Source organism: Paramormyrops kingsleyae, chromosome 1 (assembly GCF_048594095.1).
Source record: "Paramormyrops kingsleyae isolate MSU_618 chromosome 1, PKINGS_0.4, whole genome shotgun sequence".
NCBI classification, from domain to species: Eukaryota; Metazoa; Chordata; class Actinopteri; order Osteoglossiformes; family Mormyridae; genus Paramormyrops; species Paramormyrops kingsleyae.
Window position 1 is genome coordinate 46,820,295 of NC_132797.1, and position 71,307 is coordinate 46,891,601.

The window sequence follows — 71,307 nt, forward strand, 5'->3', positions numbered from 1 at the left end:
GAGGTGTAATACCAAGTCTTGTTGCTGTGGCATTAACACTGGCCAAGTGGCAAAACTTTGATTGAAATGCATTGAAGTCAATGGGAGAGAACGAGGGATGAAAGACGAGTGCGGGTCAAGATGGTGGACTTGGGGCGTTGGGTGATGAGGCCTAAGGGTGAATATGAAGTCTTGTTGCAGTGGTATGAACGCTGGACGAATGGGAAAACTTTGACTAAAATGCATTGAAGTCAATGGGAGGGAACGAGGGATGAAAGACGAGTGCGGGTCAAGATGGTGGTGTTGCGGTGTTGGGTGATGAGGCCTGAGGTTGAATACCTAGTCTTGTTGCAGTGGTATGAACGCTGGCCGAATAGGAAAACTTTGACTGAAATGCATTGAAGTCAATGGGAGAGAACGAGGGATGAAAGACGAGTGCGGGTCAAGATGGTGGACTTGGGGCGTTGGGTGATGAGGCCTAAGGGTGAATATGAAGTCTTGTTGCAGTGGTATGAACGCTGGACGAATGGGAAAACTTTGACTGAAATGCATTGAAGTCAATGGGAGGGAACGAGGGATGAAAGACGAGTGCGGGTCAAGATGTTGGACTTGCGGTGTTGGTTGATGAGGCCTAAGGTTGAATACCGAGTCTTGTTGCTCTGGTATGAACGCTGGCCGAGTGGGACAACTTTGACTGAAATGCATTGAAGTCAATGGGCCATTCACTCCCATGAAAAAAGATGCGCCTTACTACTATTCACATGGCTAATGCTAGGTAAAAGTTAGCATTCAGTGCATTCCTATGGGATTTTAAGTGTGTTTTAACGTGAATAACGTCGCCATGGTAACATATTCTGCGCAGAAAAGTAATAGCACACCTCACACCATGAAGGACTCACTTTTGATATATAGATTGCCTGGCTGCACGCTACGGTACGACCCGCATTAATTGCCGAAAATCACGGAAGAATAATAATAATAATAAACTAGAAACGAAAATTCCTGAAGAAATTTTGAGATGGGCCTATTCCGCTGACCTTGGAAGAGCTGGTGCTTTTACTTATTGATTTAATTATTTAGTCTTGTTGCTGTGGCAGTAGTATTGGCCAAATAATGAAACTTTGACAGAAATGCATTGAAGTCAATGTGAGAGAACGAGGGATGAAGGACGAGTGCGGGTCAGGATGGGGGTCTTAAGGTGTTGGGTGATGGTGCCTGAGGTTTAATACCGAGTCTTATTGTTGTGGCATAAACCCTGGCCGAGTAGGAAAACTTTGACTAAAATCTATTGAAGTCAATGGGAGAGAACGAGGGATGAAAGACGAGTGCGGGTCAAGATGGTGGACTTGGGGCGTTGGGTGATGAGGCCTGAGGTTGAATACCGAGTCTTGTTGCTGTAGTATGTACGCTGGCCCAGTGGGAAAACTTTGACTGAAATGCATTGAAGTCAATGGGAGAGAACGAGGGATGAAAGACGAGTGCGGGTCAAGATGTTGGACTTGGGGTGTTGGGTGATGAGGCCTAAGGTTGAATACCAAGTCTTGTTGCTCTGGTATGAACGCTGGCCGAGTGGGACAACTTTGACTGAAATGCATTGAAGCCAATGGGCCATTCACTCCCATGAAAAAAGATGCGCCTTACTACTATTCACATGGCTAATGCTAGGTAAAAGTTAGCATTTAATGCATTCCTATGGGATTTTAAGTGTGTTTGAACGTGAATAACGTCGCCATGGTAACATATTCTGCGCAGAAAAGTAATAGCACACCTCACACAACCAAGGACTCACTTTTGATATATAGATTGCCTGGCTGCATGCTACGGTACGACCCGCATTAATTGCCGAAAATCACGGAAGAATAATAATAAATAATAATAATAACTAGAAACGAAAATTCCTGAAGAAATTTTGAGATGGGCCTATTCCGCTGACCGTGGCAGAGCCTGTGCTACTAATAAAATGGGTGGTCTGTGTACTGCTAGGTGATTGCTAAGATTTGCAAGTTAGTTGCTACGGTGCTGCTAGGTGGTTACCGAAGTGCCGCTAGGCATTGCTAACTGGTTGCAATGTTGTTATTAGGCATTGCAAGGGTGTTGGTAGCTGGTTGCTAGGTGCTGCAAGTGGGTTGCTATGATGTCAGAAGGCGTTGCTATGGTCTCAGTAGCTGGTTGCTAGGCATAGCTAGATGGTTGCTATGGTGTTGCTATGCAATTATAGGTGGTTGCTAAGGTGTTGCATGGTGGTTGCTAGGTGCTGCAAGGTGTTTGCAATGGCATCAGAAGGCCTTGCTATGGTCTCAGCAGCTGGTTGCTAGGCATAGCTAGATGGTTGCTATGGTGTTGCTATGCAATTATAGGTGGTTGCTAAGGTGTGGCTAGGTGGTTGCTAGGTGCTGCAAGTGGGTTGCTATGATGTCAGATGGCGTTGCTATGGTCTCAGTTGCTGGTTGCTAGGCATAGCTAGATGGTTGCTATGGTGTTGCTATGCAATTATAGGTGGTTGCTAAGGTGTTGCTAGGTGGTTGCTAGGTGCTGCAAGGTGGTTGCTATGATTTCAGAAGGCGTTGCTAAGGTCTCAGTAGCTGGTTGCTAGGCATAGCTAGATGGTTGCTATGGTGTTGCTATGCAATTCTAGGTGGTTGCTAAGGTGTTGCTAGGTGGTTGCTAGGTGCTGCAAATGGGTTGCTATGATGTCAGAAGTCGTTGCTATGGTCTCAGTAGCTGGTTGCTAGGCATAGCTAGATGGTTGCTATGGTGTTGCTATGCAATTCTAGGTGGTTGCTAAGGTGTTGCTAGGTGGTTGCTATGTTGTCAGAAGGTGTTGCTATGGGCTCAGTAGCTGGTTGCTAGGCATAGCTAGATGGTTGCTAAGGTGTTGCTATGAAATTGTAGGTAGTTGCTAAGGTGTTGCTAGGTGGTTGCTAGGTGCTGCAAGTGGGTTGCTATGATGTCAGATGGCGTTGCTATGGTCTCAGTAGCTGGTTGCTAGGTGGTTGCTAGGCATAGCTAGGTGGTTGCTATGGTGTTGCTATGCAATTCTAGGTGGTTGCTAAGGTGTTGCTAGGTGGTTGCTATGTTGTCAGAAGGTGTTGCTATGGGCTCAGTAGCTGGTTGCTAGGCATAGCTAGATGGTTGCTAAGGTGTTGCTATGAAATTGTAGGTAGTTGCTAAGGTGTTGCTAGGTGGTTGCTAGGTGCTGCAAGTGGGTTGCTATGATGTCAGATGGCGTTGCTATGGTCTCAGTAGCTGGTTGCTAGGTGGTTGCTAGGCATAGCTAGGTGGTTGCTATGGTGTTGCTATGCAATTGTAGGTGGTTGCTATGGTGTTGCTAGGTGGTTGCTAGGTGCTGCAAGGTGGTTGCTAGGTTGTGCGATGGTGTTCCTATGGTGTCAGTAGCTGGTAGCTAGGCATTGCTATGTGGTTGCTATGCAGTTGCTATGTAATTATAGGTGGTTGCTATGGTGTTGCTAGGCATCGCTAGGTGGTTGCTACGGTGCTGGTAGGCGTTTGGTGATGAGGCCTAAGGTTTAATATTAAGTGTTGATGATGTGGCATGAACAGTGGCTGAATAGCACAAGTTTGACTGAAATGCATTGAAGTCAATGGGAGAGAACGAGGGATGAAAGACGAGTGCGGGTCAAGATGTTGGACTTGGGGTGTGGGGTGATGAGGCCTAAGGTTAAATACCGAGTCTTGTTGCCGTGGTATGAACGCTGGCCCAGTGGGAAAACTTTGACTGAAATGCATTGAAGTCAATGGGAGAGAACGAGGGATGAAAGACGAGTGCGGGGCAAGATGTTGGACTTGGGATGTTGGGTGATGAGGCCTGAAGTTGAATACCGAGTGTTATTGCTGTGGTATGAACGCTGGCCGAGGAGGAAAACTTTGACAGAAATGCATTGAAGTCAATAGGAGAGAACGAGGGATGAAAGACGAGTGCGGGGCAAGATGTTGGACTTGGGGTGTTGGGTGATGAGGCCTAAGGTTGAATACCGAGTCTTGTTGCTGTGGAATGAATACTGGCCGAGTGGGAAAACATTGACTGAAATGCATTGAAGTCAATGGGAGAGAACGAGGGATGAAAGACGAGTGCGGGTCAAGATGTTGGACTTGGGGTGTTGGGTGATGAGGCCTAAGGTTGAATACCGAGTCTTGTTGCTGTGGTATGAACGCTGGCCGAGTGGGACAACTTTGACTGAAATGCATTGAAGTCAATGGGCCATTCACTGCCATGAAATAAGACGATCCTTACTACTATTCACATGGTTAGTTAGGTATAGGCTAATGCTAGGTAAAAGTTAGCATTCAATGCATTCCTATGGGATTTTTAGTGTGTTTTAACATGAATAACGTCACCATGGTAACATATTCTGCGCAGAAAAGTAATAGCACACCTCACACCATGAAGGACTCACTTTTGATATATAGATTACCTGGCTGCATGCTACGGTACGACCCGCATTAATTGCCGAAAATCACGGAAGAATAATAATAATAAAGTTTTTTTTTCGTGTTTGAGAGGCGATTGCACGCAATCCGTAAGGAGTACAGAGACAAAAGATATGTCAATCCGTCCAGCTAAGCAGGCCCTACGATTTGGCACCAAAGTGAGCTCCGTGCCTTTCACGGGCTCAGCGCAAGTTGGCAAAATGTAGTTTACTAGGTGAAGAGTAATATGGGCCTTTCATTACATGAATAGGCCCATAATAATAATAACTAGAAACGAAAATTCCTGAAGAAATTTTGAGATGGGCCTATTCCGCTGGCTGTGGAAGAGCCTGTGCTACTAATAAAGTGGCTGGTCTGTGCACTGCTAGGTGACTGCTATGATGTTGCTAGTTCGGTGCTATGGTGCTTCTAGGCGGTTGCTGAAGTGCCGCTAGGCATTGCTAGGTGGTTGCAATGTTGTTATTAGGCATTGCAACGTTGTTGGTAGCTGGTTGCTAGGCATAGCTAAATGGTTGCTATGGTGTTGCATGGTGGTTGCTAGGTGCTGCAATGTGTTTGCTATGGCATCAGGAGGTCTTGCTATGGTCTCAGTAGCTGGTAGCTAGGCATAGCTAAATGGTTGCTATGGTGTTGCTATGCATTTTTTGGTGGTTGCTATGGTGTTGCTAGGTGGTTGCTAGGTGCTGCAAGGTGGTTGCTATGGTGTCAGAAGGCATTGCTATGGTCTCAGTAGCTGGTTGATAGGCATAGCTAAATTGTTGATATGTTGTTGCTATGCAATTCTAGGTGGTTGCTAAGGTGTTGCTAGGTGGTTGCTAGGTGCTGCAAGTGTGTTGCTATGATGTCAGAAGGCGTTGCTATGGTCTCAGTAGCTGGTTTCTAGGCATAGCTAGATGGTTGCTATGGTGTTGCTATGCAATTATAGGTGGTTGCTAAGGTGTTGCTAGGTGGTTGCTAGGTGCTGCAAGCTGGTTGCTATGATGTCAGAAGACGTTGCTAAGGTCTCAGTAGCTGGTTGCTAGGCATAGCTAGATGGTTGCTATGGTGTTGCTATGCAATTCTAGGTGGTTGCTAAGGTGTTGCTAGGTGGTTGCTACGTTGTCAGAAGGCGTTGCTATGGTCACAGTAGCTGGTTGCTAGGCATAGCTAGATGGTTGCTATGGTGTTGCTATGGAATTCTAGGTGGTTGCTAAGGTGTTGCTAGGTGGTTGCTAGGTGCTGCAAATGGGTTGCTATGATGTCAGAAGGCGTTGCTATGGTCTCAGTAGCTGGTTGCTAGGCATAGCTAGATGGTTGCTATGGTGTTGCTATGCAATTGTAGGTGGTTGCTAAGGTGTTGCTAGGTGGTTGCTATGTTGTCAGAAGGTGTTGCTATGGGCTCAGTAGCTGGTTGCTAGGCATAGCTAGATGGTTGCTAAGGTGTTGCTATGAAATTGTAGGTAGTTGCTAAGGTGTTGCTAGGTGGTTGCTAGGCAGTTGCTATGTGTTTGGTGATGAGGCCTGAGGTTTAATACCAAGTCTTGTTGCTGTGGCATTAACACTGGCCAAGTGGCAAAACTTTGATTGAAATGCATTGAAGTCAATGGGAGAGAACGAGGGATGAAAGACGAGTGCGGGTCAAGATGGTGGACTTGTGGTGTTGAGTGATGAGGCCTACGGTATAATACCGAGTCTTGTTGCTGTGGTATGAACACTGGCCCAGTGGGAAAACTTTGACTGAAATGCATTGAAGTCAATGTGAGAGAACGAGGGATGAAAGACGAGTGCGGGTCAGGATGGTGGTCTTAAGGTGTTGTGTGATGATGCCTGTGGTTGAATACCTAGTCTTATTGCTGTGGTATGAACGCTGGACGAGTGGGACAACTTTGACTGAAATGTATTGAAGTCAATGGGAGAGAACGAGGGATGAAAGACGAGTGCAGGTCAAGATGTTGGACTTGCGGTGTTGAGTGATGAGGCCTAAGGTTGAATACCGAGTCTTGTTGCTGTGGCATGAACGCTGGCGCAGTGGGAAAACTTTGACTGAAATGCATTGAAGTCAATGGGAGAGAACGAGGGATGAAAGACGAGTGCGGGTCAAGATGTTGGACTTGGGGTGTTGGGTGATGAGGCCTAAGGTTGAATACCGAGTCCTGTTGCTGTGGTATGAACACTGGCGGAGTGGGACAACTTTGACTGAAATGCATTGAAGTCAATGGGAGAGAACGAGGGATGAAAGACGAGTGCGGGTCAAGATGTTGGACTTGGGGTGTTGGGTGATGAGGCCTAAGGTTGAATACCAAGTCTTGTTGCTCTGGTATGAACGCTGGCCGAGTGGGACAACTTTGACTGAAATGCATTGAAGTCAATGGGCCATTCACTCCCATTAAAAAAGATGCGCCTTACTACTATTCACATGGCTAATGCTAGGTAAAAGTTAGCATTCAATGCATTCCTATGGGATTTTAAGTGTGTTTTAACGTGAATAACGTCGCCATGGTAACATATTCTGCGCAGAAAAGTAATAGCACACCTCACACTATGAAGGACTCACTTTTGACATATAGCTTGCCTGGCTGCACGCTACGGTACGACCCGCATTAATTGCCGAAAATCACGGAAGAATAATAAATAATAATAATAAATAATAAAGTTTTTTTTCGACTTTGAGAGGCAATTGCACGCAATCCGTAAGCAGTACGGAGACAAACGATATGTCAATCCGTGCAGCTAAGTAAGCCCTACGATTTGGCACCAAAGTGAGCTCCGTGCCTTTCACGGTCTCAGTGCAAATTGGCAAAATGTAGTTTACTAGGTGAAGAGTAATATGGGCCTTTCATTACATGAATAGGCCCATAACTAGAAACGAAAATTCCTGAAGAAATTTTGAGATGGGCCTATTCTGCTGACCGAGGAAGAGCCTGTGCTACTAATAAAGTGGCTGGTCTGTGCTCTGCTAGGTGATTGCTATGATGTTGCTAGTTTGGTGCTATGGTGCTGCTAGGCGGTTGCTGTAGTGCCGCTAGGCATTGCTAGGTGGTTGCAATGTTGTTATTAGGCATTGCAATGGTGTTGGTAGCTGGTTGCTAGGCATTGCTACATGGTTGTTATGGTGTTGCATGGTGGTTGCTAGGTGCTGCAAGGTGTTTGCAATGGCATCAGAAGGCCTTGCTATGGTCTCAGCAGCTGGTTGCTAGGCATAGCTAAATGGTTGCTATGGTGTTGCTATGCATTTTTTGGTGGTTGCTATGGTGTTGCTAGGTGGTTACTAGCTGCTGAAAGGTGGTTGCTATGGCCTCAGAAGGTGTTGCTATAGTCTCAGTAGCTGGTTGCTAGGCATAGCTAAATGGTTGCTATGGTGTTGGTATGCATTTTTTGGTGGTTGCTAAGGTGTTGCTAGGTGGTTGCTAGGTGCTGCAAGTGGGTTGCAATGATGTCAGAAGGCGTTGCTATGGTCTCAGTAGCTGGTTGCTAGGCATAGCTAGATGGTTGCTATGGTGATGCTATGCAATTATAGGTGGTTGCTAAGGTGTTGCTAGGTGGTTGCTAGGTTCTGCAAGTGGGTTGCTATGATGTCAGATGGCGTTGCTATGGTCTCAGTAGCTGGTTGCTAGGCATAGCTAGATGGTTGCTATGGTGTTGCTATGCAATTCTAGGTGGTTGCTAAGGTGTTGCTAGGTGGTTGCTAGGTGCTGTAAGCTGGTTGCTATGATGTCAGAAGGCGTTGCTATGGTCTCAGTAGCTGGTTGCTAGGCATAGCTAGATGGTTGCTATGGTGTTGCTATGCAATTCTAGGTGGTTGCTAAGGTGTTGCTAGGTGGTTGCTAGGTGCTGCAAGTGGGTTGCAATGATGTCAGAAGGCGTTGCTAAGGTCTCAGTAGCTGGTTGCTAGGCATAGCTAGATGGTAGCTATGGTGTTGCTATGCAATTCTAGGTGGTTGCTAAGGTGTTGCTAGGTGGTTGCTAGGTGTTGCAAGTGGGTTGCTATGATGTCAGAAGGCGTTGCTAAGGTCTCAGTAGCTGGATGCTAGGCATAGCTAGATGGTTGCTATGGTGTTGCTATGCAATTCTAGGTGGTTGCTAAGGTGTTGCTAGGTGGTTGCTAGGTGCTGCAAGTGGGTTGCTATGATGTCAGAAGCCGTTGCTATGTTCTCAGTAGCTGGTTGCTAGGCATAGCTAGATGGTTGCTAAGGTGTTGCTATGAAATTGTAGGTAGTTGCTAAGGTGTTGCTAGGTGGTTGCTAGGCAGTTGCTATGTGTTTGGTGATGATGCCTGAGGTGTAATACCAAGTCTTGTTGCTGTGGCATTAACACTGGCCAAGTGGCAAAACTTTGATTGAAATGCATTGAAGTCAATGGGAGAGAACGAGGGATGAAAGACGAGTGCGGGTCAAGATGTTGAACTTGTGGTGTTGGATGATGAGGCCTAAGGTTTAATACCTAGTCTTGTTGCTGTGGCATAAACGTTGGCCCAGTGGGAAAACTTTGACTGAAATGCATTGAAGTCAATGGGAGAGAACGAGGGATGAAAGACGAGTGCGGGTCATGATGGTGGTCATGGGGTGTTGGGTGATGAGGCCAAAGGTTGAATATCGAGTCTTGTTGCTGTGGTATGAACGCTGGCCGAGTGGGAAAACTTTGACCAAAATGCATTGAAGTCAATGGGAGAGAACGAGGGATGAAAGACGAGTGCGGGTCAAGATTTTGGACTTGGGGTGTTGGGTGATGAGGCCTAAGGTTGAATACCAAGTCTTGTTGCTCTGGTATGAACGCTGGCCGAGTGGGACAACTTTGACTGAAATGCATTGAAGCCAATGGGCCATTCACTCCCATGAAAAAAGATGCGCCTTACTACTATTCACATGGTTATCAGGCTAATGCTAGGTAAAAGTTAGCATTCAATGCATTCCTATGGGATTTTAAGTGTGTTTGAACGTGAATAACGTCGCCATGGTAACATATTCTGCGCAGAAAAGTAATAGCACACCTCACACAACCAAGGACTCACTTTTGATATATAGATTGCCTGGCTGCACGCTACGGTACGACCCGCATTAATTGCCGAAAATCACGGAAGAATAATAAATAATAACTAGAAACGAAAATTCCTGAAGAAATTTTGAGATGGGCCTATTCCGCTGACCGTGGCAGAGCCTGTGCTACTAATAAAATGGGTGGTCTGTGTACTGCTAGGTGATTGCTAAGATTTGCAAGTTAGTTGCTACGGTGCTGCTAGGTGGTTACCGAAGTGCCGCTAGGCATTGCTAACTGGTTGCAATGTTGTTATTAGGCATTGCAAGGGTGTTGGTAGCTGGTTGCTAGGTGCTGCAAGTGGGTTGCTATGATGTCAGAAGGCGTTGCTATGGTCTCAGTAGCTGGTTGCTAGGCATAGCTAGATGGTTGCTATGGTGTTGCTATGCAATTATAGGTGGTTGCTAAGGTGTTGCATGGTGGTTGCTAGGTGCTGCAAGGTGTTTGCAATGGCATCAGAAGGCCTTGCTATGGTCTCAGCAGCTGGTTGCTAGGCATAGCTAGATGGTTGCTATGGTGTTGCTATGCAATTATAGGTGGTTGCTAAGGTGTGGCTAGGTGGTTGCTAGGTGCTGCAAGTGGGTTGCTATGATGTCAGATGGCGTTGCTATGGTCTCAGTTGCTGGTTGCTAGGCATAGCTAGATGGTTGCTATGGCGTTGCTATGCAATTCTAGGTGGTTGCTAAGGTGTTGCTAGGTGGTTGCTAGGTGCTGCAAGTGGGTTGCTATGATGTCAGAAGGCGTTGCTATGGTCTCAGTAGCTGGTTGCTAGGCATAGCTAGATGGTTGCTATGGTGTTGCTATGCAATTATAGGTGGTTGCTAAGGTGTTGCTAGGTGGTTGCTAGGTGCTGCAAGGTGGTTGCTATGATTTCAGAAGGCGTTGCTAAGGTCTCAGTAGCTGGTTGCTAGGCATAGCTAGATGGTTGCTATGGTGTTGCTATGCAATTCTAGGTGGTTGCTAAGGTGTTGCTAGGTGGTTGCTAGGTGCTGCAAATGGGTTGCTATGATGTCAGAAGTCGTTGCTATGGTCTCAGTAGCTGGTTGCTAGGCATAGCTAGATGGTTGCTATGGTGTTGCTATGCAATTCTAGGTGGTTGCTAAGGTGTTGCTAGGTGGTTGCTATGTTGTCAGAAGGTGTTGCTATGGGCTCAGTAGCTGGTTGCTAGGCATAGCTAGATGGTTGCTAAGGTGTTGCTATGAAATTGTAGGTAGTTGCTAAGGTGTTGCTAGGTGGTTGCTAGGTGCTGCAAGTGGGTTGCTATGATGTCAGATGGCGTTGCTATGGTCTCAGTAGCTGGTTGCTAGGTGGTTGCTAGGCATAGCTAGGTGGTTGCTATGGTGTTGCTATGCAATTCTAGGTGGTTGCTAAGGTGTTGCTAGGTGGTTGCTATGTTGTCAGAAGGTGTTGCTATGGGCTCAGTAGCTGGTTGCTAGGCATAGCTAGATGGTTGCTAAGGTGTTGCTATGAAATTGTAGGTAGTTGCTAAGGTGTTGCTAGGTGGTTGCTAGGTGCTGCAAGTGGGTTGCTATGATGTCAGATGGCGTTGCTATGGTCTCAGTAGCTGGTTGCTAGGTGGTTGCTAGGCATAGCTAGGTGGTTGCTATGGTGTTGCTATGCAATTGTAGGTGGTTGCTATGGTGTTGCTAGGTGGTTGCTAGGTGCTGCAAGGTGGTTGCTAGGTTGTGCGATGGCGTTCCTATGGTGTCAGTAGCTGGTAGCTAGGCATTGCTATGTGGTTGCTATGCAGTTGCTATGTAATTATAGGTGGTTGCTACGGTGTTGCTAGGCATCGCTAGGTGGTTGCTACGGTGCTGGTAGGCGTTTGGTGATGAGGCCTAAGGTTTAATATTAAGTGTTGATGATGTGGCATGAACAGTGGCTGAATAGCACAAGTTTGACTGAAATGCATTGAAGTCAATGGGAGAGAACGAGGGATGAAAGACGAGTGCGGGTCAAGATGTTGGACTTGGGGTGTGGGGTGATGAGGCCTAAGGTTAAATACCGAGTCTTGTTGCCGTGGTATGAACGCTGGCCCAGTGGGAAAACTTTGACTGAAATGCATTGAAGTCAATGGGAGAGAACGAGGGATGAAAGACGAGTGCGGGGCAAGATGTTGGACTTGGGATGTTGGGTGATGAGGCCTGAAGTTGAATACCGAGTGTTATTGCTGTGGTATGAACGCTGGCCGAGGAGGAAAACTTTGACAGAAATGCATTGAAGTCAATAGGAGAGAACGAGGGATGAAAGACGAGTGCGGGGCAAGATGTTGGACTTGGGGTGTTGGGTGATGAGGCCTAAGGTTGAATACCGAGTCTTGTTGCTGTGGAATGAATACTGGCCGAGTGGGAAAACATTGACTGAAATGCATTGAAGTCAATGGGAGAGAACGAGGGATGAAAGACGAGTGCGGGTCAAGATGTTGGACTTGGGGTGTTGGGTGATGAGGCCTAAGGTTGAATACCGAGTCTTGTTGCTGTGGTATGAACGCTGGCCGAGTGGGACAACTTTGACTGAAATGCATTGAAGTCAATGGGCGATTCACTGCCATGAAATAAGACGATCCTTACTACTATTCACATGGTTAGTTAGGTATAGGCTAATGCTAGGTAAAAGTTAGCATTCAATGCATTCCTATGGGATTTTTAGTGTGTTTTAACATGAATAACGTCACCATGGTAACATATTCTGCGCAGAAAAGTAATAGCACACCTCACACCATGAAGGACTCACTTTTGATATATAGATTACCTGGCTGCATGCTACGGTACGACCCGCATTAATTGCCGAAAATCACGGAAGAATAATAATAATAAAGTTTTTTTTTCGTGTTTGAGAGGCGATTGCACGCAATCCGTAAGGAGTACAGAGACAAAAGATATGTCAATCCGTCCAGCTAAGCAGGCCCTACGATTTGGCACCAAAGTGAGCTCCGTGCCTTTCACGGGCTCAGCGCAAGTTGGCAAAATGTAGTTTACTAGGTGAAGAGTAATATGGGCCTTTCATTACATGAATAGGCCCATAACTAGAAACGAAAATTCCTGAAGAAATTTTGAGATGGGCCTATTCTGCTGACCGAGGAAGAGCCTGTGCTACTAATAAAGTGGCTGGTCTGTGCACTGCTAGGTGATTGCTATGATGTTGCTAGTTTGGTGCTATGGTGCTGCCAGGCGGTTGCTGTAGTGCCGCTAGGCATTGCTAGGTGGTTGCAATGTTGTTATTAGGCATTGCAAGGGTGTTGGTAGCTGGTTGCTAGGCGTTGCTATATGGTTGCTATGGTGTTGCATGGTGGTTGCTAGGTGCTGCAAGGTGTTTGCAATGGCATCAGAAGGCCTTGCTATGGTCTCAGCAGCTGGTTGCTAGGCATAGCTAAATGGTTGGTATGGTGTTGCTATGCATTTTTTGGTGGTTGCTATGGTGTTGCTAGGTGGTTACTAGCTGCTGAAAGGTGGTTGCTATGGCCTCAGAAGGTGTTGCTAAGGTCTAAGTAGCTGGTTGCTAGGCATACCTAGATGGTTGCTATGGTGTTGCTATGGAATTATAGGTGGTTGCTAAGGTGTTGCTAGGTGGTTGCTATGTTGTCAGAAGGTGTTGCTATGGGCTCAGTAGCTGGTTGCCAGGCATAGCTAGATGGTTGCTATGGTGTTGCTATGGAATTATTGGTGGTTGCTAAGGTGTTGCTAGGTGGTTGCTAGGTGCTGCAAGTGGGTTGCTATGATGTCAGATGGAGTTGCTATGGTCTCAGTAGCTGGTTGCTAGGCATAGCTAGATGGTTGCTATGGTGTTGCTATGCAATTCTAGGTGGTTGCTAAGGTGTTGCTAGGTGGTTGCTAGGCAGTTGCTATGTGTTTGATGGTGAGGTCTGAGGTGTAATACCAAGTCTTGTTGCTGTGGCATTAACACTGGCCAAGTGGCAAAACTTTGATTGAAATACATTGAAGTCAATGGGAGAGAACGAGGGATGAAAGGCGAGTGCGGGTCAAGATGGTACACTTGGGGTGTTGGGTGATGAGGCCTAAGATTGAATACTGAGTCTTGTTGCTGTGGTATGAACGCTGGCCGAGTGGGACAACTTTGACTGAAATGCATTGAAGTCAATGGGAGAGAACGAGGGATGAAAGACGAGTGCGGGGCAAGATGTTGGACTTGGGGTGTTGGGTGATGAGGCCTAAGGTTGAATACCGAGTGTTGTTGCTGTGGTATGAACGCTGTCCGAGTGGGACAACTTAGACTGAAATGCATTGAAGTCAATGGGAGAGAACGAGGGATGAAAGACGAGTGCGGGTCAGGATGGTGGTCTTGGGTTGTTGGGTGATGAGGCCTAAGGTTTAATATCGAGTCTTGTTGCTGTGGTATGAACGCTGGCCGAGTAGGAAAACTTTGACTGAAATGCATTGAAGTCAATGGGAGAGAACGAGGGATGAAAAATGAGTGCGGGTCAAGATGTTGGACTTGGGGTGTTGGGTGATGAGGCCTAAGGTTGAATACCGAGTCTTGTTGCTGTGGTATGAACGCTGGCCGAGTGGGACAACTTTGACTGAAATGCATTGAAGTCAATGGGCCATTCACTGCCATGAAATAAGACGATCCTTACTACTATTGACATGGTTAGTTAGGTATAGGCTAATGCTAGGTAAAAGTTAGCATTCAATGCATTCCTATGGGATTTTTAGTGTGTTTTAACATGAATAACGTCACCATGGTAACATATTCTGCGCAGAAAAGTAATAGCACACCTCACACCATGAAGGACTCACTTTTGATATATAGATTACCTGGCTGCATGCTACGGTACGACCCGCATTAATTGCCGAAAATCACGGAAGAATAATAATAATAAAGTTTTTTTTTCGTGTTTGAGAGGCGATTGCACGCAATCCGTAAGGAGTACAGAGACAAAAGATATGTCAATCCGTCCAGCTAAGCAGGCCCTACGATTTGGCACCAAAATGAGCTCCGTGCCTTTCACGGGCTCAGCGCAAATTGGCAAAATGTAGTTTACTAGGTGAAGAACAATATGGGCCTTTCATTACATGAATAGGCCCATAATAATAATAAAGTTTTTTTTTCGACTTTGAGAGGGAATTGCACGCAATCCGTAAGAAGTATAGAGACAAACTATATGTCAATCCGTCCGGCCAGGCAAGCCCTACGATTTGGCACCAAAGTGAGCTCCGTGCCTTTCACGGGCTCAGCGCAAATTGGCAAAATGTAGTTTACTAGGAGAAGAACAATATGGGCCTTTCATTACATGAATAGGCCCATAACTAGAAACGAAAATTCCTGAAGAAATTTTGAGATGGGCCTATTCTGCTGACCGAGGAAGAGCCTGTGCTACTAATAAAGTGGCTGGTCTGTGCACTGCTAGGTGATTGCTAAGATTTGCAAGTTAGGTGGTACGGTGCAGGTAGGTGGTTAGTGAAGTGCCGCTAGGCATTGCTAGGTGGTTGCAATGTTGTTATTAGGCATTGCAAAGATGTTGGCAGCTGGATGCTAGGCGTTGCTACGTGGTTACTATGGTGTTGCATGGTGGTTGCTTGGTGCTGCAAGGTGGTTGCTATGGCATCAGAAGGCGTTGCTATGGTCTCAGTAGCTGGTTGCTAGGCATAGCTAGATGGTTGCTATGGTGTTGCTATGCAATTATCGGTGGTTGCTAAGGTGTTGCTATGGTGTCGGAAGGCGTTGCTATGGTCTCAGTAGCTGGTTGCTAGGTGGTTGCTAGGCATAAGTCGGTGGTTGCTATGGTGTTGCTATGCAATTTTAGGTGGTTGCTAAGGTGTTGCTAGGTGGTTGCTATGTTGTCGGAAGGCGTTACTATGGTCTCAGTAGCTGGTTGCTAGGTGGTTGCTAGGCATAGCTAGGTGGTTGCTATGGTGTTGCTATGCAATTTTCTGTGGTTGCTATGGTGTTGCTATGCAATTCTAGGTGGTTGCTAAGGTGTTGCTAGGTGGATGCTAGGTGCTGCAAGTGGGTTGCTATGATGTCAGAAGTCGTTGCTATGGTCTCAGTAGCTGGTTGCTAGGCATAGCTAGATGGTTGCTATGGTGTTGCTATGCAATTATAGGTGGTTGCTAAGGAGTTGCTAGGTGGTTGCTAGGTGCTGCAAGTGGGTTGCTATGATGTCAGAAGGCGTTGCTATGGTCTCAGTAGCTGGTTGCTAGGCATAGCTAGATGGTTGCTATGGTGTTGCTATGCAATTCTAGGTAGTTGCTAAGGTGTTGCTAGGTGGTTGCTAGGTGTTTGGTGATGAGGCCTGAGGTTGAATACCAAGTCTTGTTGCTGTGGTATGAACGCTGGCCGAGTGGGACAACTTTGACTGAAATGCATTGAAGTCAATGGGAGAGAACGAGGGATGAAAGACGAGTGCGGGTCAAGATGTTGGACTTGGGGTGTTGGGTGATGAGGCCTGAGGTTGAATACCGAGTCTTGTTGCTGTGGTATGAACGCTGGCCGAGTGGGACAACTTTGACTGAAATGCATTGAAGTCAATGGGAGAGAACGAGGGATGAAAGACGAGTGCGGGTCAAGATGTTGGACTTGGGGTGTTGGGTGATGAGGCCTGAGGTTGAAAACCGAGTCTTGTTGATGTGGTATGAACGCTGGCCGAGTGGGACAACTTTGACTGAAATGCATTGAAGTCAATGGGAGAGAACGAGGGATGAAAGACGAGTGCGGGTCAAGATGTTGGACTTGGGGTGTTGGGTGATGAGGCCTGAGGTTGAATACCGAGTGTTGTTGCTGTGGCATGAAAACTGGCCGAGTAGGAAATATTTGACTGAAATGCATTGAAATCAATGGGAGAGAACGAGGGATGAAAGACGAGTGCGGGTCAGGATGGTGGTCTTAAGGTGTTGGGTGATGATGCCTGTGGTTGAATACCGAGTCTTATTGCTGTGGTATGAACGCTGGCCGAGTGGGACAACTTTGACTGAAATGCATTGAAGTCAATGGGAGAGAACGAGGGATGAAAGACGAGTGCGGGTCAAGATGTTCGACTTGGGGTGTTGGGTGATGAGGCCTAAGGTTGAATATGAAGTCTTGTTGCAGTGGTATGAACGCTGGCCGAGTGGGACAACTTTGACTGAAATGCATTGAAGTCAATGGGAGAGAACGAGGGATGAAAGACGAGTGCGGGTCAAGATGTTGGACTTGGGGTGTTGGGTGATGAGGCCTAAGGTTGAATACCGAGCCTTGTTGCTGTGGTATGAACACTGGCGGAGTTGGGCAACTTTGAATGAAATGCATTGAAGTCAATGGGACAGAACGAGGGATGAAAGACGAGTGCGGGTCAAGATGTTGGACTTGGGGTGATGGGTGATGAGGCCTAAGGTTGAATACCGAGTCTTGTTGCTGTGGTATGAACGCTGGCCGAGTGGGACAACTTTGACTGAAATGCATTGAAGTCAATGGGAGAGAACGAGGGATGAAAGACGAGTGCGGGTCAAGATGGTGGACTTGGGGTGTTGAGTGATGAGGCCTGAGGTTGAATACCCAGTCTTATTGCTGTGGTATGAACACTGGCCGAGTGGGAAAACTTTGACTGAAATGCATTGAAGTCAATGGGAGAGAACGAGGGATGAAAGACGAGTGTGGGTGAAGATGGTGGTCTTAAGGTGTTTGGTGATGAGGCCTAAGGTTGAATTCCTAGTCTTGTTGCTGTGGTATGAACACTGGCCGAGTAGGAAAACTTTGACTAAAGTGTATTGAAGTCAATGGGAGAGAACGAGGGATGAAAGACGAGTGTGGGTCAAGATGGTGGACTTGGGGTGTTCGGTGATGAGGCCTAAGGTTGAATACCGAGTCTTGTTGCTGTGGTATGAACGCTGGCCCAGTGGGAAAACTTTGACTGAAATGCATTGAAGTCAATGGGAGAGAACGAAGGATGAAAGACGAGTGCGGGTCAAGATGTTGGACTTGGGGTGTTGGGTGATGAGGCCAAAGGTTGAATACCAAGTCTTGTTGCTCTGGTATGAACGCTGGCCGAGTGGGACAACTTTGACTGAAATGCATTGAAGCCAATGGGCCATTCACTCCCATTAAAAAAGATGCGCCTTACTACTATTCACATGGCTAATGCTAGGTAAAAGTTAGCATTCAATGCATTCCTATGGGATTTTAAGTGTGTTTTAACGTGAATAATGTCGCCATGGTAACATATTCTGCGCAGAAAAGTAATAGCACACCTCACACAACCAAGGACTCACTTTTGATATATAGATTGCCTGGCTGCACGCTACGGTACGACCCGCATTAATTGCCGAAAATCACGGAAGAATAATAAATAAATAATAATAATAAAGTTTTTTTTTCGACTTTGAGAGGCAATTGCACGCAATCCGTAAGCAGTACGGAGACAAACGATATGTTAATCCGTGCAGCTAAGTAAGCCCTACGATTTGGCACCAAAGTGAGCTCCGTGCCTTTCACGGGCTCAGCGCAAATTGGCAAAATGTAGTTTACTAGGTGAAGAACAATATGGGCCTTTCATTACATGAATAGGCCCATAACTAGGTGGTTGCTAGGTGCTGTAAGCTGGTTGCTATGATGTCAGAAGGCGTTGCTATGGTCTCAGTAGCTGGTTGCTAGGCATAGCTAGATGGTTGCTATGGTGTTGCTATGCAATTTTAGGTGGTTGCTAAGGTGTTGCTAGGTGGTTGCTAGGTGCTGGAAATGGGTTGCTATGATGTCAGAAGGCGTTGCTATGGTCTCAGTAGCTGGTTGCTAGGCATAGCTAGATGGTTGCTATGGTGTTGCTATGCAATTCTAGGTGGTTGCTATGTTGTCAGAAGGTGTTGCTATGGGCTCAGTAGCTGGTTGCTAGGCATAGCTAGATGGTTGCTAAGGTGTTGCTATGAAATTGTAGGTAGTTGCTAAGGTGTTGCTAGGTGGCTGCTAGGCAGTTGCTAGGTGTTTGGTGATGAGGCCTGAGGTTGAATACCAAGTCTTGTTGCTGTGGCATTAACACTGGCTAATTGGCAAAACTTTGATTGAAATGCATTGAAGTCAATGGGAGAGAACGAGGGATGACAGACGAGTGCGGGTCAAGATGTTGGACTTGGGGTGTTGGGTGATGAGGCCTAAGGTTGATTACCGAGTCTTGTTGCTGTGGCATGAACGCTGGCCCAGTGGGAAAACTTTGACTGAAATGCATTGAAGTCAATGGGAGAGAACGAGGGATGAAAGACGAGTGCGGGTGAAGATGGTGGTCTTAAGGTGTTGAGTGATGAGGCCTAAGGTCGAATACCAAGTCTTGTTGCTGTGGCATTAACACTGGCTAGTTGGCAAAACTTTGATTGAAATGCATTGAAGTCAATGTGAGAGAACGAGGGATGAAAGACGAGTGCGGGTCAAGATGGTGGACTTGGGGTGTTGGGTGATGAGGCCTAAGGTTGAATACCGAGTCCTGTTGCTGTGGTATGAACACTGGCGGAGTGGGACAACTTTGACTGAAATGCATTGAAGTCAATGGGAGAGAACGAGGGATGAAAGACGAGTGCGGGTCAAGATGGTGGACTTGGGGTGTTGGGTAATGAGGCCTAAGGTTGAATACCGAGTCTTGTTGCTGTGGTATGAACGCTGGTCGAGTGGGATCACTTTGACTGAAATGCATGGAAGTGAATGGGCCATTAACTCCCATGAAAAAAGATGCGCCTTACTACTATTCACATGGTTAGTCAGGCTAATGCTAGGTAAAAGTTAGCATTCAATGCATTCCTATGGGATTTTAAGTGTGTTTTAACGTGAATAACGTCGCCATGGTAACATATTCTGCGCAGAAAAGTAATAGCACACCTCACACAACCAAGGACTCACTTTTGATATATAGATTGCCTGGCTGCACGCTACGGTACGACCCGCATTAATTGCCGAAAATCACGGAAGAATAATAATAATAACTAGAAACGAAAATTCCTGAAGAAATTTTGAGATGGGCCTATTCCGCTGACCGTGGCAGAGCCTGTGCTACTAATAAAATGGGTGGTCTGTGTACTGCAAGGTGATTGCTAAGATTTGCAAGTTAGTTGCTACGGTGCTGCTAGGTGGTTACCGAAGTGCCGCTAGGCATTGCTAGCTAGTTGCAATGTTGTTATTAGGCATTGCAAGGGTGTTGGTAGCTGGTTGCTAGGCGTTGCTACATGGTTGCTATGGTGTTGCATGGTGGTTGCTAGGTGCTGCAAGGTGTTTGCAATGGCATCAGAAGGCCTTGCTATGGTCTCAGCAGCTGGTTGCTAGGCATAGCTAGATGGTTGCTATGGTGTTGCTATGCAATTCTAGGTGGTTGCTAAGGTGTTGCTAGGTGGTTGCTAGGTGCTGCAAGCGGGTTGCTATGATGTCAGAAGGCGTTGCTATGGTCTCAGTAGCTGGTTGCTAGGCATAGCTAGATGGTTGCTATGCAATTATAGCTGGTTGCTAAGGTGTTGCTAGGTGGTTGCTAGGTGCTGCAAGGTGGTTGCTATGATGTCAGAAGGCGTTGCTAAGGTCTCAGTAGCTGGTTGCTAGGCATAGCTAGATGGTTGCTATGGTGTTGCTATGCAATTCTAGGTGGTTGCCAAGGTGTTGCTAGGTGGTTGCTAGGTGCTGCAAGTGGGTTGCTATGATGTCAGAAGGCGTTGCTATGGTCTCAGTAGCTGGTTGCTAGGCATACCTAGATGGTTGCTATGGTGTTGCTATGCAATTCTACGTGGTTGCTAAGTGCTGCAAGTGGGTTGCTATGATGTCAGAAGGCGTTGCTATGATCTCAGTAGCTGGTTGCTAGGCATAGCTAGATGGTTGCTATGGTGTTGCTATGCAATTCTAGGTGGTTGCTAAGGTGTTGCTAGGTGGTTGCTATGTTGTCAGAAGGTGTTGCTATGGGCTCAGTAGCTGGTTGCTAGGCATAGCTAGATGGTTGCTAAGGTGTTGCTATGAAATTGTAGGTAGTTGCTAAGCTGTTGCTAGGTGGTTGCTAGGCAGTTGCTATGTGTTTGGTGATGAGGCCTGAGGTTGAATACCAAGTCTTGTTGCTGTGGCATTAACACTGGCCAAGTGGCAAAACTTTGATTGAAATGCATTGAAGTCAATGGGAGAGAACGAGGGATGAAAGACGAGTGCGGGTCAAGATGATGGACTTGGGGTGTTGGGTGATGAGGCCTAAGGTTGAATACCGAGTCTTGTTGCTGTGGTATGAACGCTGGCCGAGAGGGACAACTTTGACTGAAATGCATTGAAGTCAATGGGAAAGAACGAGGGATGAAAGACGAGTGTGGGTCAAGATGTTGGACTTGTGGTGTTGGGTGATGAGGCCTAAGGTTGAATACCGAATCTTGTTGCTGTGGCATAAACGTTGGCCCAGTGGGAAAACTTTGACTGAAATGCATTGAAGTCAATGGGAGAGAACGAGGGATGAAAGACGAGTGCGGGTGAAGATGGTGGTCTTGAGGTGTTTGGTGATGAGGACTAAGGTTGAATTCCTAGTCTTGTTGCTGTGGTATGAACACTGGCCGAGTAGGAAATCTTTGACTAAAATGTATTGAAGTCAATGGGAGAGAACGAGGGATGAAAGACGAGTGCGGGTCAAGATGGTGGACTTGGGGTGTTGGGTGAAGAGGCCTAAGGTTGAATACCGAGTCTTGTTGCTGTGGTATGAACGCTGGCCGAGTGGGACAACTTTGACTGAAATGCATTGAAGTCAATGGGAGAGAACGAGGGATGAAAGACGAGTGCGGGTCAAGATGTTGGACTTGGGGTGTTGGGTGATGAGGCCTAAGGTTGAATACCGAGCCTTGTTGCTGTGGTATGAACACTGGCGGAGTTGGGCAACTTTGAATGAAATGCATTGAAGTCAATGGGCCATTCACTCCCATGAAAAAAGATGCGCCTTACTACTATTCACATGGCTAATGCTAGGTAAAAGTTAGCATTCAGTGCATTCCTATGGGATTTTAAGTGTGTTTTAACGTGAATAACGTCGCCATGGTAACATATTCTGCGCAGAAAAGTAATAGCACACCTCACACCATGAAGGACTCACTTTTGATATATAGATTGCCTGGCTGCACGCTACGGTACGACCCGCATTAATTGCCGAAAATCACGGAAGAATAATAATAATAATAAACTAGAAACGAAAATTCCTGAAGAAATTTTGAGATGGGCCTATTCTGCTGACCGAGGAAGAGCCTGTGCTACTAATAAAGTGGCTGGTCTGTGCACTGCTAGGTGATTGCTATGATGTTGCTAGTTTGGTGCTATGGTGCTGCTAGGCAGTTGCTGTAGTGCCGCTAGGCATTGCTAGGTGGTTGCAATGTTGTTATTAGGCATTGCAAGGGTGTTGGTAGCTGGTTGCTAGGTGTTGCAACATGGTTGCTATGGTGTTGCTAGGTGGTTGCTATGGTGTTGTATGGTGGTTGCTAGGTGCTGCAAGGTGTTTGCTATGGCGTCTGAAGGCATTGCTATGGTCTCAGTAGCTGGTTGCTAGGCATAGCTAGATGGTTGCTATGGTGTTGCTATGCAATTCTAGGTGGTTGCTATGGTGTTGCTAGGTGGTTGCTAGGTGCTGCAAGTGGGTTGCTAAGATGTCAGAAGGCGTTGCTAAGGTCTCAGTAGCTGGTTGCTAGGCATAGCTAGGTGGTTGCTATGGTGTTGCTATGCAATTCTAGGTGGTTGCTAAGGTGTTGCTAGGTGGTTACTAGGTGCTGCAAGTGGGTTGCTATGATGTCAGAAGGCGTTGCTATGGTCTCAGTAGCTGGTTGCTAGGCATAGCTAGATGGTTGCTATGGTGTTGCTATGCAATTCTAGGTGGTTGCTATGGTGTTGCTAGGTGGTTGCTAGGTGCTGCAAGGTGGTTGCTATGGCGTCAGAAGGCATTTCTATGGTCTCAGTAGCTGGTTGCTAGGCATAGCTAGATGGTTGCTATGGTGTTGCTATGCAATTCTAGGTGGTTGCTAAGGTGTTGCTAGGTGGTTGCTAGGTGCTGCAAGTGGGTTGCTATGATGTCAGAAGGCGTTGCTATGGTCTCAGTATCTGGTTGCTAGGCATAGCTAGATGGTTGCTATGGTGTTGCTATGCAATTGTAGGTGGTTGCTAAGGTGTTGCTAGGTGGTTGCTAGGTGCTGCAAGCTGGTTGCTATGATGTCAGAAGGCGTTGCTATGGTCTCGATAGCTGGTTGCTAGGCATAGCTAGATGGTTGCTATGGTGTTGCTATGCAATTCTGGGTGGTTGCTAAGGTGTTGCTAGGTGGTTGCTAGGTGCTGCAAGCGGGTTGCTATGATGTCAGAAGGCGTTGCTATGGTCTCAGTAGCTGGTTGCTAGGCATAGCTAGATGGTTGCTATGGTGTTGCTATGCAATTATAGGTGGTTGCTAAGATGTTGCTAGGTGGTTGCTAGCTGTTGCAAGGTGTTTGCTATGGTGTCAGAAGGCGTTGCTATGGCCTGAGTAGCTGGTTGCTAGGCATAGCAAAATGGTTGCTATGGTGTTGCTATGCATTTTTTGGTGGTTGCTATGGTGTTGCTAGGTGGTTGCTAGCTGCTGCAAGGTGGTTGCTATGATGTCAGAAGGCGTCGCTATGGTCTTAGTAGCTGGTTGCTAGGCATAGCTAGATGGTTGCTATGGTGTTGCTATGCAATTATCGGTGGTTGCTATGGTGTTGCTAGGTGGTTGCTATGGTGTCAGAAGGCGTTGCTATGGTCTCAGTAGCTGGTTGCTAGGTGGTTGCTAGGCATAGCTAGGTGGTTGCTATGGTGTTGCTATGCAATTGTAGGTGGTTGCTATGGTGTTGCTAGGTGGTTGCTAGGTGCTGCAAGGTGGTTGCTAGGTTGTGCGATGGCGTTCCTATGGTGTCAGTAGCTGGTAGCTAGGCATTGCTATGTGGTTGCTATGCAGTTGCTATGTAATTATAGGTGGTTGCTATGGTGTTGCTAGGCATCGCTAGGTGGTTGCTACGGTGCTGGTAGGCGTCTGGTGATGAGGCCAAAGGTTTAATATTAAGTGTTGATGATGTGGCATGAACAGTGGCTGAATAGCACAAGTTTGACTGAAATGCATTGAAGTCAATGGGAGAGAACGAGGGATGAAAGACGAGTGCGGGTCAAGATGTTGGACTTGGGGTGTGGGGTGATGAGGCCTAAGGTTAAATACCGAGTCTTGTTGCCGTGGTATGAACGCTGGCCCAGTGGGAAAACTTTGACTGAAATGCATTGAAGACAATGGGAGAGAACGAGGGATGAAAGACGAGTGCGGGTCAAGATGTTGGACTTGCGGTGTTGAGTGATGAGGCCTACGGTATAATACCGAGTCTTGTTGCTGTGGTATGAACACTGGCCCAGTGGGAAAACTTTGACTGAAATGCATTGAAGTCAATGGGAGAGAACGAGGGATGAAAGACGAGTGCGGGTCAAGATGGTGGACTTGGGGCGTTGGGTGATGAGGCCTAAGGTTGAATACCGAGTCTTGTTGCTGTGGTTTGAACGCTGGACGAATGGGAAAACTTTGACTGAAATGCATTGAAGTCAATGGGAGAGAACGAGGGATGAAAGACGAGTGCGGGTCAAGATGGTGGACTTGGGGTGTTGGGTGATGAGGCCTAAGGTTGAATACCGAGTCTTGTTGCTGTGGTATGAACGCTGGCCGAGTGGGACAACTTTGACTGAAATGCATTGAAGTCAATGGGAGAGAACGAGGGATGAAAGACGAGTGCTGGTCAAGATGTTGGACTTGGGGTGTTGGGTGATGAGGCCTAAGGTTGAATACCGAGCCTTGTTGCTGTGGTATGAACACTGGCGGAGTTGGGCAACTTTGAATGAAATGCATTGAAGTCAATGGGAGAGAACGAGGGATGAAAGACGAGTGCGGGTCAAGATGTTGGACTTGGGGTGATGGGTGATGAGGCCTAAGGTTGAATACCGAGTCTTGTTGCTGTGGTATGAACGCTGGCCGAGTGGGACAACTTTGACTGAAATGCATTGAAGTCAATGGGCCATTCACTCCCATGAAAAAAGATTCGCCTTACTACTATTCACATGGCTAATGCTAGGTAAAAGTTAGCATTTAATGCATTCCTATGGGATTTTTAGTGTGTTTTAACGTGAATAACGTCGCCATGGTAACATATTCTGCGCAGAAAAGTAATAGCACACCTCACACAACCAAGGACTCACTTTTGATATATAGATTGCCTGGCTGCACGCTACGGTACGACCCGCATTAATTGCCGAAAATCACGGAAGAATAATAAATAATAATAATAAATAATAAAGTTTTTTTTCGACTTTGAGAGGCAATTGCACGCAATCCGTAAGCAGTACGGAGACAAACGATATGTCAATCCGTGCAGCTAAGTAAGCCCTACGATTTGGCACCAAAGTGAGCTCCGTGCCTTTCACGGTCTCAGTGCAAATTGGCAAAATGTAGTTTACTAGGTGAAGAGTAATATGGGCCTTTCATTACATGAATAGGCCCATAATAAATAAAGTTTTTATTTTTCGACTTTGAGAGGCAATTGCACGCAATCCGTAAGAAGTACGGAGACAATCGATATGTCAATCCGTGCAGCTAAGTAAGCCCTACGATTTGGCACCAAAGTGAGCTCCGTGCCTTTCACGGGCTCAGCGCAAATTGGCAAAATGTAGTTTACTAGGTGAAGAACAATATGGGCCTTTCATTACATGAATAGGCCCATAACTAGGCATAGCTAGGTGGTTGCTATGGTGTTGCTATGCAATTCTAGGTGGTTGCTAAGGTGTTGCTAGGTGGTTGCTAGGTGCTGTAAGCTGGTTGCTATGATGTCAGAAGGCGTTGCTATGGTCTCAGTAGCTGGTTGCTAGGCATAGCTAGATGGTTGCTATGGTGTTGCTATGCAATTTTAGGTGGTTGCTAAGGTGTTGCTAGGTGGTTGCTAGGTGCTGGAAATGGGTTGCTATGATGTCAGAAGGCGTTGCTATGGTCTCAGTAGCTGGTTGCTAGGCATAGCTAGATGGTTGCTATGGTGTTGCTATGCAATTCTAGGTGGTTGCTATGTTGTCAGAAGGTGTTGCTATGGGCTCAGTAGCTGGTTGCTAGGCATAGCTAGATGGTTGCTAAGGTGTTGCTATGAAATTGTAGGTAGTTGCTAAGGTGTTGCTAGGTGGTTGCTAGGCAGTTGCTAGGTGTTTGGTGATGAGGCCTGAGGTTGAATACCAAGTCTTGTTGCTGTGGCATTAACACTGGCTAATTGGCAAAACTTTGATTGAAATGCATTGAAGTCAATGGGAGAGAACGAGGGATGACAGACGAGTGCGGGTTAAGATGTTGGACTTGGGGTGTTGGGTGATGAGGCCTAAGGTTGATTACCGAGTCTTGTTGCTGTGGCATGAACGCTGGCCCAGTGGGAAAACTTTGACTGAAATGCATTGAAGTCAATGGGAGAGAACGAGGGATGAAAGACGAGTGCGGGTGAAGATGGTGGTCTTAAGGTGTTGAGTGATGAGGCCTAAGGTTGAATACCAAGTCTTGTTGCTGTGGCATTAACACTGGCTAGTTGGCAAAACTTTGATTGAAATGCATTGAAGTCAATGGGAGAGAACGAGGGATGAAAGACGAGTGCGGGTCAAGATGTTGGACTTGGGGTGTTGGGTGATGAGGCCTGAGGTTGAATACCGAGTCTTGTTGCTGTGGTATGAACGCTGGCCGAATGGGAAAACTTTGACTGAAATGCATTGAAGTCAATGGGAGGGAACGAGGGATGAAAGACGAGTGCGGGTCAAGATGGTGGACTTGGGGCGTTGGGTGATGAGGCCTAAGGGTGAATATGAAGTCTTGTTGCAGTGGTATGAACGCTGGACGAATGGGAAAACTTTGACTGAAATGCATTGAAGTCAATGGGAGGGAACGAGGGATGAAAGACGAGTGCGGGTCAAGATGGTGGACTTGGGGTGTTGGGTGATGAGGCCTGAGGTTGAATACCGAGTCTTGTTGCTGTGGTATGAACGCTGGCCGAGTGGGACAACTTTGACTGAAATGCATTGAAGTCAATGGGCCATTCACTCCCATGAAAAAAGATGTGCCTTACTACTATTCACATGGCTAATGCTAGGTAAAAGTTAGCATTTAATGCATTCCTATGGGATTTTAAGTGTGTTTTAACGTGAATAACGTCGCCATGGTAACATATTCTGCGCAGAAAAGTAATAGCACACCTCACACCATGAAGGACTCACTTTTGATATATAGCTTGCCTGGCTGCACGCTACGGTACGACCCGCATTAATTGCCGAAAATCACGGAAGAATAATAATAATAAACTAGAAACGAAAATTCCTGAAGAAATTTTGAGATGGGCCTATTCCGCTGACCGTGGAAGAGCCTGTGCTACTAATAAAATGGGTGGTCTGTGTACTGCTAGGTGATTGCTAAGATTTGCAAGTTAGTTGCTACGGTGCTGCTAGGTGGTTTCCGAAGTGCCGCTAGGCATTGCTAGGTGGTTGCAATGTTGTTATTAGGCATTGCAAGTGTGTTGGTAGCTGTTTGCTAGGCATTGCTACGTGGTTGCTATGTTGTTGCTATGCAATTATAGGTGGTTGCTATGGTGTTGCATGGTGGTTGCTAGGTGCTGCAAGGTGTTTGCTATGGCATCAGAAGGCGTTGCTAAGGTCTCAGTAGCTGGTCGCTAGGCATAACTAAATGGTTGCTATGGTGTTGCTATGCATTTTTTGGTGGTTGCTATGGTGTTCCTAGGTGGTTGCTAGCTGTTGTAAGGCGGTTGCTATGGTGTCATAAGGCATTGCTATGGTCTCAGTAGCTGGTTGCTAGGCATAGCTAGATGGTTGCTATGGTGTTGCTATGCAATTCTAGGTGGTTGCTAAGGTGTTGCTAGGTGGTTGCTAGGTGCTGCAAGTGGGTTGCTATGATGTCAGAAGGCGTTGCTATGGTCTCAGTAGCTAGTTGCTAGGCATAGCTAGATGGTTGCTATGGTGTTGCTATGCAATTGTAGGTGGTTGCTAAGGTGTTGCTAGGTGGTTGCTAGGTGCTGCAAGTGGGTTGCTATGATGTCAGAAGGCGTTGCTATGGTCTCAGTAGCTGGTTGCTAGGCATAGCTAGATGGTTGCTATGGTGTTGCTATGCAATTATAGGTGGTTGCTATGGTGTTGCATGGTGGTTGCTAGGTGCTGCAAGTGGGTTGCTATGATGTCAGAAGGCGTTGCTATGGTCTCAGTAGCTGGTTGCTAGGCATAGCTAGATGGTTGCTATGGTGTTGCTATGCAATTCTAGGTGGTTGCTAAGGTGTTGCTAGGTGGTTGCTAGGTGCTGCAAGTGGGTTGCTATGATGTCAGAAGGCGTTGCTATGGTCTCAGTAGCTGGTTGCTAGGCATAGCGAGATGGTTGCTATGGTGTTGCTATGCAATTATAGGTGGTTGCTAAGGTGTTGCTAGGTGGTTGCTAGGTGCTGCAAGTGGGTTGCTATGATGTCAGAAGGCGTTCCTATGGTCTCAGTAGCTGGTTGCTAGGCATAGCTAGATGGTTGCTATGGTGTTGCTATGCAATTCTAGGTGGTTGCTAAGGTGTTGCTAGGTGGTTGCTAGGTGCTGCTAGTGGGTTGCTATGATGTCAGAAGGCGTTGCTAAGGTTTCAGTAGCTGGTTGCTAGGCATAGCTAGATGGTTGCTATGGTGTTGCTATGCAATTCTAGGTGGTTGCTAAGGTGTTGCTAGGTGGTTGCTATGTTGTCAGAAGGTGTTGCTATGGTCTCAGTAGCTGGTTGCTAGGCATAGCTAGATGGTTGCTAAGGTGTTGCTATGAAATTGTAGGTAGTTGCTAAGCTGTTGCTAGGTGGTTGCTAGGCAGTTGCTATGTGTTTGGTGATGAGGCCTGAGGTTTAATACCAAGTCTTGTTGCTGTGGCATTATCACTGGCCAAGTGGCAAAACTTTGATTGAAATGCATTGAAGTCAATGGGAGAGAACGAGGGATGAAAGACGAGTGAGGGTCAAGATGATGGACTTGGGGTGTTGGGTGATGAGGCCTAAGGTTGAATACCGAGTCTTGTTGCTGTGGTATGAACGCTGGCCGAGAGGGACAACTTTGACTGAAATGCATTGAAGTCAATGGGAAAGAACGAGGGATGAAAGACGAGTGTGGGTCAAGATGTTGGACTTGTGGTGTTGGGTGATGAGGACTAAGGTTGAATTCCTAGTCTTGTTGCTGTGGTATGAACACTGGCCGAGTAGGAAATCTTTGACTAAAATGTATTGAAGTCAATGGGAGAGAACGAGGGATGAAAGACGAGTGCGGGTCAAGATGGTGGACTTGGGGTGTTGGGTGATGAGGCCTAAGGTTGAATACCGAGTCTTGTTGCTGTGGTATGAATGCTGGCCGAGTGGGACAACTTTGACTGAAATGCATTGAAGCCAATGGGCCATTCACTCCCATGAAAAAAGATGCGCCTTACTACTATTCACATGGCTAATGCTAGGTAAAAGTTAGCATTTAATGCATTCCTATGGGATTTTTAGTGTGTTTTAACGTGAATAACGTCGCCATGGTAACATATTCTGCGCAGAAAAGTAATAGCACACCTCACACAACCAAGGACTCACTTTTGATATATAGATTGCCTGGCTGCACGTTACGGTACGACCCGCATTAATTGCCGAAAATCTACGGAAGAATAATAATAATAACTAGAAACGAAAATTACTGAAGAAATTTTGAGATGGGCCTATTCTGCTGACCGAGGAAGAGCAGGTGCCTTTACTTATTGATTTAATTATTTAGTCTTGTAGCAGTGAGAGGAGCAGTGGACAAATAGGGAAACTTTGACAGAAATGCATTGATGTCAATAGGAGAGAACGAGGGATGAAAGACGAGTACGGGTCAGGATGGTGGTCTTAAGGTGTTGTGTGATGAGGCCTAAGGTTGAATACCGAGTCTTGTTGCTGTGGTATGAACGCTGGCCCAGTGGGACAACTTTGACTGAAATGCATTGAAGTCAATGGGAGAGAACGAGGGATGAAAGACGAGTGCGGGTCAAGATGGTGGACTTGGGGTGTTGGGTGATGAGGCCTAAGGTTGAATACCGAGTCTTGTTGCTGTGGTATGAATGCTGGGCCAGTAGGAAAACTTTGACTGAAATGCATTGAAGTCAATGGGAGAGAACGAGGGATGAAAGACGAGTGCGGGTCAAGTTGGTTGACTTGGGGTGTTGGGTGAATAGGCCTGAGGTTGAATACCGAGTGTTGTTGCTGTGGCATGAAAACTGGCCGAGTAGGAAATATTTGACTGAAATACATTGAAGTCAATGGCAGAGAACGAGGGATGAAAGATGAGTGCGGGTCAAGATGGTGGACTTGGGGTGTTGGGTGAAGAGGCCTAAGGTTGAATACCGAGTCTTGTTGCTGTGGTATGAACGCTGGCCGAGTGGGACAACTTTGACTGAAATGCATTGAAGTCAATGGGAGAGAACGAGGGATGAAAGACGAGTGCGGGTCAAGATGTTGGACTTGGGGTGTTGGGTGATGAGGCCTAAGGTTGAATACCGAGCCTTGTTGCTGTGGTATGAACACTGGCGGAGTTGGGCAACTTTGAATGAAATGCATTGAAGTCAATGGGAGAGAACGAGGGATGAAAGACGAGTGCGGGTCAAGATGTTGGACTTGGGGTGTTGGGTGATGAGGCCTGAGGTTGAATACCGAGTCTTGTTGCTGTGGTATGAAGGCTGGCCGAGTGGGACAACTTTGACTGAAATGCATTGAAGCCAATGGGCCATTCACTCCCATGAAAAAAGATTCGCCTTACTACTATTCACATGGCTAATGCTAGGTAAAAGTTAGCATTTAATGCATTCCTATGGGATTTTTAGTGTGTTTTAACGTGAATAACGTCGCCATGGTAACATATTCTGCGCAGAAAAGTAATAGCACACCTCACACCATGAAGGACTCACTTTTGACATATAGCTTGCCTGGCTGCTCGATACGGTACGACCCGCATTAATTGCCGAAAATCTACGGAAGAATAATAAATAATCACTAGAAACGAAAATTCCTGAAGAAATTTTGAGATGGGCCTATTCCGCTGACCGTGGCAGAGCCTGTGCTACTAATAAAATGGGTGGTCTGTGTACTGCTAGGTGATTGCTAAGATTTGCAAGTTAGTTGCTACGGTGCTGCTAGGTGGTTACCGAAGTGCCGCTAGGCATTGCTAACTGGTTGCAATGTTGTTATTAGGCATTGCAAGGGTGTTGGTAGCTGGTTGCTAGGTGCTGCAAGTGGGTTGCTATGATGTCAGAAGGCGTTGCTATGGTCTCAGTAGCTGGTTGCTAGGCATAGCTAGATGGTTGCTATGGTGTTGCTATGCAATTATAGGTGGTTGCTAAGGTGTTGCATGGTGGTTGCTAGGTGCTGCAAGGTGTTTGCAATGGCATCAGAAGGCCTTGCTATGGTCTCAGCAGCTGGTTGCTAGGCATAGCTAGATGGTTGCTATGGTGTTGCTATGCAATTATAGGTGGTTGCTAAGGTGTGGCTAGGTGGTTGCTAGGTGCTGCAAGTGGGTTGCTATGATGTCAGATGGCGTTGCTATGGTCTCAGTTGCTGGTTGCTAGGCATAGCTAGATGGTTGCTATGGCGTTGCTATGCAATTCTAGGTGGTTGCTAAGGTGTTGCTAGGTGGTTGCTAGGTGCTGCAAGTGGGTTGCTATGATGTCAGAAGGCGTTGCTATGGTCTCAGTAGCTGGTTGCTAGGCATAGCTAGATGGTTGCTATGGTGTTGCTATGCAATTATAGGTGGTTGCTAAGGTGTTGCATGGTGGTTGCTAGGTGCTGCAAGGTGTTTGCAATGGCATCAGAAGGCCTTGCTATGGTCTCAGCAGCTGGTTGCTAGGCATAGCTAGATGGTTGCTATGGTGTTGCTATGCAATTATAGGTGGTTGCTAAGGTGTGGCTAGGTGGTTGCTAGGTGCTGCAAGTGGGTTGCTATGATGTCAGATGGCGTTGCTATGGTCTCAGTTGCTGGTTGCTAGGCATAGCTAGATGGTTGCTATGGCGTTGCTATGCAATTCTAGGTGGTTGCTAAGGTGTTGCTAGGTGGTTGCTAGGTGCTGCAAGTGGGTTGCTATGATGTCAGAAGGCGTTGCTATGGTCTCAGTAGCTGGTTGCTAGGCATAGCTAGATGGTTGCTATGGTGTTGCTATGCAATTATAGGTGGTTGCTAAGGTGTTGCTAGGTGGTTGCTAGGTGCTGCAAGGTGGTTGCTATGATTTCAGAAGGCGTTGCTAAGGTCTCAGTAGCTGGTTGCTAGGCATAGCTAGATGGTTGCTATGGTGTTGCTATGCAATTCTAGGTGGTTGCTAAGGTGTTGCTAGGTGGTTGCTAGGTGCTGCAAATGGGTTGCTATGATGTCAGAAGTCGTTGCTATGGTCTCAGTAGCTGGTTGCTAGGCATAGCTAGATGGTTGCTATGGTGTTGCTATGCAATTCTAGGTGGTTGCTAAGGTGTTGCTAGGTGGTTGCTATGTTGTCAGAAGGTGTTGCTATGGGCTCAGTAGCTGGTTGCTAGGCATAGCTAGATGGTTGCTAAGGTGTTGCTATGAAATTGTAGGTAGTTGCTAAGGTGTTGCTAGGTGGTTGCTAGGTGCTGCAAGTGGGTTGCTATGATGTCAGATGGCGTTGCTATGGTCTCAGTAGCTGGTTGCTAGGTGGTTGCTAGGCATAGCTAGGTGGTTGCTATGGTGTTGCTATGCAATTCTAGGTGGTTGCTAAGGTGTTGCTAGGTGGTTGCTATGTTGTCAGAAGGTGTTGCTATGGGCTCAGTAGCTGGTTGCTAGGCATAGCTAGATGGTTGCTAAGGTGTTGCTATGAAATTGTAGGTAGTTGCTAAGGTGTTGCTAGGTGGTTGCTAGGTGCTGCAAGTGGGTTGCTATGATGTCAGATGGCGTTGCTATGGTCTCAGTAGCTGGTTGCTAGGTGGTTGCTAGGCATAGCTAGGTGGTTGCTATGGTGTTGCTATGCAATTGTAGGTGGTTGCTATGGTGTTGCTAGGTGGTTGCTAGGTGCTGCAAGGTGGTTGCTAGGTTGTGCGATGGCGTTCCTATGGTGTCAGTAGCTGGTAGCTAGGCATTGCTATGTGGTTGCTATGCAGTTGCTATGTAATTATAGGTGGTTGCTATGGTGTTGCTAGGCATCGCTAGGTGGTTGCTACGGTGCTGGTAGGCGTTTGGTGATGAGGCCTAAGGTTTAATATTAAGTGTTGATGATGTGGCATGAACAGTGGCTGAATAGCACAAGTTTGACTGAAATGCATTGAAGTCAATGGGAGAGAACGAGGGATGAAAGACGAGTGCGGGTCAAGATGTTGGACTTGGGGTGTGGGGTGATGAGGCCTAAGGTTAAATACCGAGTCTTGTTGCCGTGGTATGAACGCTGGCCCAGTGGGAAAACTTTGACTGAAATGCATTGAAGTCAATGGGAGAGAACGAGGGATGAAAGACGAGTGCGGGGCAAGATGTTGGACTTGGGATGTTGGGTGATGAGGCCTGAAGTTGAATACCGAGTGTTATTGCTGTGGTATGAACGCTGGCCGAGGAGGAAAACTTTGACAGAAATGCATTGAAGTCAATAGGAGAGAACGAGGGATGAAAGACGAGTGCGGGGCAAGATGTTGGACTTGGGGTGTTGGGTGATGAGGCCTAAGGTTGAATACCGAGTCTTGTTGCTGTGGAATGAATACTGGCCGAGTGGGAAAACATTGACTGAAATGCATTGAAGTCAATGGGAGAGAACGAGGGATGAAAGACGAGTGCGGGTCAAGATGTTGGACTTGGGGTGTTGGGTGATGAGGCCTAAGGTTGAATACCGAGTCTTGTTGCTGTGGTATGAACGCTGGCCGAGTGGGACAACTTTGACTGAAATGCATTGAAGTCAATGGGCCATTCACTGCCATGAAATAAGACGATCCTTACTACTATTCACATGGTTAGTTAGGTATAGGCTAATGCTAGGTAAAAGTTAGCATTCAATGCATTCCTATGGGATTTTTAGTGTGTTTTAACATGAATAACGTCACCATGGTAACATATTCTGCGCAGAAAAGTAATAGCACACCTCACACCATGAAGGACTCACTTTTGATATATAGATTACCTGGCTGCATGCTACGGTACGACCCGCATTAATTGCCGAAAATCACGGAAGAATAATAATAATAAAGTTTTTTTTTCGTGTTTGAGAGGCGATTGCACGCAATCCGTAAGGAGTACAGAGACAAAAGATATGTCAATCCGTCCAGCTAAGCAGGCCCTACGATTTGGCACCAAAGTGAGCTCCGTGCCTTTCACGGGCTCAGCGCAAGTTGGCAAAATGTAGTTTACTAGGTGAAGAGTAATATGGGCCTTTCATTACATGAATAGGCCCATAATAAATAAAGTTTTTATTTTTTGACTTTGAGAGGCAATTGCACGCAATCCGTAAGAAGTACGGAGACAATCGATATGTCAATCCGTGCAGCTAAGTAAGCCCTACGATTTGGCACCAAAGTGAGCTCCGTGCCTTTCACGGGCTCAGCGCAAATTGGCAAAATGTAGTTTACTAGGTGAAGAACAATATGGGCCTTTCATTACATGAATAGGCCCATAACTAGAAACGAAAATTCCTGAAGAAATTTTGAGATGGGCCTATTCCGCTGACCGTGGCAGAGCCTGTGCTACTAATAAAATGGGTGGTCTGTGTACTGCTAGGTGATTGCTAAGATTTGCAAGTTAGTTGCTACGGTGCTGCTAGGTGGTTACCGAAGTGCCGCTAGGCATTGCTAACTGGTTGCAATGTTGTTATTAGGCATTGCAAGGGTGTTGGTAGCTGGTTGCTAGGTGCTGCAAGTGGGTTGCTATGATGTCAGAAGGCGTTGCTATGGTCTCAGTAGCTGGTTGCTAGGCATAGCTAGATGGTTGCTATGGTGTTGCTATGCAATTATAGGTGGTTGCTAAGGTGTTGCATGGTGGTTGCTAGGTGCTGCAAGGTGTTTGCAATGGCATCAGAAGGCCTTGCTATGGTCTCAGCAGCTGGTTGCTAGGCATAGCTAGATGGTTGCTATGGTGTTGCTATGCAATTATAGGTGGTTGCTAAGGTGTGGCTAGGTGGTTGCTAGGTGCTGCAAGTGGGTTGCTATGATGTCAGATGGCGTTGCTATGGTCTCAGTTGCTGGTTGCTAGGCATAGCTAGATGGTTGCTATGGCGTTGCTATGCAATTCTAGGTGGTTGCTAAGGTGTTGCTAGGTGGTTGCTAGGTGCTGCAAGTGGGTTGCTATGATGTCAGAAGGCGTTGCTATGGTCTCAGTAGCTGGTTGCTAGGCATAGCTAGATGGTTGCTATGGTGTTGCTATGCAATTATAGGTGGTTGCTAAGGTGTTGCATGGTGGTTGCTAGGTGCTGCAAGGTGTTTGCAATGGCATCAGAAGGCCTTGCTATGGTCTCAGCAGCTGGTTGCTAGGCATAGCTAGATGGTTGCTATGGTGTTGCTATGCAATTATAGGTGGTTGCTAAGGTGTGGCTAGGTGGTTGCTAGGTGCTGCAAGTGGGTTGCTATGATGTCAGATGGCGTTGCTATGGTCTCAGTTGCTGGTTGCTAGGCATAGCTAGATGGTTGCTATGGCGTTGCTATGCAATTCTAGGTGGTTGCTAAGGTGTTGCTAGGTGGTTGCTAGGTGCTGCAAGTGGGTTGCTATGATGTCAGTTGGAGTTGCTATGGTCTCAGTAGCTGGTTGCTAGGCATAGCTAGATGGTTGCTATGGTGTTGCTATGCAATTCTAGGTGGTTGCTAAGGTGTTGCTAGGTGGTTGCTATGTTGTCAGAAGGTGTTGCTATGGGCTCAGTAGCTGGTTGCTAGGCATAGCTAGATGGTTGCTAAGGTGTTGCTATGAAATTGTAGGTAGTTGCTAAGGTGTTGCTAGGTGGTTGCTAGGCAGTTGCTATGTGTTTGATGGTGAGGTCTGAGGTGTAATACCAAGTCTTGTTGCTGTGGCATTAACACTGGCCAAGTGGCAAAACTTTGATTGAAATACATTGAAGTCAATGGGAGAGAACGAGGGATGAAAGGCGAGTGCGGGTCAAGATGGTACACTTGGGGTGTTGGGTGATGAGGCCTAAGATTGAATACTGAGTCTTGTTGCTGTGGTATGAACGCTGGCCGAGTGGGACAACTTTGACTGAAATGCATTGAAGTCAATGGGAGAGAACGAGGGATGAAAGACGAGTGCGGGGCAAGATGTTGGACTTGGGGTGTTGGGTGATGAGGCCTAAGGTTGAATACCGAGTGTTGTTGCTGTGGTATGAACGCTGTCCGAGTGGGACAACTTAGACTGAAATGCATTGAAGTCAATGGGAGAGAACGAGGGATGAAAGACGAGTGCGGGTCAGGATGGTGGTCTTGGGTTGTTGGGTGATGAGGCCTAAGGTTGAATATCGAGTCTTGTTGCTGTGGTATGAACGCTGGCCGAGTAGGAAAACTTTGACTGAAATGCATTGAAGTCAATGGGAGAGAACGAGGGATGAAAAATGAGTGCGGGTCAAGATGTTGGACTTGGGGTGTTGGGTGATGAGGCCTAAGGTTGAATACCGAGTCTTGTTGCTGTGGTATGAACGCTGGCCGAGTGGGACAACTTTGACTGAAATGCATTGAAGTCAATGGGCCATTCACTGCCATGAAATAAGACGATCCTTACTACTATTGACATGGTTAGTTAGGTATAGGCTAATGCTAGGTAAAAGTTAGCATTCAATGCATTCCTATGGGATTTTTAGTGTGTTTTAACATGAATAACGTCACCATGGTAACATATTCTGCGCAGAAAAGTAATAGCACACCTCACACCATGAAGGACTCACTTTTGATATATAGATTACCTGGCTGCATGCTACGGTACGACCCGCATTAATTGCCGAAAATCACGGAAGAATAATAATAATAAAGTTTTTTTTTCGTGTTTGAGAGGCGATTGCACGCAATCCGTAAGGAGTACAGAGACAAAAGATATGTCAATCCGTCCAGCTAAGCAGGCCCTACGATTTGGCACCAAAATGAGCTCCGTGCCTTTCACGGGCTCAGCGCAAATTGGCAAAATGTAGTTTACTAGGTGAAGAACAATATGGGCCTTTCATTACATGAATAGGCCCATAATAAATAATAATAAAGTTTTTTTTTTGACTTTGAGAGGCAATTGCACACAATCCGTAAGCAGTACGGAGACAAACGATATGTCAATCCGTGCAGCTAAGTAAGCCCTACGATTTGGCACCAAAGTGAGCTCCGTGCCTCTCACGGGCTCAGCGCAAATTGGCAAAATGTAGTTTACTAGGTGAAGAACAATATGGGCCTTTCATTACATGAATAGGCCCATAATAAAGTTTTTTTTCGACTTTGAGAGGGAATTGCACGCAATCCGTAAGGATTACGGAGACAATCAATATGTCAATCCGTCCAGCTAACCAAGCTCTACGATTTGGCACCAAAGTGAGCTCCGTGCCTTTCACGGGCTCAGCGCAAATTGGCAAAATGTACTTTACTAGGTGAAGAACAATATGGGCCTTTCATTACATGAATAGGCCCATAATAAAGTTTTTTTTTCGACTTTGAGAGGCAATTGCACGCAATCCGTAAGCAGTACGGAGACAAACGATATGTCAATCCGTGCAGCTAAGTAAGCCCTACGATTTGGCACCAAAGTGAGCTCCGTGCCTTTCACGGGCTCAGCGCAAATTGGCAAAATGTAGTTTACTAGGTGAAGAACAATATGGGCCTTTCATTACATGAATAGGCCCATAACTAGAAACGAAAATTCCTGAAGAAATTTTGAGATGGGCCTATTCTGCTGACCGAGGAAGAGCCTGTGCTACTAATAAAGTGGCTGGTCTGTGCTGGTGTTCCTTATAAAGTGTTTAAATTGGTGTGAAAGTTTTTTTTTGTAGTGGTGAACATTTCACAATCATTTCCAAGTATTATTCTGACATTTTATTGTACACACAGTAATATCGGAAAAAGCTGTGGCTTTAGCAGATGACACTCTATGGTTTTAGTCTTGGTATGGTGTTTGGGTGAGGTTGATCCATTTAAGATTTTCACAAGAAGAAATATGGTACATTTTTCCCAACTGGAACTCAATGGCCTTGTCTTAGTTCTTGTGATAATCATAGAAACATACTGCAAAACGTATATAGGTGGTACAAACACTGCTAAAATCTGTTGATATGTTTTCTAGACAGTCATCACCACCACAGCTGTATTGACCATGTCTCAATTGATCATATTTATTTCATTTGATTATAATAACAACAATAACAATAACAAGTTTGCATTTAAAATAATACATGGTAAAGAAAACATTGTCTTCATCTTTTCTAAGATAAGCATGATTTACAACACTGAAGTCTTGAGTACAGTAGATTTTTAAATTTTAACCCAATGAATAATAATAAATCACACTTCCATTGTTAAATATGATCAAGTAGAGATTGATTGCAAACATTAACCATATATATGTTATCTATATTCTTTGACACTGAGATAAATATAATATATGTTATGAAGTAAAAATTTTTGTTGTTTTTAAAACCCCAAATATATGTTTTTGGTCAGCTTGACTCAAGGGATATCAGAGGATTGCAAAACTTAAGACAAAACTAAGGTTAACACTGATCAGGTTAATTTTACATTTTACATATTTACAGCCCCTTCAAATGGTGCTTTTAGTTGCTGCTTTTCAAATAAAATCAAAACCAAATCAAATAGGCTTTATTGTGAATTTCCTATGTTTATAACATACAAGGGAATCAAAATCCTGTTCCTGTCTCGTCTTTGTCATACAGTATAAAAAAAAGTATAAACAAGATGTAAGATATGATAAAACTAAAATAAGTAAACCTCTATACAGTATACAGTACAATTTACAGTCAGTAGTGCAGAAACAGCATAAAAAACCAGTAACAGTGATGTAAAGTGAGGAAGTGAATTGTAGAGCAGCTTTGGAGTGCAAAAAGGCAGGTAGTTACTTGGTAGGTAGTGACTAGTTATTGTCCAGGGGCAGGGGGCAAGGGGTGGTGGTAGTGGAAAGAGTTCAGCATCCTGACAGCTTGGTGGATGAAGCTGTTGGACAGTCTTGTGGAGCGGGCGTAGAGGGTCTGGCATGTTTTCCCTGAGGGGAAGAGGCTGAAGAGGTATTGTAATGGTTGAGAAGAGTTGTTGGCAATGCTGATGGCTCTACGGTTGAGGCTGGTTTGGAATGTGTCCTTGAGGGAAGGCAGTGGAGCACCGATGATCTTATTGGCTGCATCCAGTATGCTTTGCAGGGATTTGCTACAGGAGGAAATCTCTTCGATCCATTGGAATTCTGGACAGAAAAGACATACATTATTAACTTCTAAAATTGAAAATTAGTGGATCATCAAGACAAAGGGAAAATGTGAGAAGTAGGAAAAGGACTTAGCTTTGTTCTTTTTTTCCTGTGTTGCCTTGCATTGGCGCTGTACATGCATGTGTTGCAGCCTGGATCGGAATAAAACATAAAAAAGTTAGTATTTACAGGAAGTAAACCATCACTAACAATGTCTATATGAAAAATGACTTATCAGGAGAATGAGAAAATGATAGAAGGACTTAGCTTTGTGCTTTTCTTTGTCTTCTGCTGCTTTGATGTGGTCGTCTGTTGGAAGTTGGATAGGACAGAAAAGACATACATTATTAACTTCTAACATTGAAAATGAGTGGATCATCAAGACAAAGGGAAAATGTGAGAAGTAGAAAAAGGACTTAGCTTTGTTCTTTTTTTCCTGTGTTGCCTTGCATTGGTGCTGTACATGCATGTGTTGCAGCCTGGATCGGAATAAAACATAAAAAAGTTAGTATTTACAGGAAGTAAACCATTACTAACAATGTCTATATCAAAAATGACTTATCAGGAGAATGAGAAAATGATAGAAGGACTTAGCTTTGTGCTTTTCTTTGTCTTCTGCTGCTTTGATGTGGTCGTCTGTTGGAAGTTGGATAGGACAGAAAAGACATACATTATTAACTTCTAACATTGAAAATGAGTGGATCATCAAGACAAAGGGAAAATGTGAGAAGTAGGAAAAGGACTTAGCTTTGTTCTTTTTTTCCTGTGTTGCCTTGCATTGGCGCTGTACATGCATGTGTTGCAGCCTGGATCGGAATGAAACATGAAAAAAGTTAGTATTTACAGCAAGTAAACCATCACTAACAATGTCTATATCAAAAATGATTTACCAGGACAATGAGAAAATGGTAGAAGGACTTAGCTTTGTGCTTTTCTTTGTCTTCTGCTGCTTTGATGTGGTCGTCTGTTGGAAGTTGGATAGGACAGAAAAGACATACATTATTAACTTCTAACATTGAAAATGAGTGGATCATCAAGACAAAGGGAAAATGTGAGAAGTAGAAAAAGGACTTAGCTTTGTTCTTTTTTTCCTGTGTTTCCTTGCATTGGTGCTGTACATGCATGTGTTGCAGCCTGGATCGGAATAAAACATAAAAAAGTTAGTATTTACAGGAAGTAAACCATCACTAACAATGTCTATATCAAAAATGACTTATCAGGAGAATGAGAAAATGATAGAAGGACTTAGCTTTGTGCTTTTCTTTTTCTTCTGCTGCTTTGATATGCTCCTCTGTTGCAACTTATATAGGAATATCCACTCCAAAACTGTAGTGCTCTACCACCTCAAACAACTGGTCCATATTTAACTGATAGAACAATTCCACTGAATGAGAAGCAAAAAAGTCCTTAAGCACATCAATTTCCTAATGTAAACAAAGTAGCTGAGTGATCAACTACACCAAAAAATCCCGCTGTTGTAGCGTTATAACTCAACGCAAAATACAACTGGACAAGTGAAAACTGGAGCTTCCCCGCTTTGTTACTGCCTAACTATCTACATTCTAACCTAGTCTTCAGTGCACCCACATGCAGCTCAACCGCAAAGTGCGGTCTACCCGCGTCCGATGCACCAAACACAACAAACTAAAAAAACAAACTAAAATAAAAACAGAACTAAATGCTATCACTACCTACAGCAGGGACTGACAAAGCTCCAGTGGTCACTAAACTAAAACTCTAACACCAGCCAATCCATTACTTCCAGAATGAAAACAAGACATAGTAAAACAGGCTGGACCGTCACAATAGGAATAGCGCTGTGCTCATGATGAAATCAAAATGCAAAATACAGGACTGTGGTAACTGTAATAAGTCTGTAGTACACCTGATTGAAGACAAGATTCTGGTCGTGATATGTAAATGTGATCAATCAGTGTCTGCTTTTCTGTGGTTGGTTGTGAGATGAGTTGGGTAAAGCCTCTCGTTTCGAACAAGTCCTTGATGGATTTTTTTCCTGTAGAAAGCAGGTCCTCGTTGAAGTCCCCACATACAACAATGGGCTGAATATTCATTGCATGTAGGGCATCCAAGAGGCTTTGCATGTTTTTTAGAAATGTGCCAAGGTCATAACTTGGTGGCCTGTAAACCGTGGCACAGACAACAGTGATCGGTGTCTCAATTCTGACAACTGTGAACTCAAGATCAGTCACGCTTTGAAAGTATCGCCGTTCTTTGGATTGGAGAATACTCCGGCAATAGGTTGCGACTCCACCCCCATCTTTGGTAGCCATGTCCACTCTGTTGCTGTAGGACACTTCTCTGTTGCGTGAGAACAGTTTGTATCCTTCTAACTGGCATTTTGGGGAAACAGAGGATCCAAACAAATGAGTCTCTGTAAGGCATAAAACATCTGCGAGCTGAAGTTCGTGATGACGTTTCATGTCCTCGACATGACAGAGAAGACCTTCAACGTTGTGGTGGACAATTGTTATTTTTGTATCTGGATGTTCTGACTTGGCAAAGTGCAACAGTGGTCTTGTGTTAAGGAATGAGGCTTGAGTCATGGTCTCTATGGCTGCCCTGATGTTTTCATCAGCATAGATCTTATTTTCATCAAAATCGATGATTTTCAGTCCTTCTAGGGAGGTTGTACGACTGAGGGCAACGTACGCCATCCCTGGCTCAAAGATCCGCTTCAGACAAACGGCGGCAGACTTCATAGTCATCCCTTGCACTTTGTGGGCCGTACATCCAAAGGCCAACTTCATGGGAAACTGCATCCGAACCACTCCCTTTAGACTTGTACGTTCCTCAAATCTGTCAATGTATACTAAGTTTTCTGGCTTTCCTTGAACTTTCATCTTACTTCCTGCTGTGGGATTATCTAATTTAAGTCCAATGAGCTTTACAGTTGTCTTACCATCTTTGCTGTTTGTTATAATGTCTGCGATCGTTCCGAAGGTTCCATTGACCAAGCCATCTTCAACGTCCAGGTTCCTTATGAGCATGACTCGAACGCCAAGAGCAGCTTGAATCCTGTCAGGCAAGTCTTGTTTTTTGCCATTGATGCAATGGGGCAGGATCAAACTTTTTCCTGTTTTGGTATCCTTTTTGATATCCTGTGCCCAAACATCAACAACCTCTGAGTTTAGGGAGGCAACAACCGTGGTATTGTGCTGTTCTACCTGTTTGTTTGTGGCAAAAATATGCAGGACATCTGTTGGAGAATCTTTAGGTTCAATGACGGCCTGTGTCAGCAGGGCTTTGTCGTTGACACTGAGCAAATCAGCCTTCCTTTTGATTCTAATTCTGTTCAGGAGTTCTGCAAAAGCTTTATCGTCTTTCTGTCGCATGATCTCTGTTAAGTTGACCAGTTGGAAATTGTCTTTCCAGACATCAAGAACACCTTCCTCATAGACACAAAGAGGTTTTGCCCTGCCAAGTGGTGGCAGCTGGTAGAAATCTCCTACAGCCAGGACAGACAATCCTCCAAATGGCTTTGAGTTTCCTTTTATTTGTTGAAATCTCCAGTGAACATAAGCAAATAGTTCTTTGGAGACCATGGATATTTCATCAATAATTAAGATTTCTGCATTCCCAAGTACTGCTCTCACTTCATCCAATGTGTTTCCAAGCCCTGTGTATGGTGGCTTTAAATTCTTAGGCAGCCTCAGGATGGAGTGCAAAGTCTTTCCTGAAATGTTGTAAGCTGCAGTACCAGTGAAGGCTGTGAGGAGCACCGTGGGCTGGGACATGTCACCAACATCACGAAACCTGGGAAGTTGGCGCAGGATCTTGGTCGCTTCCTGATAAACACACTTGATGACGTGTGATTTCCCACAGCCAGCTCCTCCAGTAACAAAATAGAAGAAGGGATCCGGATTACGACCCCAGACACGTCGCAGGCACCAGTCACGAACTGCATAGAACACAGATGCCTGGGTCTCATTGAGACTTCTGTACATTGCTTTTATAAGATCAGGGCTCAATTTTGGGGCTTCAATTATGGGCATAGCTTCTCTGTGGTCTTGATGGATCTGGTAATCTGGAACTGGGTCTGTGTCTTCTTCATTTTGCTGAATCGGTTCTCGTTCAGCGAGACATTCCAGACGGTCTACTTCAACCTCGGCCGCATAAGTGTTCCAGGCATTTACAACTGGCCCTTTCTTCTGGAGTTCTTCCATTACCTTATCTATTTTTTTTCCATGTCCTTCATACCGCTTCTTGTTGAAGTCAACATACTGTTTCATTTGTTTTGAGAGTCCATCATAATAGAATTCTCTGTATGTTGGATAGTCTGCGTTTTTAAGGTCGTCGTCTGTTCTGTGCGGGAAGTATAATTTCAAGATCCGTCTGTAAAACTTTTCTGGTTGTTTAGTTTGAGAGAAACGGGCAAATCTTACAATAGCTGGTTTGCCCACAGTCCTCTTCTGGATGTACCCCGCATTGTTTAAGAGGGGAACAGCATTTGGTCCTTCAACTTGGTGTCCGTAGAGGACCCTGTACGCTGACACAAATTCAGCCAGACACATATATTCAAATTCCAATGTTGTAGGTCTGTTGATGTATTTTTCTGTCAAACCCGACATCCAAACATTTTCTTCATCCAGGCGCATGTTCATTAATTTGCTCATCGGAAGGCTCATTTTCACACCATCATCATCCGTCTGGACGAAAATAACACTGCGTGAGCACTTTTTTAGCGGTAAGCTGCATGTGCGGGCTACGGACTCTTGAGCACTGACCTCTCTGTGCTTTGAATAAGCCTGCAAGATGATTTTCATCTCATCTTTTTGGTCGACGTTTGATTTCTTGACGACTTCAATGACGGAGTTAAGGATCTCTGTCATTTCATGCTCAGGCTTGGTTAAATAAGACATCATGTACTCGATGCAGCTGTACTCATCAAGCACGTACTGAATGTCCATGTTAGCGTTCCATACTCGGAGCAGATCAGCGTTGAATCCATTCACCCAGCAGTCTTTGGGATCACGCTTCATCATAACAACCATTCCAGAAGTGAGAGCGTCAACATAAGAGCTGTATTCTTCCTTGGTCATCTTACAAACTGTGAGCAGCTCAGATAAATCTTTGAACGATACTTTTTCATCCATGAGTAAATCTCTCACTGGTTTCAGCTTCTGCTTAGCCTGCCTTTGTCTTTTTGACAGAATTTTCCACTTTGATGTTTTAGGTTTTTTCCCACAGGCTTTATCTTCACTTTTATTCCCCTTCTCTGTATCCTCATCACTAGAGTCAATTTCAGCTGGGGTGGTGATTCTAGTGCTCTCCATGGGTAGTTTGGGGAATCCAAATCTGCATTCTACATGTCCTTTCTTGCATGATTTGGAATGCTTCTTGCTGTGCATCTGAACCTCAGTCACAATTTTGTGAAGCTCGGGGTCTCTGTTTTTATCTGGTAGCTGGCAGGATATGTAGCGATCGATGAACTTGACAACTTCATCATCTCCATCTTTTGCAGCGTCAGGTGCATCTTTCACCCATACCAACATATGAATATGTGGACTTCCTCTTGCTTGAAATTCCACTCGATAAAAGTAATCTTCCACTGGGCCGATGGGCTGGGCAGGAGACAGGATGAGGTTAGTTATGAGCGCGTCCACTCTTTTCTCAAACATGCGCATGACTGTGACTGGGTTGCTCCGGAGAATGTCGCATTTGGCGTTCCAGTCGAGCTCAGAAAATTCTACCTCTTCTCCCTGTTGAGCTTTGATGACCTTAACGACTTCTGGCCATCTCATTTCGGCAGCAGAAAAGGTTACAAAAAACGTGGGTCTGCCTAGCTGCCTCACCATTGCATGAAGGTCACGAAGGCATTTCTCCCAGTAAGCTGGAGTGCCTCTTAGGGGACGCATGAATCGAGTGGCCTCTCTATGTTGTATCAGTCTTTCAACCTCTTCCTTGTCTTGCAACATTTTGTTGGAAATGTTGCGTCCATCTCTGGTCTTTGTTTGGCCTTTGCGCGTCTGAATTGACATGCTGTTGGTGGCCATGTGGGTTTCTGTTACAAACTGGCAGAAGAAAAGGTAACTCTGGTCTTTGGCAAATCTGGTATCTACAGAGAAAAGCCTTACATTGAAATACATACTCAGGGACAACCGAACTTTCCTGTCTTGATCAAACGTATTATTGCCAGTCGGGAACTGCACAGGAAAGGCCTTGGCTTCAAGCCTTGGAACACTAAAGAAGCCCACGGGTTTGTTTCTTTGGGCCGGAGCTATGCTGAACACTCCAGCCCCATATGACAGAACTTCCTGTGCTATGTCAGGAGGCTGCATGCAGGTATCTAGTATCAGACCAGGTCGAAGTGCCTGATGTTCTTCCCCCACGTGGCTGGGCTGCTGTTCCACAGCTGCATCTGTCTCATCATCCTTGTCTGGCTCGTTACCTAGATGATCATCTTCAACAATGTCAAACGTGGCATTCTCACATATCTCAACATCTGTGTAATCTGGATGGGCCTCTTTAAGTTTAGCTAGTCCTGCTAGCACATTTTTCATGTTTACTGTGTAGAAGTGTTGGTGACCTTTGTATTTAATATTCCTCTTAAGCTTCACTTTTAAAAGCTCAGCTTCATTGCTAGCCCTTGGAAGAGTATTTACAGTCGTTTCCATCTCAGAAGGTACACACACAACGGCTCCATGCACTGCTCTTTGCTGTCCTTTGGGTAATGCAACAATCTTGGCAAAAGGAATAATCTTTGCAATCAATTGCCTTTCGAGCACATTTAATTCAAACAGTTCTGAGGGAATGGGTGCTAGGTGCAAATTATTTGCAGCGGCAATCGGTGGCATCCTTCCTCGTCTTAGGTGGCTGTCACATGTGTAGCAGATCCATTCCTGCATCCTCTCTCTCCGTACAGAACATGGAGCTGAACAAGCAGGAACACAAATGTGAACATATGTACCTGTTAGACATTCAGCCACCAGCTGAAGATTTTTGGAGTATGTGCCTCTGTTACAATGCTTAACTTGACTGGGGAAAAGAGCTCTATGACACACCGTGCAGACATGTGTGGGTCCACATTGAATCTTCTCTTGGAATTTAACTATTGCAGCTTGCATTTCATTGCTGATCAGGGGCTGTGGGGTTTCCTGGCGGGAGCCTGCCAGTGTTCTATATTTCCTCCTTATTCTGAAAGCGCACTGCAGCATTTGATTAGTAACAAGTGCAGTCTTGGACTGACTGAGTGTCTTTTTGGCAGCATATTGTTTAATATAGTGGAGCCTAAAATGTGTTTCATTGTAAGATTTGTCTTTCATATACTTCTTCATAAATGTTTTTTGTTTACTTCTGAAGTCAGGATCCGTACCGTATCTCTGTGTCACGTACTTCATTTGTTTACTTCTGAAGTCAGGATCCGTACCGTATCTCTGTGTCACGTACTTCATTTGTTTACTTCTGAAGTCAGGATCCGTACCGTATCTCTGTGTCACGTATTTCTTCATAAATGTTTTTTGTTTACTTCTGAAGTCAGGATCCGTACCGTATCTCTGTGTCACGTATTTCTTCATAAATGTTTTTTGTTTACTTCTGAAGTCAGGATCCGTACCGTATCTCTGTGTCATGTACTTCATTTGTTTACTTCTGAAGTCAGGATCCGTACCGTATCTCTGTGTCATGTACTTCATTTGCTTACTTCTGAAGTCAGGATCCGTACCGTATCTCTGTGTCACGTACTTCATTTGCTTACTTCTGAAGTCAGGATCTGTACCGTATCTTTGTGTTACATATTTCATTTGTCTGCTCCGAAAGTGAGGATCAGTTTTGTATCTGTTGCTGATGTATTCTTTCTTCCATGTTTGCTTTTTAACATACGCTTGTTTCATGGCCTGTAGTTTTTTTAACTTAAATGCAGGACAGGTAGAATATTTTTCTTTTTCTGTTGTACTTCTGGTGTTGCTTTTGGTCCTCCGACTTCCTTTGCGTCGCCTTGCTTTTGTCATTTTTGACACATCTGAGATTGGTGTTTGACTTACTTGCAATACATTGGGCACTTGATTGAGCATATCATTTGGCTCTCGCTCATCAAAACAGCGCTTTTGGTTTTTGACACACTGGTTTGATTCTGTTAATCTTGAAGAAATATTTACAATGCCCATGTGTGTAGGAGGGGCATCATCAGCGTCGTCACTGAGAAAAGTAACTGGGACAAACTCATAGGTGGTATTGGGACCGCGATTCTCAAAGAGCTTGTATAGGTGCTCAACCATGTCCGTCAGTTTGCCAAAACTCATCATAATTGCAGTTCCATCAGGATGGGGCAGACCTGCTGAACATCTGGAATGTGAATCAAACAGTCCATATGTACCTGATCTGTCCCGAAAAACTGCAATGCATTCTGGACTCACAATAAGTAAAGCATGGTTAACATTTTCTGACAAACACTCCAGTTGGGTGGCAAGGGGCAAACCCAGTCCTCCTTGATGTAGCAGGTGACCCACTCTTACATTTTCTGCGTGTACATTATACATACATCTGTCTGTCAGTACCTGTTTTGGCATTTCTTCGACTGTGAGGTGGTCATCAACGAATGTGCCATCCAATAAGAGCTGCTGTTTAATACCAATGTAAAGTGCATTTCCTTTTTGAAGCACTGTGTCAAGTGACATTGTTTCTTGCTGTACTCCCTCATTGTGGTAAGCCAAAAAAGTAAGAGCCATGCATGTGCACTGGTGACCACGGGAAAAAGTACTGTATCTCTTGTCTGCCTGGGAATGTGTCGCTCTCACTGACTGGGTGGGTAGACCACTGACGCTGCTGTTCATAGCTGAAAGCTGTAATGACAAAGAAAAGTATAATTTTTATAGTCCTATTTCTTTTGCTACTGACAATTTTAAAGTTATACACGTCATAATCAATCAAAACCATTTAAATAACCATTAACATCTTTTGTACTTAACCGCAGTTGACATTTCACTATGTGTACTAGGGTTGGGGCCATTCATGTACTGAAATGAAAATGTATGGTGAATTCCAATTCACTTTTTGCAATTAATGTACAGTTCTATGTCTCATTTACTTACGTTTCATTAACTATTTTTCATGTATTCCATTGTATTTATAAGGCACTGTGATTAAAATTCCAATGTATGTTACTACATATAATCACAAACATATGCTCAAACAGCAAGAAATAGAAATTGGTGTTCACTGAATTGAATTGCACTTCCTGACAGTCCAATTTAATTGTAATACACTTTCCTGTTGTTAAATTCTACTTCCAATTGCATTTTCTTATGTAAATTGAAATTGTTGAGCTCATTCCTGAATCGACCGCAACCCTAGTGTACAGGAAGCATGCAAATTACCTGGCTGCTGAGGTCCAGCATGCTGTCCAGTAGGATGGTGGATGAATCAGTACCAGTGTCCTTCATTAGCACCACTCCTAACTAAAATGGAAATGGTTAGTAAAGGAAGGACATAGTAAATATGTACATTTGTGCTATTGATTCTCTCTGTGATACACATGTACATGAGTCACATTTGACATTTCAAATTTGAGTTGCTGGGATGTGATTTAAATATTGAAACCAAAATTCTTAAACATAGGCATATTCACTGCGCTATCCTCAGAAAATGAAAAGGCAACTATAAGTTAAACATGCTGTCTGTTGCCCCTAGGATTATCTTTTTAACAGAGCATTACCGTAAATCCAATAACCATTAATAATTTGTGTAGTTTTGAAACATATGACATTTTAATATGTGTGTATAGTTTATGAAAACTACCTGGCTGATGTGATCCAGTGTGCCATTCTCTGGTGGCACAGCAGGTGACTCCGCACCAATGCCCTTCAACGGCACTCGTCCTGGCTTGCAAGGTGTTGGCCTGGTCAACTCCCTCACTGTCACGTCCTCCTAAAATTAAAGTAATTAGTGAACTGTATGGAAAAGACAGAGTAAATATATGTACTTTTGTTCCTTTGACTCTGTGGAATTGTCATGTTGTGTGCATGCACATGTGTATAATCACATTTGATGTTTCACATTTCAACCGCTTTGAATGTGATTCAAAGAGTCAAACCACAATGCTTAAACCTAGGCTCTTTGACTGTGCTTCCCTCAGAGAAAAAGTAGACAAGTCTAAAGTTAATGTACTATACGGTGCTACTATGATTATCTGGAAAATACAACAACTGCATTTGCAGTGCACCATGTGCATTAAATTTAAACAAAGAAGAACTACCAGTATCATTGCATTTGAAATGCAGAAAACAATTTAAAATAATCATCCCTAATCGTAGTTATTAACTAGTCAAACTATGACACACCTGCTCCTCCTCCAGTGTCTTCTTGGATGCAGCAGGTCTCCGCCGATGGTCCACCGTAGATGTCTAAGAAATGACAAAGCATAAGAAAGATTGTTGCCGCCAAGAGGAACATTCAGAGAAGTGAGCTGTGTGTTGCCCCTATGATTAAGTTCTTAAGACAGCATTACCATTAATCCATTAGCAATGTTTGTACTTGCGAAACATTTGACATTTTAAAAACTATGACACACCTGCTCCTCCTCCAGTGTCTTCTTGGATGCAGCAGGTCTCCGCCGATGGTCCACCGTAGATGTCTAAGAAATGACAAAGCATAAGAAAGATTGTTGCCGCCAAGAGGAACATTCAGAGAAGTGAGCTGTGTGTTGCCCCTATGATTAAGTTCTTAAGACAGCATTACCATTAATCCATTAGCAATGTTTGTACTTGCGAAACATTTGACATTTTAAAAACTATGACACACCTGCTCCTCCTCCAGTGTCTTCTTGGATGCAGCAGGTCTCCGCCGATGGTCCACCGTAGATGTCTAAGAAATGACAAAGCATAAGAAAGATTGTTGCCGCCAAGAGGAACATTCAGAGAAGTGAGCTGTGTGTTGCCCCTATGATTAAGTTCTTAAGACAGCATTACCATTAATCCATTAGCAATGTTTGTACTTGCGAAACATTTGACATTTTAAAAACTATGACACACCTGCTCCTCCTCCAGTGTCTTCTTGGATGCAGCAGGTCTCCGCCGATGGTCCACCGTAGATGTCTAAGAAATGACAAAGCATAAGAAAGATTGTTGCCGCCAAGAGGAACATTCAGAGAAGTGAGCTGTGTGTTGCCCCTATGATTAAGTTCTTAAGACAGCATTACCATTAATCCATTAGCAATGTTTGTACTTGCGAAACATTTGACATTTCAAAAACTATGACACACCTTCTCCTCTTCCCATCTCTTCTTGGAAGCAGCACGTCTCCGCTGATGGTCCACCGTAGATGTCTAAGAAATGACAAAGAAAAAGAAACATTTTCTTATACCATTTGTTGTAGTGTTTTTTGCACTAAAAACCAACAGGATTAGCATTGTTTAAATGCTGTTTTGTAAGCAACCTGAAAATATCTTATGACTGTTACACAAACATAAATAAATTTAATCCAAATTACCTTCCTGCCCTTCGTACCACCTGTGGATTCCAAAGCGCCACATGCTGGAACAAAGCGGTCCATCTTCTCCTGAACTGCAGGGCTGAACCACACCGGATTTAGGGGGATGGAACACTGCAACAAGTTTCCCTGTGAAGTAAAATTTCACAGAGATGAGAAATATATATATATATATATATATATATATATATATATATATATATATATATAACATAAGCATGCACAATTTATTTGTCATATGTAGTATTAAGAGAAAACACACCTGCTGGCCAGCCATCCTCCTACTCTCCTGAGTGCGTTCACCCTGCACGCGCTGCCTCTTCTATTATGATTAAAAAACAAAGTTTTGTTGGAGAAGTACTGATCAAACATCCCTTAAAAAATATAGGCCACCAAATTACAGCATGCATCCATTACCTGCTGAACAAGCGTCCAGTCGAACGGGTTGGAAGCACGTGGCACAGTCACCTCGCCAACCACAACCAACTTGGGGGAGACTCGTCTGACCACTGGTGGTGAAGTCTTCGTGGTAGCTGGTGCCTTAGAAGGAGCCGCCTGCAATTCAAAGAGTTTGTTTAGGCTCCATAGACCGCAATGTGTTTGCATATAAGCTGCAATGCATGTAATGGACCATCATTACCACAACCAAATTGGGGGGCACTGGTCTCTCCACTGGTGGTGAAGTCTTCGGAGAGGCCGGTGTATCTGGAGTAGCTGCCTGTAGTTGCAAAGAGGCAGCATCCCAGAGCAACCATGTAAGGATCTCCATCCCTACATTGTCACTTAGGTGCACCTGCCAGACATAGTGACACGTAAACAAATGTAGACATTGACAGTAAATCTTCATTAGCATTTTTACAGCAACATGTTTTACGTACACCATCTTTGCACCACAGCTCCAGGCGACTCAGCGGGAAGTGTTCAGCAACGGATAGGTACCGAATACCTAGAAGAAAAAGCAGTTCAACCATGAATCTTATTTCTAGCCAGCCTAGAATTTTGTAATACTGCACAGATAAAGTAGAAATGTGTAGCAAGAGAAGAAAATATTGGTTTAATTTGAGATGAAATTAATTACGATTTACTGTGTGCTGAAGGACAAATGTCATTGCTCAACCAAGGAAATTTTAGACTGCAAAAACATGTTGATCGTTATGACAGAAACACTCGTGTGGCAAAAGAGTCACTTTTCCCCGAGTGAGGGGGTCTATTAACACAGGTAAACTGAGGAATCAAACAGGTGAACTTAGGTAGGGCTGGGGGCGCAGTGGTTTTGGCTGCAAATAAGGCTTTGGCAAAGGCGAGGGGTCCGTGAGGACTGGAGGGCAGGAACGGAAACAGGACAAAGGGACGCAGAGGTCAACAAGTGGCACCGACAGGCATGGCTTGTAGGAACAGAACTCGAGCTGTGGGAAGAGAACAGAGAGCCGCTCGGCATGTGCCGAGCGGGACACAACAACAATACCTCGCCCCGTGTGTGGGGAGACAATCCTGTGTAAGGGATGCCACGCAGGTGTGGCTTGTTAGCCCTCATCCGCAAGGTGGTTTGGGATGTGGGTGTAACATTGATATTTCATTGACAGTAACAAAACAGCTCCCCAAATAATGGTAATAGCTGTCTTTTTAAACTTTTAAAGCAATTTTGTATTTTTGTTAAATAGTCTTCTGAAAAAGAGCAGTGTTTTGTACATACCCTCCTGAGCGGCCACACGATGGTACTCCTGGCGCAGGAGACGTTGCACTGCTTCATCCACGGTGAGACGTGTAGGGAAATCCAGAACAACCACCTGTATTTATTTAAAAAGAATAACAATCATTTAAACAATATTTAATTCGCAAGATTTCAATGAACGAATGCATTGAAAAAATAAAGAGTTACATTAGGCCAGCGGTTGCAGAGAGTGGTGAGCAGCCTCCGGAAGTCAGCTCCAGCCTCGGTGATGGTCCTGCTGGCGGTCAAGTTGTTGCTGGGTGCTAACACGCAGACTACCTCGGGTGTCCGAGGAAGAACTGCATGCAGCACCTCACGCCTCAACTCAGCCGCGCTCGCCCCTGGAGTCGACATCAACCCGAAGGAGAGTCGGCCCTGTGGCATGGTGACAAACCCATCTACGATCGCTCGCAAATGGGAGTCACCAACCAATAGAGCCAACTGCAAAAGGAAAAGCACAATACATGATTGAAAATGACCAGTTAATCATGAAGAGCAAAATGTATGTAAAGAACAAAACAGAATTACCTTCTTCTCCGGGTCCTCGGCTGGAATAACCAACTTGTGGCTCCGTCCAGTCACACGAGATAGTGGCCACCGCCTCACCCGATGACGAAAGCCAGTCCCACGGCCTATTTAGAGACACACAGAAACCAAGATAAAACTTTCAATTCTTGGAGCAGTCAACGAAATGAACACACAAGCACTACATACGTGAAGAGACGTATGTTGCCATCTGCTGGGGTTCCTCTTGGAAGGCCGTGGAACGTGACACCTACAACAGGTTTTCATCAAAGTTTTTGATAAGTACAATGGCATCATGACACTGTAACAAAATAAAATTACTAGCAGCCACTGTCATGAGAACAGAAGAAGACTTTTCTGATTTGTAGGTTAGATACCTCCTTGGTGACGTCATATGGGCAAATCGGAGGATCTGCCAGGTCCAGCTTCCTCCATCTCTTCTTGGCAGCCTCGGAACGACTCCCTTTACGCGGCATCCTCTCTGGTGTAAACCTGTGAAATACACGAAAACTGGCAAGAACAAGGTTATCTCCACCCAAAGTGGATGGAGAGTAGACAAGCAGAAAAATGTAAAAAATGCAGTTATGGAACAACTTCTAGAAATATGTATATGGTTTTTTGTAGGTAGTGTGTGTGTGTGTGTGTGGGCACGGGAGGTGTGGATGTGTGTGGGTATTTAAAATGACAGTTATTAATGGATGTGTGTTAAGGTTTTTTTTCTCTTTTTTGTGGTAATGTGCTGACTGCAATGTACTTGATGATCTGTGGTGATGCCAAAGCACAGCAGCTCTCACAGAATGAGGAACTGTAAAGAGAAGCAGAATAGATTGGTATTATTTGTACTGTAGAACATTACTTAAGAGGAAAAACTGTTTTAGCAAGAAACCCGAGTGCAATGAAATAGCCTACATTGTAGTTTCACATAGCCTGTTCGACATAGTTGATCAAACACAAAAGCCATTATTGTGAACTGCTAGTTTTATCCATAGTGCCCTGAATTTCTCTTCTCGACATGTGAGTTTATTTAGGAAAGCATCTCAACACAAGGCGAAAGGTCAAACCATATGTATAGCAAGCCACGATGCAGCGTAGAATTTATTTTTGTGTTGCTGTGGCAGCCTCTCTGAAGCCTGAACTCTAATAACCACTGCACTATTGAAACTGACACGTCTTGAAAGTAACACTTAGGCAAATGAGAAATATAATTTAAAGAATTCATGTAATTAAATTAAAAGGTGTTGACACAGTAGTAGGTTTAAGGATGTGCATAATTATGGAACCAGAGTATTATAAGTTTGTAGAGCAGTGTGTAGACTTTTTATATGAAATATATATCACAACATACTCTGCTAACATACTCGATTATTATTAATTATGGAATGACACTGAAAGGCCAGCAAAGCAGTCACAAACTCTGTCAGTTATACAGTGATGCCAACCACAGCATGACAATACCCTCACAGCACACAGAGCTATTAAATACTGACTTAGTTACCTGCCAAATGTAAGAATGCTTAGAGTATTTCATTCATTCATTAAGCAATGCAATTGTACAAAATTGCAGGAACATTCAATAAACTTCAATACAGAAATGCAAATCAATAAGGATTTTTTAAAAGACATTTACACATTTAGCAATACAAGTTTCTTGTAAGAAAATGACATTCAATACAAAGTACTTCATACATAGAATACACGTTCAATGTACTGATGTAGTAAGTCCTTTTATTGCACATTTCGCACCTCATTTAATTTCAGTTCATTTGCACAACACCCACTCATACACGTAAGGGATAATGTACAGGCAGCTGGTAGTTATCGCAGAAATAAGCCCCGACAGTGTGATCAGTGTATCACACTGAAGGGGCTTATTTCGCGATAACTACCGGCTGCCTGTACATTATCCCGCTTATTACACGGCTACTTGCCACATAAGGAAAAAAACTGGACATGAATATGAATTTGAAACATGTTATTGGCATATTTGTTTTAAATTAACATTTTTAAACGGTAATCTTTGTTGGCCCGGAGGGATTTTAAACATACAAGTAGTACCGGCTATGCGTTATTACTTTGGAGCGGTTATTATTTGAAAAGAACGAACCTGCAAATGTCTCAACTGACCAATCAGAATCAAGCATTCCAGAGAGCCGTGTAATAAAACGAAATAACATGTCTGTGTCCAAAATCACACACTGCATTTCACATACTATGTGAATTAACCTTATCAAACCTAAGGTACCTTGAGCTATTTTTGTATTCCATTAGATTTAGGCTTATTATATTGTATGGACATAAGTTAGCAAAATATGATTTATGGTTTTGTTTTCAGGACTTTCTGGGCTACTCATATATAATAATTTGATGTGTACATACAATATTATTTTTTTCATGAGGAGAAATCAGTCGCGAGTACAGTAAAATCCAGTTATAACGGACTTCAAGGGACTTGGCAAAGCAGTCCGTTATATCTAAAATTCGTTATATCTAGGGTTGCTGTACGGCCAGAACAGAACTACAGGACACCATTTACTCCTGCCACACCCCAGCAGACAACCTTGTGGTATAGATTATTATATTTTACGTGTAGTAATCTAACTTTACCTGACCAGATGCATGACTATTAATAATCACCGGCACGCCAGGCGCCTTGTAGGCGGAGCTGCATGTCTGTTATAGCCGAACAAAACTACAGCTAAAAGTTGTATAAGGGACATGCTTTAGGGGGAAAGCGGAACCCCACGCGAACACGGGGAAAGCACGCAAGGTCCACACAGAAAGGCCAACCGAAGGATCGAACCGAGATCCTTCTCCGATAAACACTGCGCCACCGTGCAGCCGCAAACTACAGTTGAAAAGGTTAAATAAAAAAGCAGATGCTTACCTGCTCGACGTGTGACGTTTAGATAGTCAGGAAACTCGTAGCAATGCAATATGAAATCCAGTAGCTTTTGTCTCAACCAACCGCCAAAACCATCTGCAACTTCCAGAAAGATCTGGGAAGTTATATATGGTATGAATAAATCATTCGTATTGGACAATTCTTTTCATCCAACATCCAATCATATGTGAGTAGTGGCACATAGCAACGTAATAGCAACCACCTTGTATGCATGCAAGCGATTCTCGAAGTCTGGACCCAGTCTAAACGGGGCACATATGACTCAATGTGGGCGATATGGAGGAAAATATTATATCACAATGGTTTTATATTTAAATCACGATTTTATCAGGTTTTTAACATGGGTTTGTGACGATTGTTTTTTTTTTTTTACTATTATGCAAATGATTGAACAATGCAACCAAATTATTTCTAACTATAAAGTATTTAGGCTTCAGGCTTCGTGTATACCGGCAAATCAACTTCCGGCTTTTGTACGCCTGTCATAAATCCGAACGACAATGCTATCATTTGTAGTTTTTAATCTTTATGGTTATATATATTTTAACAGTAGTGTCATACGCCTTTGTCAGAGATAACCTAATTCACCGTAAAATGGGTTTATTGTGTCTACCTTAGTATGAAGTGTTAAATCTTAAAATATTCATTCACCCCAGAAATGCATGTCCCGTATGTTGAAATCTTTGTGCTTCTGTTACCATTACTGTCTTCTAATTGTATTTTTTATTTATCTATCCTTTGTTTAACTAGGAAGTTTCCATTGAGATACAATATCTCGTCGTCCAGGAAGTTCTACCTAAGATGGCAGAAAATAAGAAAAGTAAGACAAAAGTTTCATGTATGAACATACATACAGAGATGATTAATTTGAACACAAACTGAAAAACATAGAAATACTAAAGCTATACATATAATAAAATTAAGTTATATTGAACAATGCCACTGTTGTTTAAGCTCAGAGTTTAAGAGATTTTTAAACACAATCAGGGAAAGCAAGGAGTCTTAATTCAATATATTTTGCAATATATTATATAAGCTGGATTTTCTCAGTTCTGTGCGTGTGGTGGGAGGCTGAAAGAGAAGTGTAACTGATGAACGGGTACAGTATGTATTAGTGCAGAATGTGTTGGGTTGGGGCGGTGTGTGGGTGGGAGTTTGTTGGTTGGGGGAGCGTGTGTCTGAGTGCTACTTGGGATGTGTCTAAGTGGGTGTTTGTGGGTATGTAGGTGGGTGTTTGTTAGTGGGGGATGTGTGTGTGTCAGAGGATGGATAGGCGTAGGTAGCTAGTGGATAGGTTGATAGGTGTTTGCTAAGCATTGCTAGGCAGTAGCTAGGGTGTCGATAAGTCTTGCTAGGTGGTTACTAGGGTGCTGCTAGGCATTACTAGGTGGTTGTTATGGTGTCGGAAGGCGTTGGTAGGGTTTTGGTAGCTGGTTGCTAGGTGGTTGGTAAGGTGTTGTTAAGGTGTTGCTATGCAATTATAGGTGGTTGCTAGGGTGTTGCGTGGTGGTTGCTATGGTGTTAGAAGGTGTATGTAAGGTGTGGGTAGCTGGTTGCTAGGTGGTTAATATGGGGTTGCTATGCAATTTTAGGTGGTTGCTAGGGTGCTGCTAGGTGGTTGGTATGGTGGCAGAAAGTGTTGCTAGGGTCTCAGTAGCTGGTTGCTAGGAGGTTGCTAGGCATAGCTAAGTGGTTGCTAAGGTGTTGCTATGCAATTGTAGGTGGTTGCTATGGTGTTGCTAGGCGTCGCTAGGTGGTTGGTAGATGCTGCAAGGTGGTTGCTAGGGTGTTAGAAAGTGTTCCTACGGTCTCAGTAGCTGGTTGCTAGGCATAGCTAAATGGTTGCTATGGTGTTGGTATGCATTTATTGGTGGTTGCTATGGTGTTGCTAGGTGGTTGCTAGGTGCTGCAAGGTGGTTGCCATGGTGCTAGAAGGCGTTGCTAAGATCTCAGTAGCTGGTTGCTAGCTGGTTGCTAGGTGTTGCTAGGTGGTTGCTATGTTGTTGCTATGCATTTCTAGGTGGTTGCTATGGTGTTGCTATGCGGTTGCTAGGTGCTGCAAGGTGGTTGTTACGCTGTCAGAAGGCGTTGCTATGGTCTAAGTAGGTGGTTGCTAGGCATAGCTAGATGGTTGCTATGGTGTTGCTATGCAATTCTAGGTGGTTGCTAAGGTGTTGCTAGGTGGTTGCTAGGTGCTGTAAGCTGGTTGCTATGATGTCAGAAGGCGTTGCTATGGTCTCAGTAGCTGGTTGCTAGGCATAGCTAGATGGTTGCTATGGTGTTGCTATGCAATTCTAGGTGGTTGCTAAGGTGTTGCTAGGTGGTTGCTAGGTGCTGCAAGTGGGTTGCTATGATGTCAGAAGGCGTTGCTAAGGTCTCAGTAGCTGGATGCTAGGCATAGCTAGATGGTTGCTATGGTGTTGCTATGGAATTCTAGGTGGTTGCTAAGGTGTTGCTAGGTGGTTGCTAGGTGCTGCAAGTGGGTTGCTATGATGTCAGAAGGCATGCTATGGTCTCAGTAGCTGGTTGCTAGGCATAGCTAGATGGTTGCTATGGTGTTGCTATGCAATTCTAGGTGGTTGCTAAGGTGTTGCTAGGTGGTTGCTAGGTGCTGCAAGTGGGTTGCAATGATGTCAGAAGGCGTTGCTAAGGTCTCAGTAGCTGGATGCTAGGCATAGCTAGATGGTTGCTATGGTGTTGCTATGCAATTCTAGGTGGTTGCTAAGGTGTTGCTAGGTGGTTGCTAGGTGCTGCAAGTGGGTTGCTATGATGTCAGAAGGTGTTGCTATGGTCTCAGTAGCTGGTTGCTAGGCATAGCTAGATGGTTGCTAAGGTGTTGCTATGAAATTGTAGGTAGTTGCTAAGGTGTTGCTAGGTGGTTGCTAGGCAGTTGCTATGTGTTTGGTGATGAGGCCTGAGGTGTAATACCAAGTCTTGTTGCTGTGGCATTAACACTGGCCAAGTGGCAAAACTTTGATTGAAATGCATTGAAGTCAATGGGAGAGAACGAGGGATGAAAGACGAGTGCGGGTCAAGATGGTGGACTTGGGGCGTTGGGTGATGAGGCCTAAGGGTGAATATGAAGTCTTGTTGCAGTGGTATGAACGCTGGACGAATGGGAAAACTTTGACTAAAATGCATTGAAGTCAATGGGAGGGAACGAGGGATGAAAGACGAGTGCGGGTCAAGATGGTGGTGTTGCGGTGTTGGGTGATGAGGCCTGAGGTTGAATACCTAGTCTTGTTGCAGTGGTATGAACGCTGGCCGAATAGGAAAACTTTGACTGAAATGCATTGAAGTCAATGGGAGAGAACGAGGGATGAAAGACGAGTGCGGGTCAAGATGGTGGACTTGGGGCGTTGGGTGATGAGGCCTAAGGGTGAATATGAAGTCTTGTTGCAGTGGTATGAACGCTGGACGAATGGGAAAACTTTGACTGAAATGCATTGAAGTCAATGGGAGGGAACGAGGGATGAAAGACGAGTGCGGGTCAAGATGTTGGACTTGCGGTGTTGGTTGATGAGGCCTAAGGTTGAATACCGAGTCTTGTTGCTCTGGTATGAACGCTGGCCGAGTGGGACAACTTTGACTGAAATGCATTGAAGTCAATGGGCCATTCACTCCCATGAAAAAAGATGCGCCTTACTACTATTCACATGGCTAATGCTAGGTAAAAGTTAGCATTCAGTGCATTCCTATGGGATTTTAAGTGTGTTTTAACGTGAATAATGTCGCCATGGTAACATATTCTGCGCAGAAAAGTAATAGCACACCTCACACCATGAAGGACTCACTTTTGATATATAGATTGCCTGGCTGCACGCTACGGTACGACCCGCATTAATTGCCGAAAATCACGGAAGAATAATAATAATAACTAGAAACGAAAATTCCTGAAGAAATTTTGAGATGGGCCTATTCCGCTGACCTTGGAAGAGCTGGTGCTTTTACTTATTGATTTAATTATTTAGTCTTGTTGCTGTGGCAGTAGTATTGGCCAAATAATGAAACTTTGACAGAAATGCATTGAAGTCAATGTGAGAGAACGAGGGATGAAGGACGAGTGCGGGTCAGGATGGGGGTCTTAAGGTGTTGGGTGATGGTGCCTGAGGTTTAATACCGAGTCTTATTGTTGTGGCATAAACCCTGGCCGAGTAGGAAAACTTTGACTAAAATCTATTGAAGTCAATGGGAGAGAACGAGGGATGAAAGACGAGTGCGGGTCAAGATGGTGGACTTGGGGCGTTGGGTGATGAGGCCTGAGGTTGAATACCGAGTCTTGTTGCTGTAGTATGTACGCTGGCCCAGTGGGAAAACTTTGACTGAAATGCATTGAAGTCAATGGGAGAGAACGAGGGATGAAAGACGAGTGCGGGGCAAGATGTTGGACTTGGGGTGTTGGGTGATGAGGCCTAAGGTTGAATACCAAGTCTTGTTGCTCTGGTATGAACGCTGGCCGAGTGGGACAACTTTGACTGAAATGCATTGAAGCCAATGGGCCATTCACTCCCATGAAAAAAGATGCGCCTTACTACTATTCACATGGCTAATGCTAGGTAAAAGTTAGCATTTAATGCATTCCTATGGGATTTTAAGTGTGTTTGAACGTGAATAACGTCGCCATGGTAACATATTCTGCGCAGAAAAGTAATAGCACACCTCACACAACCAAGGACTCACTTTTGATATATAGATTGCCTGGCTGCATGCTACGGTACGACCCGCATTAATTGCCGAAAATCACGGAAGAATAATAATAAATAACTAGAAACGAAAATTCCTGAAGAAATTTTGAGATGGGCCTATTCTGCTGACCGAGGAAGAGCCTGTGCTACTAATAAAGTGGCTGGTCTGTGCACTGCTAGGTGATTGCTATGATGTTGCTAGTTTGGTGCTATGGTGCTGCCAGGCGGTTGCTGTAGTGCCGCTAGGCATTGCTAGGTGGTTGCAATGTTGTTATTAGGCATTGCAAGGGTGTTGGTAGCTGGTTGCTAGGCGTTGCTATATGGTTGCTATGGTGTTGCATGGTGGTTGCTAGGTGCTGCAAGTTGTTTGCAATGGCATCAGAAGGCCTTGCTATGGTCTCAGCAGCTGGTTGCTAGGCATAGCTAAATGGTTGGTATGGTGTTGCTATGCATTTTTTGGTGGTTGCTATGGTGTTGCTAGGTGGTTACTAGCTGCTGAAAGGTGGTTGCTATGGCCTCAGAAGGTGTTGCTAAGGTCTAAGTAGCTGGTTGCTAGGCATACCTAGATGGTTGCTATGGTGTTGCTATGGAATTATAGGTGGTTGCTAAGGTGTTGCTAGGTGGTTGCTATGTTGTCAGAAGGTGTTGCTATGGGCTCAGTAGCTGGTTGCCAGGCATAGCTAGATGGTTGCTATGGTGTTGCTATGGAATTATTGGTGGTTGCTAAGGTGTTGCTAGGTGGTTGCTAGGTGCTGCAAGTGGGTTGCTATGATGTCAGATGGAGTTGCTATGGTCTCAGTAGCTGGTTGCTAGGCATAGCTAGATGGTTGCTATGGTGTTGCTATGCAATTCTAGGTGGTTGCTAAGGTGTTGCTAGGTGGTTGCTAGGCAGTTGCTATATGTTTGATGGTGAGGTCTGAGGTGTAATACCAAGTCTTGTTGCTGTGGCATTAACACTGGCCAAGTGGCAAAACTTTGATTGAAATACATTGAAGTCAATGGGAGAGAACGAGGGATGAAAGGCGAGTGCGGGTCAAGATGGTACACTTGGGGTGTTGGGTGATGAGGCCTAAGATTGAATACTGAGTCTTGTTGCTGTGGTATGAACGCTGGCCGAGTGGGACAACTTTGACTGAAATGCATTGAAGTCAATGGGAGAGAACGAGGGATGAAAGACGAGTGCGGGGCAAGATGTTGGACTTGGGGTGTTGGGTGATGAGGCCTAAGGTTGAATACCGAGTGTTGTTGCTGTGGTATGAACGCTGTCCGAGTGGGACAACTTAGACTGAAATGCATTGAAGTCAATGGGAGAGAACGAGGGATGAAAGACGAGTGCGGGTCAGGATGGTGGTCTTGGGTTGTTGGGTGATGAGGCCTAAGGTTGAATATCGAGTCTTGTTGCTGTGGTATGAACGCTGGCCGAGTAGGAAAACTTTGACTGAAATGCATTGAAGTCAATGGGAGAGAACGAGGGATGAAAAATGAGTGCGGGTCAAGATGTTGGACTTGGGGTGTTGGGTGATGAGGCCTAAGGTTGAATACCGAGTCTTGTTGCTGTGGTATGAACGCTGGCCGAGTGGGACAACTTTGACTGAAATGCATTGAAGTCAATGGGCCATTCACTGCCATGAAATAAGACGATCCTTACTACTATTGACATGGTTAGTTAGGTATAGGCTAATGCTAGGTAAAAGTTAGCATTCAATGCATTCCTATGGGATTTTTAGTGTGTTTTAACATGAATAACGTCACCATGGTAACATATTCTGCGCAGAAAAGTAATAGCACACCTCACACCATGAAGGACTCACTTTTGATATATAGATTACCTGGCTGCATGCTACGGTACGACCCGCATTAATTGCCGAAAATCACGGAAGAATAATAATAATAAAGTTTTTTTTTCGTGTTTGAGAGGCGATTGCACGCAATCCGTAAGGAGTACAGAGACAAAAGATATGTCAATCCGTCCAGCTAAGCAGGCCCTACGATTTGGCACCAAAATGAGCTCCGTGCCTTTCACGGGCTCAGCGCAAATTGGCAAAATGTAGTTTACTAGGTGAAGAACAATATGGGCCTTTCATTACATGAATAGGCCCATAACTAGAAACGAAAATTCCTGAAGAAATTTTGAGATGGGCCTATTCCGCTGACTGTGGAAGAGCCTGTGCTACTATTAAAATGGCTCGTCTGTGTACTGCTAGGTGATTGCTAAGATTTGCAAATTAGTTGCTACGGTGCTGCTAGGTGGTTACCGAAGTGCCGCTAGGCATTGCTAGGTGGTTGCAATGTTGTTATTAGGCATTGCAAGTGTGTTGGTAGCTGGTTGCTAGGCATTGCTACGTGGTTGCTATGTTGTTGCTATGCAATTATAGGTGGTTGCTATGGTGTTGCATGGTGGTTGCTAGGTGCTGCAAGGTGTTTGCTATGGCATCAGAAGGTGTTGCAATGGTCTCAGTAGCTGGTCGCTAGGCATATCTAAATGGTTGCTATGGTGTTGCTATGCATTTTTTGGTGGTAGCTATGGTGTTGCTAGGTGGTTGCTAGCTGTTGCTAGGTGGTTGCTATGGTGTCATAAGGCATTGCTATGGTCTCAGTAGCTGGTTGCTAGGCATAGCTAGATGGTTGCTATGGTGTTGCTATGCAATTTTAGGTGGTTGCTAAGGTGTTGCTAGGTGGTTGCTAGGTGCTGCAAGCGGGTTGCTATGATGTCAGATGGCGTTGCTATGGTCTCAGTAGCTGGTTGCTAGGCATAGCTAGATGGTTGCTATGGTGTTGCTATGCAATTATAGGTGGATGCTAAGGTGTTGCTAGGTGGTTGCTAGGTGCTGCAAGTGGGTTGCTATGATGTCAGAAGGCGTTGCTATGGTCTCAGTAGCTGGTTGCTAGGCATATCTAGATGGTTGCTATGGTGTTGCTATGCAATTATAGATGGTTGCTAAGGTGTTGCTAAGTGGTTGCTATGTTGTCAGAAGTTGTTGCTATGGTCTCAGTAGCTGGTTGCTAGGCATAGCTAGATGGTTGCTATGGTGTTGCTATGCAATTTTAGGTGGTTGCTAAGGTGTTGCTAGGTGGTTGCTATGGTGTCGGAAGGCGTTGCTATGGTCTCAGTAGCTGGTTGCTAGGTGGTTGCTAGGCATAGCTAGGTGGTTGCTATGGTGTTGCTATGCAATTTTAGGTGGTTGCTAAGGTGTTGCTAGGTGGTTGCTATGGTGTCGGAAGGCGTTGCTATGGTCTCAGTAGCTGGTTGCTAGGTGGTTGCTAGGCATAGCTAGGTGGTTGCTATGGTGTTGCTATGCAATTTTCTGTGGTTGCTATGGTGTTGCTAGGTGGTTGCTATGGTGTCGGAAGACGTTGCTATGGTCTCAGTAGCTGGTTGCTAGGTGGTTGCTAGGCATAGCTAGGTGGTTGCTATGGCGTTGCTATGCAATTTTCGGTGGTTGCTATGGTGTTGCTAGGCATCGCTAGGTGGTTGCTAAGGTGTTGCTAGTTGATGGGTGATGAGTCTTGAGGTTGAATATTAAGTCTTCTTGCTGAGGCATGAACGGTGGCCGAATAGCAAAACTTTGACTGAAATGCATTGAAGTCAATGGGAGAGAACGAGGGATGAAAGATGAGTGTGGGTCAAGATGGTGGTCTTAAGGCGTTGGGTGATGAGGCCTAAGGTTGAATACCGAGTCTTGTTGCTGTGGTATGAACGCTGGCCGAGTGGGACAACTTTGACTGAAATGCATTGAAGTCAATGGGAGAGAAAGAGGGATGAAAGACGAGTGCGGGTCAAGATGGTGGACTTGTGGTGTTGGGTGATGAGGCCTGAGCTTGAATACCGAGTCTTGTTGCTGTGGTATGAACGCTGGCCGAGTGGGACAACTTTGACTGAAATGCATTGAAGTCAATGGGAGAGAACGAGGGATGAAAGACGAGTGCGGGTCAAGATGTTGGACTTGGGGTGTTGGGTGATGAGGCCTAAGGTTGAATACCAAGTCTTGTTGCTCTGGTATGAATGCTGGCCGAGTGGGACAACTTTGACTGAAATGCATTGAAGCCAATGGGCCATTCACTCCCATGAAAAAAGATGCGCCTTACTACTATTCACATGGCTAATGCTAGGTAAAAGTTAGCATTCAATGCATTCCTATGGGATTTTTAGTGTGTTTTAACGTGAATAACGTCGCCATGGTAACGTATTCTGCGCAGAAAAGTAATAGCACACCTCACACCATGAAGGACTCACTTTTGATATATAGATTACCTGGCTGCACGCTACGGTACGACCCGCATTAATTGCCGAAAATCACGGAAGAATAATAATAAATAATAAAGTTTTTTTTCGACTTTGAGAGGCAATTGCACGCAATCCGTAAGAAGTACGGAGACAATCGATATGTCAATCCGTGCAGCTAAGTAAGCCCTACGATTTGGCACCAAAGTGAGCTCCGTGCCTTTCACGGGCTCAGCGCAAATTGGCAAAATGTAGTTTACTAGGTGAAGAACAATATGGGCCTTTCATTACATGAATAGGCCCATAATAATAATAATAAAGTTTTTTTTTCGACTTTGAGAGGCAATTGCACGCAATCCGTAAGCAGTACGGAGACAAACGATATGTCAATCCGTGCAGCTAAGTAAGCCCTACGATTTGGCACCAAAGTGAGCTCCGTGCCTTTCACGGGCTCAGCGCAAATTGGCAAAATGTAGTTTACTAGGTGAAGAACAATATGGGCCTTTCATTACATGAATAGGCCCATAACTAGAAACGAAAATTCCTGAAGAAATTTTGAGATGGGCCTATTTTGCTGACCGAGGAAGAGCTGGTGCTTTTACTTATTGATTTAATTATTTAGTCTTGTTGCTGTGGCAGAAGTATTGGCCAAATAATGAAACTTTGACAGAAATGCATTGAAGTCAATGTGAGAGAACGAGGGATGAAGGACGAGTGCGGGTCAGGATGGGGGTCTTAAGGTGTTTGGTGATGAGGCCTAAAGTTTAATACCGAGTGTTATTGCTGTGGCGTGAACACTGGCCGAGTAGGAGAACTTTGACTGAAATGCATTGAAGTCAATGTGAGAGAACGAGGGATGAAAGACGAGTGCGGGTCAGGATGGTGGTCTGAAGGTGTTGGGTGATGAGGCCTGAGGTTGAATACCGAGTCTTGTTGCTGTGGTATGAATGCTGGCCGAATGGGACAACTTTGACTGAAATGCATTGAAGTCAATGGGAGAGAACGAGGGATGAAAGACGAGTGCGGGTCAAGATGTTGGACTTGCGGTGTTGGGTGATGAGGCCTAAGGTTGAATACCGAGTCTTGTTGCTGTGGTATGAACGCTGGCCGAGTGGGACAAGTTTGACTGAAATGCATTGAAGCCAATGGGCCATTCACTCCCATGAAAAAAGATGCGCCTTACTACTATTCACTTGGCTAATGCTAGGTAAAAGTTAGCATTTAATGCATTCCTATGGGATTTTTAGTGTGTTTTAACGTGAATAACGTCGCCATGGTAACATATTCTGCGCAGAAAAGTAATAGCACACCTCACACAACCAAGGACTCACTTTTGACATATAGCTTGCCTGGCTGCATGTTACGGTACGACCCGCATTAATTGCCGAAAATCTACGGAAGAATAATAAATAAATAAATAATAATAAAGTTTTTTTTTCGACTTTGAGAGGGAATTGCACGCAATCCGTAAGGATTACGGAGACAATCGATATGTCAATCCGTCCGGCTAACCAAGCTCTACGATTTGGCACCAAAGTGAGCTCCGTGCCTTTCACAGGCTCAGCGCAAATTGGCAAAATGTAGTTTACTAGGTGAAGAACAATATGGGCCTTTCATTACATGAATAGGCCCATAATAAATAAATAATAATAAAGTTTTTTTTTTGACTTTGAGAGGCAATTGCACGCAATCCGTAAGCAGTACGGAGACAAACGATATGTCAATCCGTGCAGCTAAGTAAGCCCTACGATTTGGCACCAAAGTGAGCTCCGTGCCTCTCACGGGCTCAGCGCAAATTGGCAAAATGTAGTTTACTAGGTGAAGAACAATATGGGCCTTTCATTACATGAATAGGCCCATAATAAAGTTTTTTTTTTGACTTTGAGAGGCAATTGCACGCAATCCGTAAGCAGTACGGAGACAAACGATATGTCAATCCGTGCAGCTAAGTAAGCCCTACGATTTGGCACCAAAGTGAGCTCCGTGCCTCTCACGGGCTCAGCGCAAATTGGCAAAATGTAGTTTACTAGGTGAAGAACAATATGGGCCTTTCATTACATGAATAGGCCCATAATAAAGTTTTTTTTTCGACTTTGAGAGGCAATTGCACGCAATCCGTAAGCAGTACGGAGACAAACGATATGTCAATCCGTGCAGCTAAGTAAGCCCTACGATTTGGCACCAAAGTGAGCTCCGTGCCTTTCACGGGCTCAGCGCAAATTGGCAAAATGTAGTTTACTAGGTGAAGAACAATATGGGCCTTTCATTACATGAATAGGCCCATAATAATAATAAAGTTTTTTTTTCGACTTTGAGAGGCAATTGCACGCAATCCGTAAGCAGTACGGAGACAAACGATATGTCAATCCGTGCAGCTAAGTAAGCCCTACGATTTGGCACCAAAGTGAGCTCCGTGCCTTTCACGGGCTCAGCGCAAATTGGCAAAATGTAGTTTACTAGGTGAAGAACAATATGGGCCTTTCATTACATGAATAGGCCCATAATAAATAATAAAGTTTTTTTTCGACTTTGAGAGGCAATTGCACGCAATCCTTAAGGAGGACGGAGACAAGCGATATGTCAATCCGTCCGGCTAGGTAAGCCCTACGATTTGTCACCAAATTGAGCTCCGTGCCTTTCACGGGCTCAGCGCAAATTGGCAAAATGTAATTTACTAGGTGAAGAGTAATATGGGCCTTTCATTACATGAATAGGCCCATAATAAATAATAAAGTTTTTTTTCGACTTTGAGAGGCAATTGCACGCAATCCTTAAGGAGGACGGAGACAAGCGATATGTCAATCCGTCCGGCTAGGTAAGCCCTACGATTTGTCACCAAATTGAGCTCCGTGCCTTTCACGGGCTCAGCGCAAATTGGCAAAATGTAATTTACTAGGTGAAGAGTAATATGGGCCTTTCATTACATGAATAGGCCCATAATAAATAATAAAGTTTTTTTTCGACTTTGAGAGGCAATTGCACGCAATCCTTAAGGAGGACGGAGACAAGCGATATGTCAATCCGTCCGGCTAGGTAAGCCCTACGATTTGTCACCAAATTGAGCTCCGTGCCTTTCACGGGCTCAGCGCAAATTGGCAAAATGTAATTTACTAGGTGAAGAGTAATATGGGCCTTTCATTACATGAATAGGCCCATAATAATAAATAATAAAGTTTTTTTTCCACTTTGAGAGGGAATTGCACGCAATCCGTAAGCAGTACGGAGACAAACGATATGTCAATCCGTCCGGCAAGGTAAGCCCTACGATTTGGCCCCAACGTGAGCTCCATGCCTTTCACGGGCTCAGCGCAAATTGGCAAAATGTAGTTTACTAGGTGAAGAACAATATGGGCCTTTCATTACATGAATAGGCCCATAATAAATAAAGTTTTTTTTCGACTTTGAGAGGCAATTGCACGCAATCCGTAAGCAGTACGGATACAAACGATATGTCAATCCGTGCAGCTAAGTAAGCCCTACGATTTGGCACCAAAGTGAGCTCCGTGCCTTTCACAGGCTCAGCGCAATTTGGCAAAATGTAATTTACTAGGTGAAGAGTAATATGGGCCTTTCATTACATGAATAGGCCCATAATAATAATAAAGTTTTTTTTTCGACTTTGAGAGGCAACTGCACGCAATCCGTAAGGAGTACGGAGACAATCGATATGTCAATCCGTCCGGCTAGGCAAGCCCTACGATTTGGTACCAAAGTGAGCTCCGTGCCTTTCACGGTCTCAGTGCAAATTGGCAAAATGTAATTTACTAGGTGAAGAGTAATATGGGCCTTTCATTACATGAATAGGCCCATAATAATAAAGTTTTTTTTCGACTTTGAGAGGCAATTGCACGCAATCCGTAAGGAGGACGGAGTCAAGCGATATGTCAATCCGTCCGGCTAGGTAAGCCCTACGATTTGGCACCAAAGTGAGCTCCGTGCCTTTCACGGGCTCAGTGCAAATTGGCAAAATGTAATTTACTAGGTGAAGAGTAATATGGGCCTTTCATTACATGAATAGGCCCATAATAAATAATAATAAAGTTTTTTTTTCCACTTTGAGAGGCAACTGCACGCAATCCGTAAGGAGTACGGAGCCAATCGATATGTCAATCCGTGCAGCTAAGTAAGCCCTACGATGTGGCACCAAAGTGAGCTCCGTGCCTTTCACGGGCTCAGTGCAAATTGGCAAAATGTAATTTACTAGGTGAAGAGTAATATGGGCCTTTCATTACATGAATAGGCCCATAATAAATAATAATAAAGTTTTTTTTTCGACTTTGAGAGGCAATTGCACGCAATCCGTAAGCAGTACGGAGACAAACGATATGTCAATCCGTGCAGCTAAGTAAGCCCTACGATGTGGCACCAAAGTGAGCTCCGTGCCTTTCAGACTTTGAGAGGCAATTGCACGCAATCTGAAAGCAGTACGGAGACAAACGATATGTCAATCCGTGCAGCTAAGTAAGCCATATGATTTGGCACCAAAGTGAGCTCCGTGCCTTTCACAGGCTCAGCGCAAATTGGCAAAATGTAGTTTACTAGGTGAAGAACAATATGGGCCTTTCATTACATGAATAGGCCCATAATAATAATAATAAAGTTTTTTTTTTGACTTTGAGAGGCAATTGCACGCAATCCGTAAGCAGTACGGAGACAAACTATATGTCAATCCGTCCGGCTAAGCAAGCCCTACGATTTGGCACCACAGTGAGCTCCGTGCCTTTCACGGGCTTGGCGCAAACTGGCTAAATGTAATTTACTAGGTGAAGAGTAATATGGGCCTTTCATTACATGAATAGGCCCACAATAAAGTTTTTTTTCGACTTTGAGAGGGAATTGCACGCAATCCGTAAGGATTACGGAGACAATCAATATGTCAATCCGTCCAGCTAACCAAGCTCTACGATTTGGCACCAAAGTGAGCTCCGTGCCTTTCACGGGCTCAGCGCAAATTGGCAAAATGTAGTTTACTAGGTGAAGAACAATATGGGCCTTTCATTACATGAATAGGCCCATAACTAGGTGAAGAGTAATATGGGCCTTTCATTACATGAATAGGCCCATAATAATAATAAAGTTTTTTTTCCCACTTTGAGAGCCAACTGCACGCAATCCGTAAGGAGTACGGAGACAAACGATATGTCAATCCGTGCAGCTAAGTAAGCCCTACGATTTGGCACCAAAGTGAGCTCCGTGCCTTTCACGGGCTCAGCGCAAATTGGCAAAATGTAGTTTACTAGGTGAAGAGTAATATGGGCCTTTCATTACATGAATAGGCCCATAATAATAATAATAAAGTTTTTTTTTCGACTTTGAGAGGCAACTGCACACAATCCGTAAGGAGTACGGAGACATTCGATATGTCACTCCGTCCGGCTAATCAAGCCCTACGATTTGGCACCAAAGTGAGCTCCGTGCCTTTCACGGGCTCAGCGCAAATTGGCAAAATGTAGTTTACTAGGTGAAGAGTAATATGGGCCTTTCATTACATGAATAGGCCCATAATAATAAATAAATAATAATAATAAAGTTTTTTTTTCGACTTTGAGAGGCAACTGCACGCAATCCGTAAGGAGTACCGAGACAACCGATATATCAATCCGTCCGGCTAGGCAAGCCCTACGATTTGGCACCAATGTGAGCTCCGTGCCTTTCACGGGCTCAGCGCAAGTTGGCAAAATGTAGTTTACTAGGTGAAGAGTAATATGGGCCTTTCATTACATGAATAGGCCCATAATAATAAAGTTTTTTTTTCGACTTTGAGAGGCAATTGCACGCAATCCGTAAGAAGTACGGAGACAATCGATATGTCAATCCGTGCAGCTAAGTAAGCCCTACGATTTGGCACCAAAGTGAGCTCCGTGCCTTTCACGGGCTCAGCGCAAATTGGCAAAATGTAGTTTACTAGGTGAAGAACAATATGGGCCTTTCATTACATGAATAGGCCCATAATAAAGTTTTTTTTCGACTTTGAGAGGCAATTGCACGCAATCCGTAAGGAGGACGGAGAGAAGTGATATGTCAATCCGTCCGGCCAGGCAAGCCCTACGATTTGGCATCAAAGTGAGCTCCGTGCCTTTCACGGGCTCAGTGCAAATTGGCAAAATGTAATTTACTAGGTGAAGAGTAATATGGGCCTTTCATTACATGAATAGGCCCATAATAATAAATAATAAAGATTTTTTTTTAATTTGAGAGGCAATTGCACGCAATCCGTAAAGAGGATGGAGACAAGCGATATGTCAATCCGTCCGGCCAGGGAAGCCCTACGATTTGGCATCAAAGTGAGCTCCGTGCCTTTCACGGGCTCAGTGCAAATTGGCAAAATGTAATTTACTAGGTGAAGAGTAAAATGGGCCTTTCATTACATGAATAGGCCCATAATAAGAAAGTTTTTTCTCGACTTTGAGAGGCAATTGCACGCAATCCGTAAGCAGTACGGAGACAAACGATAAGCCAATCCGTGCAGCTAAGTAAGCCCTACGATTTGGCATCAAAGTGAGCTCCGTGCCTTTCACGAGCTCAGCGCAAATTGGCTAAATGTAATTTACTTGGTGAAGAGTAATATGGGCCTTTCATTACATGAATAGGCCCATAATAATAATAAAGTTTTTTTTTCGACTTTGAGAGGCAATTGCACGCAATCTGAAAGCAGTACGGAGACAAACGATATGTCAATCCGTGCAGCTAAGTAAGCCATATGATTTGGCACCAAAGTGAGCTCCGTGCCTTTCACAGGCTCAGCGCAAATTGGCAAAATGTAGTTTACTAGGTGAAGAACAATATGGGCCTTTCATTACATGAATAGGCCCATAATAATAATAATAAAGTTTTTTTTTTGACTTTGAGAGGCAATTGCACGCAATCCGTAAGCAGTACGGAGACAAACTATATGTCAATCCGTCCGGCTAAGCAAGCCCTACGATTTGGCACCACAGTGAGCTCCGTGCCTTTCACGGGCTTGGCGCAAACTGGCTAAATGTAATTTACTAGGTGAAGAGTAATATGGGCCTTTCATTACATGAATAGGCCCACAATAAAGTTTTTTTTCGACTTTGAG

The 71,307-nt window shown here is 44.7% G+C and overlaps 1 protein-coding gene and 2 long non-coding RNA genes across 3 annotated transcripts; all 3 read right to left on the reverse strand.

Moving 5' to 3' along the window:
• Window positions 1-48,129: 48,129 nt before the first annotated feature.
• On the reverse strand, window positions 48,130-49,107 carry LOC140578781 (uncharacterized). The gene is made up of 3 exons (XR_011983054.1): window positions 49,056-49,107; window positions 48,514-48,642; window positions 48,130-48,173 (listed from the first exon to the last, which is right to left on the reverse strand). It is a non-coding gene; the product is annotated as an uncharacterized lncRNA (long non-coding RNA).
• Window positions 49,108-50,244: 1,137 nt separating this feature from the next.
• LOC140578782 (uncharacterized) lies at window positions 50,245-50,712 on the reverse strand. The gene is made up of 3 exons (XR_011983055.1): window positions 50,620-50,712; window positions 50,465-50,524; window positions 50,245-50,331 (listed from the first exon to the last, which is right to left on the reverse strand). It is a non-coding gene; the product is annotated as an uncharacterized lncRNA (long non-coding RNA).
• An 897-nt stretch (window positions 50,713-51,609) lies between these two features.
• On the reverse strand, window positions 51,610-52,914 carry LOC140592096 (uncharacterized). Its single transcript, XM_072714438.1, has 5 exons — window positions 52,816-52,914; window positions 52,628-52,688; window positions 52,442-52,545; window positions 52,082-52,354; window positions 51,610-51,989 (listed from the first exon to the last, which is right to left on the reverse strand). The coding sequence occupies exons 1-5, from the start codon at window positions 52,912-52,914 to the stop codon at window positions 51,834-51,836; spliced, it is 693 nt and encodes a 230-aa protein (XP_072570539.1). The 3' UTR covers window positions 51,610-51,833.
• Window positions 52,915-71,307: the final 18,393 nt, after the last annotated feature.

Coding starts and splice junctions, on each gene's coding strand:
- LOC140592096 (XM_072714438.1), bottom strand. CDS start 52,914: ATGCCGCGTAAAGGGAGTCGTTCCGAGGCTGCCAAGAAGAGATGGAGG. Junction 52,689..52,815: donor CATATGACGTCACCAAGGAG/GTATCTAACCTA, acceptor AACCTGTTGTAG/GTGTCACGTTCCACGGCCTT. Junction 52,546..52,627: donor GGCAACATACGTCTCTTCAC/GTATGTAGTGCT, acceptor GTCTCTAAATAG/GCCGTGGGACTGGCTTTCGT.